Genomic DNA, 72,089 nt, shown 5'->3' on the forward strand with positions numbered 1-72,089 from the left:
GGAATGCTCTGTAATGATTGTTGTCAAATCTTTCTGGCTTTGTGCATAATCATTACAAGAGGAACAATGCATATAAGTTTAGAATCTAACAGATTTCAGTAAATGGCATGAATTTGGAATTCTTGCATTTGCAGTAAGGATTTGGGACTGTGAAAAGAGGATCAGTGGAGTTATGATCAATTGATATAATTCACAAAGTGAAGATCATAGACAAAACATAGTATGCATACTTGGTGTATGGCATGACTAGTGTTTAGAAAACATAGTGTACATGCTTGGAGCATGGGACAACTATTGTTTTAAATTCAAGAATAAAGTTGATAGCTAAAACAGTATACAATGAATAATGTGTAATCATATGGTGATAAATAAAAGGTGTTTTATTTATGTTCGTAGGTTTTGATACCATATTGGATTCGATTATTATTGTGTTTCAATTTGCATGTTTTGACTTCCAGAATAACTAGGTCATTGTTCGGAATGACTAAGTTATTCAAACCATCCACAGTCGGTCATATGTTGGAAGTAGATATGAATTAAGACTGCCATGAGTTGGCTTGTAGAGGTCTAAGGTGTTGGACAAAGGGCTACAACACTCATGAGTGCTCATAAGTTTTGAGTATTGGATTCAACCCGCGCTCGTTGGAATCACTTCATGGATTTTATCACGAGTGATCATGAGACGATAATGTCTTATATTCTTCAAAACTAGAGATATGAGTTGTTACTATGAGTTGATAGTACATTGATTGCACGAAAACGCATTGGTAACTCGATGTTATAAAACATGCCTTTGTGTATGATTCAACAAGTAGTAAAACAAGCCATATGAGTCGAAGTTTATCCATTCCTTTTACCTTCGGGATAAAAGCGATATCTGTGGGCCCCTCGATGATTTGATTATGACAAATGGAAGTGCTTGGCCGATCCATGACTGATTTGATTTGTTCAATTAGTCAGTCGTCATAAATCAGAAATCGGGAAACAACAAATGGACAGAGCGAATGATTTATAATCCATGTGTCACTCCATATGATATCTAGAATGGAGGAATATATGATCCCTTATCTAATGGAAAAGTCATTAACAAAGGTCAGAGTTCATCTACAAGGTCAGAGTTCGACAGAAGCTTTTGAGAGCTACGATTGCCAGTCGGTTCTTGAAGTCATACGCAATAATAGTTTTAGACTTATCCAAGTAGGAGACTGTTGGATTAATGTCTAAGTCCATAACTATAATTGGTACGACTTGACTCGACCCGGCATGGTCCATTTGGGTTGCATGGCATCATGCACTTGGATAGACTAAATGAGAGAAACAAGACACTTATGGTTATTAATATATTATAAGTTCTAGTATATTAATAATAAGAATAATAAGATTATTTAATTAGTGTTGATCAAGAATTAATCTAGGATTAATTAAGTGATCAAAAGAAGACTAATTAAATATATGGGTTGATTGTGCAAATCATCCATAACTTATATAGTGGGCCAAAGCTCCATGGATAATCAAGTTGGGTTAAACCCATAGGATGCTCCATGGAGGTTACATAACCCATGGGTCATGGAAATGAAAGGTCATGAAAATTAGGGTTTACATGGTGTAACCCTAATTGTAACACACTATATAAGCATCGTATTATTCACCAAAATCGGCCACTAGTGTGTGTAATAGAAGGGCTAGCCGATTTCATGAAGTGTAGATTTCTCTCAAGTTATTCCAAGTGTATTTGGTGTTGTGTGAACCATTTGAGGTGTCACACTTGAGGCACTAGGAACTCAAGCTTCATGAAGACATTCTACATCAATGAGGTATGTATTCTATCTTGTTATATTCATTGTTTTGTATGATAGAATAGGATAATACCTTGGATGTTCATAATTGCATGTATAATAGAAAAAACATAGATCCAAGGTATTTAGGGTTGCATGTACACTTAGGAGTGTTAGAATGCTCAAAACCCAACAGATCCATGATATGTATCAAGCTCTTGTGATCCATGTATATGGTACAACGGACCCCATATAGGTATTGCCTCCACATCTTGAGAGTAAATACCACCACCCCCAACTCCAACTCATGCGTAGGGTATCTCGTATCATGTGGCTATAGTTGTCGCGATGCGTAGGCTATCACTCGTCCTCTTTGCATGAGGATCGCCTCCAAACCTGTGATGGATGTATCACAGAACACCATAAAATCCTCAACTCCCTCCGGGAGAGTCAAAACTGGAGCCTCGCACAAACGCTGTCAGAGGGTCTCAAATGCCCTCTGTTGCTTAGGGCCCCACCGAAAATCCACCCCCTTCCTCGTCAAACGAGTGAGGGGTACTACAATCTTGGAGAAATCACGTATGAATCTCCGGTAGTACCTTGCTAATCCCAGAAAAGTTCTGATGCCTGAAGGAGATCTCGGCACCTCCCACTGCATGACTGCCTCGATTTTGGCCAGGTTGACCAAAATCCCGTCCTGGTTAACGAGATGTTCGAGGAACTGGGCCTCTCGTAACCAAAACTCACACTTCGAGAACTTGGCATATGACCGTTCTCGTCTCAGAACTCTCAATAAATCCCTGAGGTGCTCCTCGTGATATTCTCGGGTCTTGGAATACACCAAGATATCATCTATAAACAAGATAACCGAGTGATCAAGCATTGGTTTGCAAACCCGATTCATCAAGTCCATGAATACTGATGGCGTGTTGGTGAGCCCAAACGGCATCACCATGAACTCATAATGTCCATAATGGGTCCGAAACACGGTCTTCTCCACGTCCTCCTCTCTGACCCGTACCTGATGATACCCAGACCTCAAATCTATCTTGGAAAACCATGATGCACCCTGCAACTGATCAAAGAGATCATCTATCCTCGGGAGTGGATAATGGTTCTTCACCGTCAACTTGTTTAACTCCCTATAATCAATGCACATCCGGTGCGAATCGTCCTTCTTCCTGACGAAGAGTATCAACGCTCCCCACGGGGAACTGCTCAGTTGAATGAACTGCTTGCCCAACAGTTCCTGCAGCCATGACGACATCTCCTGCATCTCTGGTAGCGCCAAACGGTACGATGCCTTGGCGATAGGGGGCTGCACCCAGCACCAGGTCGATCCAAAACTCGACTTGCCTCTCTGAAGGTATCCCTGAAAACTCTTCCAGAAACACATCAACAAACTCGTTGACTACTGGAACCTCTGTAACTAAAATCTGATCCCTGGATCGTGTATCCACCACATATGCTAGATAATCTACACACCCGTGCTAAATATACTACTGAGCCCTGGCAGCTGAACAAAACCCTGATCCTACTCTGGTGCCCTCTCCATATACAATCAGTTCTCCCCCACCTGGGTATTCAAACTACCACCCGTTGAACCTTTCAATCAATCATGGCACCGAATCGACTAAGCCAATCCATCCCCACAATCGCACACACCTCCCCCATGGGAATCGGAATAAAGTCTATCGGGAAGGACACCCCAAAAATCTCCAACTCACATCCTCGGTAGACCGCAGAAGCAGAAACCCCGTGTTCGTTGGCAATAGAGACTCACAACGGACACTCAAGCTCGCCTACTGGCATACTGAACTCCCTACTAAATGCCTGTGATACAAATGACCGACTCACCCTCGAGTCAAACAAAACCAATGCAGGCAGAGAGTTCACTAAAAACATACCTAACCACAGGTACAACAGATAAGCATAAAATAGCCGGCACATGATCCTGCTCCGACTTAGCGGCAAGCAACGGACAATTGGCCTTCAAATGGCCAACCTGATCACAGTGATAACATAACCTGATACTCAGAACCAGGGTAGTCTGGAGACAATCCTTCACATAATGCCCCTCCTTGCCACACATGTGGCACCCACTACCAGCTCGACAAACCCCAAAATGACTCTTGTCGCACTTTCCACAAGTGCGACTCTGCTGACCCCCGGTCTTGGAATCAGCGGTCTTAGACCACTTCAGTGCCGACTGCAACTGTGACGGGGACTGCCGCTGCTCCCTCAACTGCAGCTCAATCTCCAACTCACGCTACCTCACGGCCTCCTATAAATCCAAAAGAGTATCACATCGCTGGGTAGACACAAACTGTCAGATGTCAATCTTGAGCATGCTCAGATAACGAGTCATCTGAGCCTGCTCTGATGCAAACTCTGGGCAGAACATTGCCCTCTTTGTGAACATGCGGGTGATCTCCATCACCGACTCCCTGTCCTGTCTCAAACACAAAAACTCCTGAGCCAATCGTTCCCGCTCAACCCAAGGGATGTAACGAGCGCATAACATATTCCTAAACTGCTCCCAAGTAACAACAACTATCTGATCATCAGTGTATGACCTTGTCGTCAATCTCCACTAGTCCTTGGCCCCGGACCTTAGCAGGTTCAGAGCATACCTGACCTTCTGGTCAGTAGGACACGAATAAGTAAAGAAACAACCCTCCACATCAGAAACCCACCTCATAGCCTTGATGGGGTCATGAGTCCCATCAAAAGTAGGTGGCTTCGTGTTATCGAAGTCCTTGTACTAGAAGCCCTGACTGGCTCCTCCTCCTCGTCCTGTTGTTACAACCGATGCGGCTACAACGACAATTGTATCTGCTAGGGCTGCATAATGCTCGTCAAAATACTCGACCATGGTGGTCTTAATAGACCCAAACATCTCTGGCATCTATGCTCGGAACAAAGTGGCAACTTCATCATGCAGGATCTCTTGAATCCTGGCGTCTAGCTCATCTGTCCCCATATACACCACAACCTCAGGTGTTGTTGTCCCCTCCTGGCCTTCGTCTCCTAATCCTGATCCTGACCCGAATCCAGTCACAAAGCGTCTTGTCATCACCATTCTGAAAACATACCAAAAGATATCAGATAATCCATATAAATAATAGGGAACCAACTCTCGACTAAACCCTAGGGGTTGTGACTTCCTTGCTACGCATATGGGTCCTGTGCTTTCAATAGTACGGGCCCATACTACCTTCCACACCTACCCATATTTATCTCAAGTATCATCACAACACCCTAACAATATATATTCACATGGTGGTTGCTCAATCCTCACTCATAGAGGAATGCTAACTGCTTCACATCGACCTACCGGCCTCACACAACTCACTCATCCATGAAACTTCCACCAACCCTGCAACACTAGTGTATGCTAGCCAGACACAACACTGGACCCTATTGAATTTTGAATATCTGATCCCACCCTAAGTCCCTAATCAACAAGAACAGAACATAAGGCCGAATCAAACATTCTCAGGCTATAAGATCTTAATTATGTACAACCGTGATACATACACAAGTAACTACAGTAATGATGTCAATCTCATATAAGGAAAACCCTAGGTTAGCAGACATCATGTAATCAAACAATTCTATCATGCAATTTCTGAAGATCCCTAGCCTAGTACTAGCATGTTGGTTGTTATTGTATGTGTATTGTTGTGTGTATAGGTATTTTGGGGGTAATTAGTTAAGCCCCCAAGCTTACGTTTATCGATTATTGTTTTAGGTACAACAGATGATCGCGGGAAGGCGAAGGCATGACCGTACACTTCCTCGATTTATGATTTCGATTTTTGGGAACTCTGATGCTTAAACTATTTTGAAAAAACTTTGTAATAACTAATGGTATTTTGGATATTTAAAAAGTTTTAAATTGGCTTGATTTTTATGGATGTTACAAGTTGGTATCAGAGCCTTGGTTTGAGTGAATTGGAGGAACACTCGTTTGAATCTAGTCTCAAACCAAGGAAAGATTTTCAAAATGATTTTTAAATGGTTTTCAAAATAAGTAAAAGAGGATGCGAAGTGTACGATCAGCCGGAGCCAGTAAGTAGACCCCAAAATACCATGCAGTTATTTGATTATGTGATATGTTAGAACATCGTGCTAGTGATAATCTAGGGATCCTCAGCAACCATATGATAGAATTGCATGATCTTTGATACCTTATCTTATGTAGAGTACCTCATTGATTGTTGTATGACTATTTAGTGTGTGAATTAACTATTGGATCAATACTCCAAGTCACATGTTACATGGGTTAAATAGTCTTAGCGTAAGGGATTTGGTCCTACCGCGCAACTCTTGTATGAGTCCAACCGTTGTGGGATTAAATCTTTTAGTCTAATATTGTTTAAGCCATGCGGCATGTGATTCTATTCATGCAATAGTTAACTGGCACCGATGGAGGGTCGTGTGGCAGTTGGTGGATAGGTGGGTAGTGAAAGGCTGGGGGGCCAGTTATGAGATAGTTAGCATTCCTCTAGGAGTGAGGATTGAGCGCTCACCATGTATATGTATATTGTTAGGGTGTTGTTGTGATACTTGAGACAAATATCAGTACATGTGGAAGGTAGTATGGGCCCGTACTACTGAAAGCACAGGACCTATACGCGTATCAAGGAAGTCACAACCCCTAGGGTTTTGGTTGGGAATTGGTTCCCGGGTTGTTATGAGGAGTATCTGATATCTTTTTGGTATGTTTTCAGCATGGTGGTTACATGAAGATTCATGACTGAATCCGGGTCAGGATCAGGAGAGGGCGGACAGGAGGCGTTGGCAGCGCCCGAGACTATCGGCCACATGAGGCCAGATGAGATGGATGACAGGATCCAGGAGATCCTGCATGATGAGGTTGCTGCTATGTTCCGGGCTTGGTTGCCATAGATGTTTTGGTTTATCAAGACCACTATCGTGGAGTATTTCAATGATCGTTATGCGACCCTTACTGAGGCGGCTGCCGTAACAGCCACAACAGCTGTATCAACGGCAGGGTTGGGAACTGGCCGAGCTTTTCAATTTCGAGACTTCGATAACACGACCCCCTGACATTTGATGGTACTTAGGATCCGATCGTAGCCATGAGGTGGCTATCTGATGTGGAGGGATGCTTCTTCACATGTTTATGCCCTGCTGACCAGAAGGTCAGGTGTGCTCTGAACCTGCTGAGGTCCGGAGCAAAGGATTGGTGGAGGTTGATTACTGGATCATATTTGGATGAGCACCGTGCTGCGGTTACATGGGATAGATTTCAGGATATGTTCCGTACCCGTTACGTCCTGTGGGCTGAGCGAGAGAGACTAGCGCAGGAGTTCTTGGATCTACGACAGGATTCAGATTCGGTGATGGAGATCACCCGCATGTTTACTGAGAGGGTGATGTTTTGCCCTAAGTTTGCTTAGGAGCAAGCTCAGATGACCTGATATCTGAGCATGCTCAAGATGGACATCAGGTAGTTTGTGTCCACGCAGAGATATGATACCTTGCTAGAGTTACAGGAGGCCACTAGGCGGTGTGAGCTTGAGATTGAGCTTCAGCTGAGAGTGAGCAGAGACAGGCCCCAACGCAGTCACAACCTGCACCGAAACGATTCAGGGCTGTTGCTTACAGACAGGAGAGTTAGAGGGGTTGTACTTGTGGAAAGTGCGACAAGGTACATGATGGGGTTTGCTGATCTTATTCAGGATGCCACAAGTGTGACAAGGAGGGTCACATCACGAAGGATTGTAGGCAGCAGAGTCTAGGGGCTGGTTTCAGACTTTGTTACCATTGCGAGTAGGTGTCCCATATGAAGGCCAGTATCCCCTACTAGCTTCCAGGCCAGTGCAGGCCCCAGCACCAGCTACCCTGAGGATTACTGGCGGGGGTCAGGGTAGAGCAGAGCCTCTGAAGGCTCAAGGATGTGCCTTTCAGCTTATAGCCGAGAAGGCCAGGACAATACCAAATGTGGCGACCGATATGTCTTTTCTCCTATCTTTTTGTTTATGATTGTATTATGAGCTTTTGTTTTCTTTCTACATGAGTTATTAGGACATAGGAGATGCCAGGGAGAATTTATTGTTAGAAGATCGTAGATGGTTAGGATCCGAAGATGCATTCAAGGATAAGAGATAGGATAGAGAATCGCCAGTCTAGGGTGAGCAGTTGTAATTCAGAAATTCAGAGGCCATCAACGGGAACTCAGATTCTTTTTATGTTCGTTACTTCGTATTGGGATGGTTAAGTCGTGTATCAGCTTCGCCACCAGTAGGTAGTGGTTAGTGCTCTAAGTGGGGGAGAATTGGGAATTCTCGGATGGGACGTTAGCTATTGGAGATGATGTATGTTGCAGTTCGGATAATGGTTTACAGAGTGGTTGGGTTGAGGTGGTCCAGGCATGCTGAAGACTTTGTATGGGTTTTGTTAGTTATATGAGCAGGTTCTGAGTATATATGTGTTATGGGGTAGCAACTTGTTCTACAAGTGGATAGTGTAGGGTAAGGTTTCAGCATTGTGGCACTTGTTGATGTTGTGAAGGACATTGATTAGGCCTCCTTAGGCAATGGAGGAGGTAAGTATCTCTAGGATGGAGTGTTCGGTAATTGAAGCGACGACAACGGTGTCAATAGGTTATCGGGAGCATTCTAGTCATGAGCTGAGGGCTGGAGAGGGCATACCAGACTCATGCTGTGGGCTTAAAAGCAATCCATACCTATGTTGAGGACCATGTAAGGGTATTCCAGTCATAGGCTGTGACAACCGTCAAATTTTGGTCAAGTCAAAGTCAACTAAAGTCAACAAGTCAAACCGGTCAACTCAACTAACCCTTGTGTACGAGGGCTTATGTTATGTATTTACTAGACAACTCGCTATTCTAACGAGAGATCATAAATCGAAAAGTGCGTAAATCTAGATCTCCTTAACCTAAAACTATGGTACGTGGCGAGCCAAACCGATAAAACAATGTTGCATACTCATCGGGAGTATGCAAGATCCTTAAACAAGGCTTAACGGGGTTTACGGACCTTGCATTGCGAAGCCGGACACTCACATTCGTCACACACGAAACCGCTCTCAATCGTTTTCACTCTATCTCTTCTTATCGAAAATCTCTCCTAAATCTCTCTAAGTATGTGAAATCTCTCCCAAATATCTCTTTGTATGAGAAATCTCTCCAAGAATGTCAAATCTCTCCCAAATCTCTCTAAGTATGTGAAATCTCTCCCAAATATCTCTTTGTATGAGAAATCTCTCCAAGAATGTCAAATCTCTCCCAAATCTCTCTAAGTATGTGAAATCTCTCCCAAATATCTCTTTGTATGAGAAATCTCTCCAAGAATGTCAAATCTCTCCCAAATCTCTCTAAGTATGTGGAATCTCTCTCAAAATCTCTCTCAACTTTCTATAGTCACTCGGGGCATCCCGACCCTCGAATTTGGCAGAAACAGCCCAAAAACAGTCTACGCAAAAAACGGACTTAAGGAGCCGAAACCCCTCTTAGGACCCAAAAGTCCTCTTAGGACCCGAACCCTTCTGAGCCGAAGGCTGCTGAACCGAACCTCACTCAAAGAACCGAACCCGAAGGCTCCTGGAACCGAACCTCACACATCACCCGAACCCGAACCTTCGGTACATTTCGGGTCTGATCACCTTCGCTTCTGAGACCGAGCCTTCGCTTCTGAGACTAGGACCGAGCCTTCGCCTTCGCTTCACACTTCTGGTTCGCCCATCTCGCCTCCGACTCGGCATCTTAGGGACCGAACCTCGGCCTAGGACCGAGAGGTCTCGCTAGAAGTCCTTTTTCTCCCGGTTTTCGACTACGACTTCATTTTAGCTTCGTTTTTAATTGTTTTAATATGGGATTTTCACCCAAAACTTTATTTTAACATATAAGGACCCTTAATTATTAAATTATCACGTTTTTAAGGATAAAACCTTATCCAAAAGAGTGGGTGAAGTACAAAGGTGGAGTGTTGACTTTCCTTTATTTTATGACACAAGCAACCTCCATTACCCACTCCATGTCACTATTCCCCATCAGCCCTTACCTAGTCACTTCATTGTACTTTTCCCACCTTTTTCCAACCCCACAATTGGTCAAAGGCTAGAAAAGCCTCCTCTCTCCTCATTTCTCTCATTTTCTCTCTTTTCACCAAAAAGATCAAACTCTTTTCTCTCTCATTTTCCCTCTCTAGAATTCGAGATTCAAGGGCTGATCTTGGGTTTTTCCTCCACATTTGGTAAGCAAAATCCATTCTCCTTATGATTATTTCACTTCTTTTTACTCAAATCATGGATATCTTACACAAACTCCATCACATTCTTGTTAGATCTTCGAACTGTCAAGTGATTCTTCAAGTGTTCTTGGGTTGAACACTTCTTCTCTCCATCATCCATCTTCTGAAATCACTCAAGGTGAGTTCATACCCCTACATTTTCATGTTTTCTCAAGTTTCTAGGGGGGGGGGGGGGAATACAAGTTAAAACACCATAAACATAACTAAACTTTTCTAACAGCCTTCATCAGAAAAGTTCAACTCCATTCACGGACTGTTTTGGACAACTTAAACATTTTAGTTTTCAAAAATGTTTTAGGTGCAAGTAGTTCCACTTATTATCTTTAAAATTACTACTTGCACATCTCCACACGATTATTCTACAATTTATGGTGATTTTTACAAAACGGCCTGTCTTTTCAAACACAAGTCCGGACCAGTCTGTGAATATGAGCATTTTAATACAAGTTAAAGGCTTCCAAAAATCATGATAAAAATTATGAGTAAACTAGACACAATTTAGGAACTCTCAGAATTTACGGATCTAGTTTTCGACTTCGTATGATTTTTCTAAAACAGTGCAGAAACGTTAAGAGTTAGTTAACAGCTTCTAACTTTCAAAACACTTTGTAACATGTTGAGCAAAGTGTTAAATCTTTGATGACTTCATATATTACATGTATTTCTTGTAATGATATATTTATATAATAGGAAAATTACTTACTGAATTTATAAGAATCCTCCATCATAACCATTAGTACAGAACAAAGCAAGATAAACATAGCTATATTGTACTATACATTTGACTTACATAGAAAGGGTTCTTATACACCGCAAATAAACATACTAAACTATAATAAGTATAGTTAGGTTGCATATACATTTCAAACATTTTGATAAACTATAATAGGTATAGTTTATGATCATTTACATTACAAAAGGTTTTCACACGAATAGGGCACATTCCAAAGTACCGAGTTTTCACATAAATGGGGTACATTCCAAAGTACCGGGTTTTTATACAAAAAGGGGTACATATACAAAGTACCGGGTTTTATAAAAAAAGGGGTACATATACAAAGTACTGGGTTTTTAACTACAAATGGGGTACATTCCAAAGTACCGGGTTTTATACAAAAAGGGGTACAAATACAAAGTACCGGGTTTTTAACTACAAATGGGGTACATTCCAAAGTACCAGGTTCACATAAAATACTTGTTATGATATTAAAACTATATTTCATCTAGAATCGTTAGACTTCAACTATAATCCTTGAGCGTATATGCTTGAGTCATATAAGAATTTAGTCTTGATTGGCTTAGAATTGGTGGTGCCCGCCTCATCTCCTGTTCCTCGTTGGGTTGTGGACCTAGGGCAGACCCATTATATTCAACGTTTTATCTAACTTAAATCTTATATAATTTATATACGCTGGACGATTATAGGGGAAATCTACGGGTCATTCTAGGGTTCATTAACGCATCATATAGAAATATTCTGTTCATACTTAACTAAGAAAATATTGGATTTTCTGGAAATCAAACTCTATCGATTTTATAAGGAAAATGGTTTCTACTTCAAACAAAACTCTTATGAACTCACCAACTTAATTGTTGAAACTTTTTCAAAACTACTTGTATTCTCAGGAAATCAGTGAAACAGGAAAAACTTCAGCGCCTTGAGGATGGGACGTTAAACCGTCAACAATTTACTTTTGTCATCATAATGTAATTGATTTTGAAACATGTAAACATATACTTTGGTGTAACTTTTTCAATTATATTTATGATGGTTGTATTTACTTTGAGCACTATTATACTCGTTGTTGTGATACTGTACATGAAGTCCTCCACCCCCGGACGTTTCCACCATCCTTGGTTTGGGGGTGTGTCATAGGCTGTGGGCATAGAGATTGTGTTAGTTATATCTCCTGTAGGAGCGTGTTCGGAATGGATGTCTTGTTGAGATTCAGGGGAGTTGTACTCGGTTGTGACGAATCAGAGGATTGTGGATGAGATGCAAGGATAGATCCTTGGATCTCAAGTTATGAGTAGACCTAAGTTATGTTCATAGAGGTATTCCAATCTAGAGTATTCCATCCTGAAGATGACCGGACCCTATAATTGATTGGACCTGATATGTTTGGTATTCCAACCCGAAGGTTGATTGGGCCAAACATGTGTGGGATACGAGGGTATTCCATCTTAGGGATGATTGGACCCGTTGTAGGCATGCCTGGTATTCCAGCCCGAGGCTGATTGGGCCAGGCATGAGTGTTCGTGTTTATTAAGAGATTGATTATGTATGATATTTTGGGAGCTGAAGGACGCATTGTCCTGTCAGCACAAAGGGTTCGCTTCAGGAAGAGGGAAAATGAGTTTCCGATGCTTTGGATCATCAGGTTATTGTCATATTTGGCAAGGTGGCGTATAGGTTAGATCTTTCAATGAAGCTCAGTCAGATTCGCGACACTTTTCACGTCTGGCAGCTGCAAAGGCGCATATTGAATGAGTAGGCGTTTGTATCGCTGGGTGATGTTCAGGTCGGAGAGAACTTGAACTATGTAGGGAGACTAGTGGCAACATCAGAAAGGACCCGAGTAGACTTGCGAGCGGAGTCCAAGATGCGGGAGCATTATCCTGAATTGATCGCTAGGCTTCGAGGACGAAGCCTAGTTTAAGTGGGGGAGAGTTGTAACATCCCAAGATTTGTCATTTATAGTCCCTGGGGATGGAAGGGTGAAGCCATGAAAAGTCTAAGGGCTAAATTGCAATTTTGGGATCAGGAGGAGTACACTGCGTGCACATAAGGGTACGCTGAGCGTACTAGGCGCGCCCAGGTATGGTTGACGTACACATGTATACGCTGGGCGTACTCACGTCAGAAGGAAACCCTAATATTTAGGGTTTGGGGGCTATATAAGCAACATTATGAGCACAAAAACCTCCCTTACCCCAGCCTCCACTGCTTAGAGTCGTTTTCCCTAAACCCTAGCCATTTCCTTGAGTGTTTAAGCTTATTGAGTGTTTCTTAAGTGTTTTAAGAGGAAGGTGTTGCATCAAGGAGTTGGAGAAGAAGATCAAGCTTGTAGATCTGAAGTTGGTTTGTGCCCTAGAAGCTCCAAAAGGTAAAAAGCTTTAAACTTTATGCTTGAATGATATAGATCTAGCCATTCTAGCTTTATGGAACCATTCTTGTCCCAAAAGTCCCCAAGTTGGTGCATGTTATGATTTGGACAAAATGAACCGTCCTAGACTCTTAAAGGGGTTTTGAGTGATAAAAATGAGGTCCCAATGGCTTAAGATGTCCCATGCTTGGAGCAGGAAGGTCTTAATGGATTAAGACCAAGTATTAAGAGCTTTCTAGATGTCCAAAGTGATAAAGTTCGTGACTTTATGGGTCCTAGGCACATTTGGTCACTGGATCTGAAGTTTGGGCATAAGTGCTTAAGCTATTAAGCACTTATTCAGATTTTGGCAAACGACTATGTACGCCCAGCGTAAATCAAGTACGCCCAACATACTGGGTCAACCACCCTAATGGTGGTCAACATCAGGACAAGTATGCCCCACAAACGTCCTATGTTGGGCCTTTGACAATTGGGCTTCGGGTTTTGGGCTGTTTATGGACTAGTTGGACTTGGGCCTTTGCTGGACTTTATGAATATAATGTTTTGGGCCAAGTTTTGATAATGGATCTTCAATTAGGCCTAATTAGGGAGTTGGGCCCAATTTGGTAAATTGGGCCAATAATGGGCTTTGCATAAGGACTTTCAAGGTTATGGACTTGGCATTGGGCCTTGGCCTAATAAAGAGAATGGACATGATGGATTGTGTGGACCCTTAGTCAAGATTGTTATGTAGTGTAATGACTTGGTATTTATTATGTGATAGTTCGGGATTTCCGGTGAGACAGCGATCAGAGGTTTTTGGTACTTTGGCACGACTTGCGAGATGAGTTATCCTCACTGTACTCAAAGGTCTAAGGCACCAAGATCGGCCATTTGATTTGTTGTTTGGGATTGTTACTGTTGTGATATGTTAGCTCGGTATCCTGGTAGATAGGATGGTTATATGCTAGTATGATCTGTTAGATCGGTATCCTGGTAGATCGGATGTGGTTATGCTTAGTGATCTATAGTTTAGTCTGACTGTCTGTATGCTGGTAGGAGATTACCTGTTATATGTGCACATGATTGATTGGTAGTTGAGGGTATTCCATCCCAAGGATAATAGGACCGTAGTATGTTGTCTTTATAGACTGTTATATGATTATCTGATATAGGTGCACATGTTTGATTGGTTATGGGGGCATTCCAACCCGATGGTTGTGGGTCGAGAGTATTCCATCCCGAGGATCGTTCGACTCGTAGTATGTGGGCATTCCAAACCGATGGTTGATTGGACCCATAGTAGGTTGGCATTCCAACCCGATGGTTGAGGGCATGGGGTATTCCAACCCGGTGGTTGATTGGACCCATAGTATGTTGGCATTCCAACCCGATGGTTGAGGGGCCTAGGGTTTTCCACCCCGATGGATGATTGGAACCATAGTATTTGTTATATATGTATAGTGTGTGGGCATTCCAACCCGATGGTTGTGGACTGAGAGTATTCCATCCCGAGGATGATTGGACTCATAATATGTGGGCATTCCAACCCGATGGTTGAGGGTTTGGGGTAATCCATCCCGATGGATGATTGGACCTATAGTATGTTGTTTGTTATTCTATGTGTATTGTTGTGTGTATGGGTATTTTGGGGGTAACTCACTAAGCCTTCGAGCTTACGTTTATCGATTAGTGTTTCAGGTACATCGGATGACCGCGGGAAGGAAAAGGCATGACTGTACACTTCCTCGATTTCTGATTTCGATTTCTAGGAACTCTGATGCTTAAACTATTTTGAAAACACTTTGTAATAATTAATGCTATTTTGGATATTTAAAAAGTTTTAAATTGGCTTGATTTTTATGGATGCTACATCTTGTATAGGGACCTTTTTGGTCAATGGTATGACTGCACATGTTCTATTTGATTCGGGTGCTACCCGATCCTTTGTATCTCTTGCTCTTAGCAAGAAGTTTTGTCATGCTCCCGGGACTATGGATTACCTGTTGGAGGTCGAGATTGCGGATGACCATATTATCAGTGCTTCGAGGCTTTATCGTGGGTGTGTTCTGAATCTTTTTGTGAGAGATACTTCATTGATTTGATGTCGATTCCTCTGTGATGATTGAAGGTTATTATCGGAATGGATTGGTTGGGTCCCAATGGGTTCATGATTGATTGTGAGCGCTAGCTAGTGAGAGTTTGAACCCCAAGTAGGCAAGAGCTGGTTATTCCTGGAGAGGGAGCTCCACATGGGTCGACTCTCTGCTCAGCTGTGAGGGCTAGGAGATATATTCAGCAGGGTTGTTTTGTAACAACGTAATTTTCAAAACAAAATTTTCATTTTTCAACAACCAAATTCATATAAAAATATCCTCAAAAGTATCCAACAATAATTATCAAATCATAGTATATCCCAAGATCACCAAATCAAATCCTCTCTCTAGTGTGTACAGGTCACGCTGGCGCCTTTTCACGGTCCTCGCTAGTACCTGAAACACATAACACAACAACTGTAAGCATAAATGCTTAGTGAGTTACCCAAAATACCGCATACAACTCATACGCCACTCGAGGCTATAATACGATCCTCCGGTCGATGTGTCTCAGCGGGACCCTCCAGTCCCATGGATCGTTGGACCCTCTGGTCCGGTCATAGCTCGTTGGACCCTCCGGCCCGGTCTGTATCGTTGGACCCTCCGGTCCGGTCTATAACATCATACAACATACATATAACACATAACACATAATCTCATACATAACACATAAGACCCTCTGGTCAACATATAATACCACTCTAGGTAACGTATAGTGAGAAGACTCACCTCGTGTAACTCGGTAACTCGGAAATCTCGAACTCAGAGAAATAAGACCTAGCCTCTGCCTCAGAAGTGATCTCCTACCACTGTAGAACTCGGATCTACACTTGTTCTTCAACTTCTAGCTCCAACAATGGCTCCTTCTTCTCCTTCTTTACCTTGAAAAGGTAACTTCAAGCTCAAAAACACACTCACAAGCTAAAGCACGGATCTCAGCTCTCTAAGGACTCACTCAAGGGGGTATGGTGGCTAGGGAAAAGGACTACATGTTCCTTTTATAGTGCAAAAGCCCGAAATTTAGGGTTTGCATCTAGGCTCACTACGCCCAACGTAACCCCTGGGTACGCCCAGCGTACCCGGTCGAGTCTGCATTCAAATTAAGTGCGCGAGTACGCGCGGCATACATCTCAGTACGACCAACGTACTCACCAATATCACATACAACTTTAAGGGCCAAAACTGATAATTCTCCAAAATAGAAGGATCATAAAGCTTACCGGGATTCCGGGATGTTACAATTCTCCCCCACTAGAACCAGACTTCGCCCTCAAAGTCTGTCACACCCCCAAACCAAGGATGGCGGAAACGTCCGGGGGTGGAGGACTTCATGTGTAGTATCATAACAACAATGGTAATAGTGATGAAAGTAAACACAACCAACATATATATAATTGAAAGAGTTACATCATTGTATGAATTACATGTTTCAAAATCAATTACAATATGTTGACAAAATATGATAAGTTTGACGCCTCAACGTCCCATCCTCAAAAGTACTTTGTTACCTGTTTAGCGATTTCCTGAGAATACAAGCAGTTTGAAAAAGTGTCAACACAATGGTTGGTGAGTTCATAAGTTTTTGTATATAATTATGAAAAAGCTCGTCATGTAATTGTATAGTTGTTCCAGAAAAATCCGATATTTTCCTTAAAATGAATAATGTAGTCTTGTATCCAAAGACTGAAACGTATGAGTAATCTTCCTTATTTACAGAAAACTATGTGAGTTTATTTCAATACAGACGCGTATGATATTAGTGAAATTCTCGTAAATTCTTAAGTTTGTTAATACTTTTCGTGAGCTATTATAACCATACTATGACCTAGGTGGCCTGAAAACGACGTTCTTCGGGCGTCGTAGAACTGAAATGACACTTTTCACCACAGACCTGCCGGTCTAGCTGTTGCAAGCAGCTCTGGTGTGGGTTGTCAAGCCCAATATAGATCTATATACAACTATCACGCTCTCCCTCCAGGAGACTCTGGTTACAATACAGGACTTATGATTTATGCGAAGTGAATGTCTCACAAAGTTATTAACGAATTTACACTTAACATAATGAAAGTTTCCCTTTTGTAATGTATGCATTTTGAAATCCATCGTAAACTATACCTATTATAGTTTATCAAAACAAAGGTGGTAACAGTAAAGTACGTAAATTTTACTTAACATAGTTTATTAAATGTTTGTGTGTAATGGGTATACTTCAATAATATCGCTTTGTGTAATCTATGCTTTATCTAGTAAAAATCCATTTGTTAACAGGTTTATGTCTAGATACTAACACAAGAATGTCATATATTGCAAATATACATAAACACATAATAATATACACCTTGCTCAACATGTTACAAGGTGAAATGAAATTGCTAGTGCTTTTCTGATTATAACGTTTTCTGTAACTGTTATTAGAAAATTTGTAGAAAAATCATAAAATGTCCAAATCAAGTTCTGTAACTTCTGGGAGTTTGGAAAATGAGCGTAGTTGGTTCATAAATTTTCCCATAATTTTTAGGGACCTCTAACTTGTGTAACCAAGTCCATAATCACAGACTGGTCCGGATTTGTGTTTGAAATGATAGGCAGTTTTGTAAAATTCACCATAAATTGTAGAAAAATCGTATGGAGATGTGCAAGTAGTCATTTTAAAGCTAAGAACTGGAACTACTTACACCTAAAACAGTTTTGAAAACTAAAATGTTTAAGTGGTCCAAAACAGTCCGTGAATGGAGTTGAACTTTTCTGATGAAGGCTGTTAGAAAAGTGTAGTTATGTTCTTGGTGTTTTAACTTGTATTCCCCCCCTAAAAACTTAAGAAAACATAAAAATGTAGGGGTATGAACTCACCTTAAGTGTTTTCAGTAGATGATTGATGAAGAATGGAGGTGTTTAACTCAAGAACACTTGGAGATGCCTTGAAGATTTTTGAGAATCTAGCATCATAGTTATGGAGTTTGTATAAGCTATCAATGATTTGAGTAGAATGAAGTGTAAAAATCACAAGGAGGATGGATTACACTTACCAAGAGTGGAAGAACACTTGATGATCAGCCTTGAGATCTTGAATTAGAGAGAAAAGTTGGAGAGAAAAAAAGTTGGAGTTGAATCTTTGGTGGAATGAGAGTGATTGAAGAAAATGAGGAGAGAGGTTGAGTGACCAGCCCTAGAATGTGGGGATGGCTTGTGAGAGAGGTAAAAAGTACAAGGAAGTGACAAGGTATGGTGGGGGAGGGGTGTGGGTTAATCATGGAGTGGGTATGGGGTTGCTTGTGTCATAAAATAAGGTAAAGTCAACACTCTACCTTTGTACTTTACCTACTCTCTTTTGGATAAGGTTTTATCCTTAAAATATGATTAAATCATTAATTTAGGGGTCTTATATTTTAAAATAAGGTTTTAGGTGAAAATCCCATGTTAAAACAATTAAAAACGGGCTTAAAACGCGAATTCAATTGAAAACCGGGAGAAAAGAGCTTCCCAGCGAGACCTCTCGGTCCTAGGCCGAGGTTCGGTCAGGAAGATGCATGATTCGGAAGCGAGAAGCTGAGCCGGAAGCGAGATGCGAAGCGAGGGCTCGGTCCGAAGAGTAGTCAGAAGCGAAGGTCAGCAGGGAAGCTTCGGTCCTCGGTCTGGAGATAAAAGGCGAGAACCGAACGGACTGTAGTGAACAGTACCTTCGGTTCGGTTAGTGAACAGTACCTTCGGTTCGGATCAGCAGCCTTCTTCATCAGGAGGGTTCGGTTCCTAAGAGGGGTTTCGGTTCCTAAGGCCCGTTTTTCGCGTAGACTTCCGTTTTTGGGCTGTTTTCGCCAAATTCGAGGGTCGGGATGCCCCGAGTGATTATAGAAAGTTGGGAGAGATTTCGAGAGAGATTTGAGAGAGATTCCACATGCTCAGAGAGATTTGGGAGAGATTTGACATACTTGGGGAGATTTCACATACAAAGAGATATTTGGAAGAGATTTCACATTCTTAGAGAGTTTTGGGAGAGATTTGACATTCTTGGAGAGATTTCTCATTCAGAGAGAGATTTGGGAGAGATTTCACATACTTAGAGAGATTTGGGAGAGATTTGACATTCTTGGAGAGATTTCTCATTCAGAGAGAGATTTAGGAGAGATTTCACATACTTAGAGAGATTTGGGAGAGATTTGACATACTTGGAGAGATTTCTCATACAAAGAGATATGTGGGAGAGATTTCACATACTTAGAGAGATTTGGGAGAGATTTGACATACTTGGAGAGATTTCTCATACAAAGAGATATGTGGGAGAGATTTCACATACTTAGAGAGATTTGACATACTTGGAGAGATTTGGGAGAGATTTCACATACTTAGAGAGATTTGGGAGAGATTTCACATACTTAGAGAGATTTGGGAGAGATTTGACATACTTGGAGAGATTTCTCATACAAAGAGATATGTGGGAGAGATTTCACATACTTAGAGAGATTTGACATACTTGGAGAGATTTGGGAGAGATTTCACATACTTAGAGAGATTTGGGAGAGATTTCACATACTTAAAGAGATTTGGGAGAGATTTGACATACTTGGAGAGATTTCTCATACAAAGAGATATGTGGGAGAGATTTCACATACTTAGAGAGATTTGGGAGAGATTTGACATACTTGGAGAGATTTCTCATACAAAGAGATATGTAGGAGAGATTTCACATACTTAGAGAGATTTGACATAGAGATAGATAAAGTGAAAACGATTGAGAGAGGTTTCATTGGTGACCTTTTTGAGTGTTCGGCTTCGCAATGTAGGGTTCGAAAGCCCCGTTAAGCCTTGTTTTAGGATCTTACACACTCCCTAAGAGTATGCAACATTGTTTTATTGTTCTTGTTCATTTTTTAGCACTAAGGTTAAAGAAATTTAAACACACGAACTTTCCAAGTGATGTTTTCTCATTAAGATAGTGAGTTATACAGTAATTACATAATATAAACCCTATTATACAAGGTTTTAATTGAGTTGACCGGTTTGACATTTTGACCTTGTCCGGCTTAGACTTGACCCGAATTTGACTATTGTCACAAAGTCTCATGTTGCGAACAACTCCGGATGCTACTCCCGCATCTCCGACTCTGGCTCCCAGGTCAGCTCAGACCCTCTCCGATGCTGCCACTGGACGTGAACCATGGGCACTTCCTTGTTCCTCAGAACCTTGATCCTCTGATCCAATATTGCGATCGGCTTCTCAGCATAATTCAGACTCGCATCCACCTGGATATCTTCTAATGGCACCACCGGCGACTCATCGGCAATACACTTCCTCAGCCGCGACACGTGGAAGGTATCATGAATCTGATTCAACTCTGCAGGTAGCTCCAAGCGATACGCTACCTTACCCACTCCCGCGATCACTCTAAACGGTCCAATATACCGGGGTCCCAGCTTGCCCCTCTTCTTGAATCAGATCACTCCTTTCCAAGGAGATACCTTCAGGAGCATGGAATCGCCAACCTGGAACTCAAGCTCAGATCGTCGCCTATCCGCATAACTCTTTTGGCGACTCTGAGCGGTCAACAACCTCTGTCTGACCTGCTGGATCTGCTCTGTCGTTTAAAGTACAATCTTTGTACTACCCATCACGCGTTGCCCTACTTCTCCCCAATATATGGGGGTCCGACACCTCCTCCCATACAATAGCTCAAAAGGTGGCATACCAATGCTCGAGTGATGGCTATTGTTGTAGGAAAACTCAGCCAAGGGCAAATACGTGTCCTAGCTTCCGCCAAAATCCAATACACACGCCCGAAGCATGTCCTCGAGCGTCTGAATCGTCTCCTCACTCTGTCCGTCCGTCTGTGGGTGGTATGTGGTACTGAAATGCAGCCTCGTACCCAACTCCTCGTGAAACTTCTTCCAAAATCTGGAAGTAAAACGCACATCTCGATCTGAAAAAATCGAGATCGGAACTCCATGCCGCGATACCACCTCCCTCACATACAACTCTGCCAGCCTCTCAGCAGAAGAGCTCTCACTGATAGCAAGAAGGTGAGCGCTCTTCGTCAACCTGTACATAAGTACCCAAATTGCATCGACACCGCTAGCAGTCCTTGGCAATTTGGTAATAAAATCCATGGTAATCGGCTCCCACTTCCACTCGGGAATCTCTAACGGCTGCAGCTTACCATGCGGACGTTGATGCTCGGCCTTAACCTTGCGACAGGTCAAGCACCTCTCTACGAACCATGCAACATCCCTCTTCATACAGGGACACCAATACTCCTTCTTTAGGTCCAAAAACATCTTAGTGGCCCCGGGATGGATCGAGAACTTCAACCTATGGGCCTCCTCCAACAAGATGGTACGCGCTCCGCCCTCAAACGGTACCCAAATCCGGCCCTAAAAAGTCATAAGTCCTCGACTATCGGTAACGAACTCCGATACCTGCCCGATCACCCGCTCCTTTTTGCGGTTCTCCGGTCTCACGGCCTCCGCCTGGGCCCCTCGAATGGTGTCCAACACCGGAGTCATCACTGTCAACCTCATACAAACGTCTCGAATCGGGGCGCTCTCCGCCCTACGGCTCAAAGCGTCGGCTACAACATTAGCCTTGCCCGGATGGTATAGGATCTCACAATTATAATCCTTTACCACATCTAACCATCTCCTCTGGCGCATATTCAGGTTGGGCTGATCCATCAAGTACTTCAGACTCTTGTGGTCCGTGTATATGGTACACTGAACCCCATACAGATAGTGACGTCAGATCTTAAGGGCAAACACCACAGTCCCCAGCTCCAGATTGTGGGTGGGATACCTCGAGTCATGAGGCTTCAGCTGCCTCGATGCATATGCTATCACATGCCCCTCTGCATAAGCACTGCTCCCAAACCGGATATCGATGCATCACAGTACACCACAAAATCCTCCATCCCTTCCGGGAGTGCGAGCACCGGGGCTTCGCACAACTTCTGGCGAAGTGTCTCAAATGAGGTCTACTGCTCTGAACCCCAGGAAAAAGCGACACCCTTCCGGTTCATCTTGGTAAGTGGCATAACGATCTTGGAGAAATCCTTAATAATTCTCTGATAATAGCCGGCCAATCCCAGAAAGCTCCTGATCTCGGTGGGTGATCTCGACACCTCCCACCTCATGACCGCCTCAATCTTGGCCGGATCGACCAATATCCCATTCTGGTTGACGAGATGTCCCAAGAACTGAACCTCTCGTAACCAGAACTCACATTTGGAGAATTTGGCATAAAGCCTCTCCGATCTCAGAACTCCAAGGATCTCCCTCAAATGCTCCTCGTGTTGTTCTCTAGACCTCGAATACACCAAAATATCATCAATGAATACGATCACCGACCGATCCAGCATCGGCCTGCACACCCTGTTCATGAGATCCATGAATGCAGCTGGTGCATTGGTGAGCCCAAAAGGCATCACCACGAAATCGTAATGCCCATAACGAGTTCTGAGCACTGTCTTCTGTCTATCTTCATCCCGAACCCTCATCTGATGATAACCCGACCTCAAGTCTATCTTGGAGAACCAAGACGCCCCCTGCAACTGATCGAACAGATCATTGATCCTCGGTAACGGATAACGGTTCTTGACCGTCAACTTGTTCAACTCCCGGTAATCAATACACATCTGGTGTGAACCATCCTTCTTCTTGACAAAAAGGATCGTCGCTCCCCAAGGTGAGCTACTCGGTCGAATAAACCCCTTCCCTAACAGCTCCTGAAGCTGCGAGGATAACTCCTGCATCTCTGGCGGCTCGAGGCGATAAGGCGCCTTGGCGATAGGTGCTGCTCCCGGAACCAAATCGATACGGAACTCCACTTGCCTCTCGGGAGGCACACCCGGTAGTTCCTTGGGAAAAACATCTGGAAACTCGCACAATATCGGAACCTCATCAATCGAACTTGGCCTCCCAGCGGCCACTCGCGTGTCCATCACTACAACTTTCTTATGAGATATCGGCTTTATCTAATATTTATTTTCGACGCTCATTTTTTATTCTTAATTAATTAACTCCTTGTAATTAAGCATAAAACACATAATATTCACATAATTCCTTTTCATTTCTTCAAAATGAGTCACAAAGGTTAAACTAGACTATCATCTCAATATCAATGCCTAGCCTAGAAACATGGGCATTACAATTCTCTCCCCCTTGCAGCTGATTATCCCTGTACGAATGTGGTAGGTGATATTAGATGATTCTAATATATTTCAACCAATTTAAATAAAAAATTTACCAGTTGGTTCATAAGCTAAGTTTTTTAAAGTCAAATACTCATGATGTTCAATATTATTCTTAAATCGATACATATTATTGAAAAAATATCAAACAATAGCAATAATCTTGTTAACAAAATCTAAATATAAAAAAAATGTTAAATGTAGGCCGAAAACGATACCTGATGTTAAAATATATATAAACAATATTATATTACCCTTTCCCTCTTTCCGTTGAAACAAAATACCAAGAAATAGCAAACAACACCCGTCGATTTGAAGCATGATAGTTAATGGAGAGAAGATGGACCGATTAGTGACCATAACAAAGGGCTATGAACACAATGGTGAAGGGAATCCATTTGACAAGAATGTTGTTGGTGCTTAATGTGTTTCTTTGAAAATAGAGAAAGGTAGGGTGAGTTTGAAGAAGAAAGCGACTACTACATATGAGAATAGGCTGTCTAGGGTTCTCAATTGGAGTGATTTACGGAGATATAGGGCGAGACGTATCAATTGAAGAATTATGGGTGAGGTAATTGTTGATTTAGCAACTGATGTTACAACTGAAGGGAATGAATTAGGGATTTTGAAATCCAAATCACAGCTAATCAAGGACCGAGATTTGAGGATGATTGAAGATTTAGAAGCGATTGCAATATGAACATTGAAGAGGAAAGTATTTGACCGGTAAATGAACATATAAGGCCGGAGGATAATTTCATAATTTCACTTTGATGAAATAGAAAAACATCTATTATAACATTTGTATTAAAAAAGATATATATACAACGAATAATAAAAAATATGAAAAATAAACACTATAACTTTTAATAACATAAAAACACTAAAACATCTATTATAACATTTATATTAACTCTTCATATTTAAATCCCAAATCGCTTTAAATACATTAATATTTTTAATGAGCAAAATTTTACAACCTTATAAAAGAAATGAAAATAAAAAGTTATTAGTGATTACTAATTAATAATCATAAGTTAAAAACTCTTGAGTTGTAACTAATAAATATACATAAATTAGAAAACTCTTGAGTTTTAGTGTGAGTTTCAAATGAATGTGGTACTTGGAAATGTATTATTATTATTATTATTATTATTATTATTATTATTATTATTATTATTATTATTATATTCGTCTAAATAATTGGTTTTGATGCATCATTTTAATCTCTTAAATTATTAGACATAAATATATTTAATTATAAATTTATAACATACATAGGTGCATATACATGTTAAACAAATCACATATAATATATATATTTTCGTAAATGTGATATGTAATTCTTGTCGTACTAATATGGATAAATTACTTTTATATGAAGAACATATCATGATAAGTGTATTATAATTACATATCAAACGTTCAAAATTATGTTATCTTTTAAATATTGTCTTTTAAATATGTTGTGTAGGATAACCCAACAAAAAAATAATAGAAAATAAACATAATCAAATAGAAAAACTACAATCAAATAAATAAGAACATTGAGTGGTTGAATATATAAATAAAGATGTTACATAAACATACATTTAAATCAAAAGAAAAAACTAACATTTGTCAACTTTGCTCAAACAAAAAAAACATATATCCATTATATGAATCTTCTTTCTTCATTTAACACCATTCAACCATAGAAACTTGATGACAATTCTTCACTAACCTGCAATCAAAATATTTTTCTTGAAAAATAAGAATCAGAAAGATATTTGAAGCAAAACATTGATGTTTGGAGAGTCACATTCAAGATTGAGTAATACACACAAATCACATATAAAGATTAAATGAGAAACTGAATATAAAGAAAGAATAGAAAAGCATCATTTGTTTTGGTTGAAAGAAAAAAATCATATTACAATTACCATCGAGGCGACATAACCCATTTCTTCAAATCATCATATTTGGATCGTGAATGCTTCAACTATATGAAAACTTTTGAATCACAATATCTTCAAATCCTTCTTACATGTAAGATTTTATGTAACACAAACAAAAGATTGACCTTTTTATAGTAAACTTTTCACTAAATGCTAATTAAACATAATATAAGTTATAAAACTTTTGAGTGTTAAATCATAATTAAGAAAACTTTTGAGTTGCATTAGTTAAAAAAAAAGAGGTTTCAAATGAATGTGGTTTGAGAAAGTTAAAAAAGGGGGTTTCAAATGCATGAGATTTAAGAAAAAATGCTAGCTTTATAAGTATGTATGATATATATATATATATATATATATATATATATATATATATATATATATATATAATTTCAAAAAATGAGGGAAGTAAGGGGAGTGTGTGTCACACCCCGAAAACCAAAGGCGGAAACGTTCCCGGGGTTGACTCCACGTTGAGTACCAAATCCAATGTACATAGTAATCACAGTAAACAACCATTATATTGCATATATATATATATATGAAAGTTTACAATTGGTTCAAAGTAATTTGTACAAAAGTTATACATATATCATAAGAACAAAAGAGACGAGTCTTCCATGCACTCCTTCTTCACCAAAAGATATCGCCGGGTACCTGTCTAACTTAGACCTGAGAATACAAGCAGTTTGAAAATCAGCATAAAGCTGGTGAGTTCATAAGTGGTTTTGTTTTGTGAAAATGTATCGATTTCCTTTAGTTTTCTGAAAAGATTTGATATCCAAGAAAATCCCATATTTTCTTATGTAAAGTAGTTATGTTATCTTTCGTTACAGTTCTGTTACAGATATAAGTTAACCCCAAGAAAATCCCATATTTTCCTAATTGTAAGATTGATTTAATAATACAGAGTATAGTTTAATATACAAAACTATAATTTAGACGAACTGTAAATAGAAAGTATTTAGAAAGCCTTGGGACTAACATCCCGAACCAGTTATAAGATAATTCGATAAAGACCATGGGATCACTATCCCGAAAATAGATATAAGTTAGCTTGATAAACCATGGAATCACTATCCCGAAACTAGATATATGATAGATTGATAAAAACATGGGATTATCATCCCGTATAAGATTTAGTTTCAAAACCATGGATTACCATCCCGAACGAGATATAGACACAAGATCATGGGATTATCATCCCGAACGAGAGATAGACATAAAACCATGGGATTACCATCCCGAACGAGATATAGATACAAGACCATGGGATTACCATCCCGAACAGATTTAGATTCTAAACAAATCCTAGCTATGAATAAGTTTATATTAATATGTATTGTGAGTCGGGTAACCATACTGATACGACAACGAGACCTCCTTGACGTTAGTCAGACGTCGAATGATATCCAGAATTTGTCACCCCAGGCGTGCCCGCCTAACTGTAGCTAGCAGTTAAGGTGTGGGATTGTCAGTCCCGAATAGATCTATTCACAAACTCTTCGCTCTCCCTCCAGGAGACTCTGGTTACACTTCCGGAGAGGATTTACTTGATCATCCATAAAGGGTAGTGACTATCTCACAAGCTAGTATTAAACTATTCACAGGATTCTCATACGATACCAAACATACAAAGACTTTAAGACATGATACAGTGAAAAATAGATACATACAATGAAACTATCTGGCAAAACATTCGAATGATACGGAGATAAACTGAATCAGACATAGTTTATCTAATAACTTAATACAGATATTAGTACATGATATAAAGAGAAACATAGAACCCCAAATTATTCCCATAGTAATTTGATTAGTTTGGTTATTTTCTTAACTAAAATCCATTTAGTTGAAATCGATAAACCATTCCTTATGCTCAACATAATACATAAGGAGTAAAAGAGTTTATAAGATTGCCAAATATTATTTGAAACACATAAATGTTATGATTTGAAAACAGTTATGGTTTGCTTGTATTCCCCCTGAAAACAGTTAGAAACAGTGAAAAAGGCGTAGGGGTATGAACTCACCGGACGAGAAGTATGACGATTTGGATGCTAAGAGTGGATCCGGGGCTTGTAAATACACGAGGTTCCTAATTATAATGTAAAGATACACATTTGTATCTAATTAGGACTTAGATTGATTGTTGGATAGGGACAATTGCTTTTAGACGCGAAAACACTCCGATACGAGTGTTTGGAGGGACCCGGGTGGCGTTTAAGGATGTGAAATGACACTAGGGACTTGGGACTTGAGTTTACTCCCCATGAATAAACTTATACAAGATTTTTTGGTCCAAAACACCCATTCCCCATGAGTTTATGGCCGTAAACTCATGGTAGGGTGGTTTATGGTGCAAATTTGGGTTATAAATGGATATGGACACTTGGAAATGCTTGGATTAATTTTTCTTAAGGCTTGGATTGAATTAAAAACATCATTTACACTACATAAGGGAGTTTACGGCCTAGGCAAGGGTTCTTTGGCCGTAAACTCTCAATTCTCCATGATTTAGTGTTTTTAGGGTGTTAAAATCAATCACATGTGATTCTAAAAAAATTCCACAAGCCTAGAAATGAGTTTATATGGGACATATGAGGGATTTATGGAGTTTACGGCCCATGAAACCCCCTTCATGGCCGTAAAATCTAATATATGATGCTACAAGGTGTTTCAAGGTCTAAAACTTGCATAGAATGGCTTCTAAAATTCATCTGAGGGCCTTAGGGGTGTTTAGTTTGCATTCTAACACCAAAATTTTTGGAGTTTACGGCCCAAGAATAGGTATTGGCCGTAAACTCTTAGAAATCCCATGAATGATGTGTTTAAGGCCCTTAAAGTATTTTTGGTTGGTCCCTTGATTTATTCCGAGGCTTTTGGTGGTGTTGGATGGCTTTCTAACACCTTAGAATTGGATTTATGCCAAGTTTTGGGGAGTTTATGGCCCAAGCACTATCCTTGGCCGTAAACTCATCTAAGTCCTCCAAAAATTATGTTTCAAGTGTCCAAATGCTAATACCAAGGTCCTATAATTCATAACTAAGCCATAGAGGTGATTTGGAAGGGTTTAAAGGCATGAAAAACCCCATTAACATGAGTTTACGGCCCAAGCTTATGCCTTGGCCGTAAACTCCTTCAAAGTCCTCAAAATCAAAGTTTTAAGTGTTCTAAGTCCATATCTTGAAGTCCCTTAACCATATCTAAAGTCCAATTGAGTTAAGGAAGGAGTTTAAGGGCTAAAAACTCTTCTAAATGGTGTTTATGGCCTAGGCAGCCTCCTGGGCCGTAAACTCACATACATTGTCCAATTTCATGATTAAGTGTCTAATTTGGAAGCTAAACATGCTATAGATTAAGGCTAGGAAGGTACCTTAAGGATTTGAAGCCTTAAATTTGAGTTTTGGACACTTAATCCTTGGATTTAGGAGAGAGGTTAGAGAGAGTAGAGAGAGAAGGAAAAAGCTTCAAATGAGTGCTTAAACATGTTTATATAGTTCCTAAAACTTGGACACGGTGGAATTCTACCCGATACCGACCTTAAACGATGCTTTGGGTCGCACCCGATTGAGTTTCCGTCACCCGACGAGGATATTTCTAAAACTTATGAAATAAATGTTTTGGGCTAAATTCATGAGTTCCTAAATGATTTGGACCCTCATTGAATGAAAATAAATATATAATTTTAGTTAACTAAGCCCAAAAACGATAACGGGACATTTCGATTTCCGACGAGTTATTCGGGTAGAACGGGTTTTCGGCGATGAACAACTTCGGGTTGTTACAGTGTGAGGTAATGTCACACCCCGACAGTTGGCGGAAATGCCGAGGTGCGCGACGTAAATCAGTAATCACAGTTATTAAACATACACTGAACAGTAAAATATAATCTTCTATTCTTACCGAAATAGAAACTACATTGACAATGACTATTGTTAAACCGTGAGCAAACACTTCCGGCCTACTAAATAACCTGAGAATACATGCATTAAGATATACCAACACAATTGTTGGTGAGTTTTACAAGCTTTGACACAAAGTATTTTTATAACCAAAAGTGTTTTATTAAATTTAGTTGGTTGACCAGCTTTTATAAATATTTACTTTTCTATAAGAAGTATAAATGTAACATCTGATTATCAGGTATTATCATATAGCTCTTACTTTATAAAAGTTTCATAATTGGTCTCTTATGGTAAAATTTTTGCGTTTTAGCCGTACGTTGAGCGTCCTTGAGGGTACGCGCAACGTACTCATGTGATGTGGGATCGTGGGTGTCCTGCTAGTACGCTGTAAGTACGTGTGGTACACCAGGCGTACTAGCCTAGTCACTAAACCCTAATTTTAAGGTTTGCTCCCTATTTAAACAACCTTATGCCTCCCTTGGACTATCCTTTCCAACTACCATTCCCTCCTTAAATCCTAATCTCGAGTCTAAGCTTGTTAGTGAGAGGTTGGGAGCTTATTAAGTAATTTTGGTGCATATTGTTGAGAGAAGGAGGCTAAAGAAGAAGGGGTTGTTGCTTGCAAGCTTGTAGATCCAAAAACCACTCCTCATTGTGCATCCCTTTCAGGTATAAAGGTTATACATTGATGAGTTTCCTTTTTGATCTCCATGGATGAGTTTTATGAGATTTATTCCCCAAGTTTGGACCTTTGTGAGTTTGGAGCACTCCAGAGAATATTAGTTGTCCTTTCATGCATTTTACGACTTGTAGATTCGTAAAAATAGTTGCTTGATCATTTCCTATGGCCCATGTATGAGTAAAGTGACTTAGAGTGTGGTGGAAGTTAGAGTTTGTTGCGTTGGGTCCTTTTTAGCCATGCAAAGGCTTAAATTTGACGAATTTATGAATTAAGACACCCTAGGATGGTCAGATCTGAAGTTGGGTTAGATGTCTTAACGGATTAATAAATAAAAGTTGGTGAAGTTGGATCAGATGGAGTACGCGGGGCGTACTCCTGGCTATGCCCCGTGTAGCCAGTTCCATCCCCGATTGGTCGCTGATCGAGTAGTATGCCTCACGTAAGAGAGAGTATGCCCATCATACACGCCGGGTAGTTGACTTTCGTTGACTTTTGACTTTTGGTCAAGATTTAGGGTTTTGGGTTATGGGAAGGGAAAAATGGTCTTTTTGCACTTAAAGGACTTAGTTTTGGGATTTGGACTCGTGATTTGAGACGGACCTTAATTATTAATTAGGGTTAATTATTTTGTTGATTAGGCGGAGTCTAGTTCCAACAGTTCGGGTGTAAGATTTACTTGTCATCTGTATCAGGTGAGTCTCCTCACTTATTCTTACCTATGTGGTAGAATAGCTATATTTGTGATCACCATCTAGGTCTACTATTATTTGTATTATGTTGTTTATGTGTGACTGAGACTGCGGGTAGTCTCCAGGATTGCTAATAACCCATAACGTGTGTTGTTTCCTACTGGGACTGCTGATAGCCCACAGGGTTGCTGATAACCCATGGCTATTTATTTATGTTGTGTTGTATGTGGTATCTTGGGGAACTTACTAAGCTTTGTGCTTACAATTGTTGATTTATGTGTTTCGGGTACTTTTGAGGATCGTGGGAAAGCGAAGGTCTGATTGTACACACTCGTTAGGAGATTTGTTACTGTGACAGTTTGAGATACTCTGATATTTCGTGATGATGTTTTTTTAGACACTTATGTTTTTGATAACTTGGGTGGTGAAACTTTATTTTGGTAAATTAAAAATAAAAAATTTGGTTTAAAATTTATGGTGTTACAATTTGGTATCAGAGCCATAGTTTGAGGGATTTGGATGAACCTCAGGGTAATTCCAAACTCAAACTAAGGATCTGAAGCTTTTTATAAAAATTTAACAAAGAAATGAAAATTTTTACAAGATGAAAACCTAGTGAAGCAGTGTGTACAATCAACTAGAGCTTGAGCTGTAGTTTCCCAAAATACGTCAATTTATAATATGAGTAATGTAGAGATGATATTTTATGAGCTGATAGAATTGCATGCTAGCTAGTGGTAGGCTAAGGATCCTGTAGGAATGGTGTGATAGTGTTGCCTGACTTGTGATGCCTTTAGCCTAGGAGTTCATTCTTATGCGATTGAATTTGTCATTGCTATTTGCTTAGTGTATGCTGTATAATTGTAGATAGTTAGGATTTTATTGCCTTAGAATGCATGATTTAGCCTTTCTTCATGTTCCCTATTTGGTTGTGGATTTGAGGTAAACTCATTTATTCGAATGACTATCGAGTCTCGTATTGTGTACAATTGGTATGTGCAAAGCAAATGGCAAGGACAACGGAGATCCTGTGAGGCAGAGCAGTGCTGGGGAGTAGTCTAGAGTTAGTGTCAAGATGCTTAGTTGTGGTTCGAAGGAACCAGTAGGGCGAGTCTATATCTGATAATGAGGAAATAGAGTCATGGTGATTTAAGTGTTGGATTAGGTGTCTAAGCCCATAATTATAATTGGTATGTACTTGACCCGAGAGTAGCATGGTCCATTTTGGGTTGCATTCACCAAAACAATCTGATAGGATAGATATTTGAGAAAGAGGTTTATTATTTAATATATATATATATATATATATATATATATATATATATATATATATATATATATATATATATATAAGTTGTGCGCCCCTTAGGAACAGTAAAGTTCCTAAGGGGTTGGCAAAATTGGTCCATAACTTTTCATATTTTTAGTGGTTCAGATTTTTGGCACTAAAGTTTGTTATATTTGACATTTAGTCCCTTAAATTATTAACAGTGTAAAGATAAAGATGGGCGCCGATACGTGTCATTCCCACGTCTCCCCCACCGGTTCTGCCTCGCTTCCTGTGCTTCCCACCATTTGTTTTCTAGATTCCTCCATTTCTGAACGACACTTCTAAACACAACCACCATACCTCCGACTCATTTCAGATTGTTTGCAACTGATCCTTCCACCGTCTTCCTTTTCATCCGCTACAACGGGTTCGGCCTAATTGATTACTAGGAAACAAGCACAATGAAGCTAAGCCATTGCCTTGCAAGACAAAACAAAAAACGGGAAAATATCGAAGGTGAATCGATTACATAAAGGCGCTCTTTAAGAGAGATTGTCTAAGCTTTACTTTTTGTTTATGATTTCTGCAATTTCTTATATTCATTTTATATGTCGGTTTCCATAAAGATTTACTAAATTTTTCAGCCTCCTGACGCTTCGATTTTTGATGATTGTTGATTATCAGGTGTTCGATGAAATGTCTACAAGAAAAGGGTTCACATATCAGCCCCTACCGTGTAAGTTGTACTTTCTCTTCCTTTCATTGTTTTGGTATCCTTTGTCAATACACAACGAACACAACTTCTGTTAATTATTTGGTTTTTTGTATTTTTGTTTTTTTTCTGTCAGTAGAGGATCATGATTGATGGTAGTAGGAAAGGTTAATCTATTGCAGACTACAAACATGTAGTTGATGGTCTTCAAACACTCATCTCCTCAACATGGATAATATATTCATTTATTGATCATATTCTGTTTTTTCCCTTAAAGTTCTTTATTTATGAAGTAAATTTTTGATTTTTCTTCACAAAAATCATTTCATTTTGGAATAACTAACAAATTACCAAATGGGTGTTAGGTGCTTCAACGTTCCATCATTACATCTACTTCAAGATCCTTGTAAGTTTTTATGTTTTTTTTCGATCTGTTACTCAGATTATACATACACCGCCATACCGGTTTTGGGTGATGCATTTTTAGGTTGAACTAACATCATACGTTTATTTCCTTGATTCTTTGTTTTACAGCTTCTCCATCTGTGTGTGAATGGTAACTAATGTGATACCTTCACTTCGTTCATCTTCCTCTGTTTTAATGTGAACGTTTTATGGTATTTATCTATCATCTCATAACTTTGTTTATCTCACACCTGTTTTAAGGTTGCTACAAGTTACACTTCTGGTATAAAGGTTGTCCCTGTTTTTTACAATTAACTTTATAGAATTTTGGTCATGGCTACATATGGTTTCATTTTTTATTGTTCTAATTCGATGTGGTAGGTTTTATGTTGAATATGATATGGCATTTTTCAGGGCCAATTGGTAAATTCAGTGTCTTATGATAATTGAGGTTATTCATCATTGCAGGGAAAGAAGGAATGCTTTGCTTCATGTCTGTTTGTTTGTTATGATCTAATCTGTACATTTGTTGCTCTTGAGCTACCCTGATTGACGAACATCATTGATTTTGCTCTCCCTTATCTGCTTCAGGTAGATTTTATTATTCTTAGCTTTTAGTTCTTTTATTTCATAAGTTATATTCATACTTTTAATATGGGTGTGTAGCAGTTTATTCGTATTTACAAACTTCATGCAACAATTTTTGACCTAACAACAGAAGTATCTGTCATGTTATCTGATAACACGGTTCACAAGATTATCGGATTCCATGTGATACACTGATCAATTGCTATCGGTTTCCAACAATTTTAGATGAATACAAATCTCAGACATACAACTTCCCAGGTAAAACAATTTTTCTAAACATAAATATCTTTTACTTCAGCTTCACTAACACAATTCACTCGACAAATGACATCAGCACACCAAACCCATCCAAACGCCTATCCTATCCGGCGTAATCATGTTATCGGATTAGTTCACCATATTTTGATAGTTACTTGATATGGAAGACAACAACAAGCAGCTTTTTTTAAAAGTTGTGTTAACAAATCAAAGGTGTATATAAACACCTGTTTTACATAACTTTTGTAAAATTATAATGCAACTAATGTATTTGGTGGGTGTCAAGACCACCAAATAAAAAAACCTAAATACGACGACATATAAAAATGAATTGTAGTAGCGGATGAAATCCATAGGGATTGGTTCGAATCAAATCTATGCATTCAGTTTCTACGAAATAAAAATATAAAATGATATGAGGGTTTTCAAAATGTTAAATGCGATAAAAACTATTTTACAAAAATAAAAAATGGCAAAATACAAAATCCATAAAACAAAACGTTCCAATATCGGGATAAATCGCAAGTTTAACTACTTGACTAATTATCATAATTTTGTGGTGCAATGAGTTTAATGGATACTAATTTGGCTATAGCAATCTAAGAAGCTTGAGGTCACCTAGACTTTTCTTAGTTAGCACAATGGTTAGAGAAGCTCATAACACATTTTCTTAGTTCAAGTGATAATTTCCATGGAGCATGTAATTAATGAAAATTAACTAGCATTAAGATTTAAAAACCACCAAATCCTAGATGAGTCAAAATGGTTTCACTACCATGTTAGAAAAAAATACTTTCATGATTGTGTGAAAGGAAAGCAATCACAAGAACCATTTGTCGTTTGTTAATTTGAGGATCTATTACATAATCAATAAATTAACCAACTAATTAAACATTCACATATCTAAATTCATGATTAAAGACATATGAATATAAATAGATGTTTTACTAGAAAATATTTTCATAACATACCCTCAAAACCACACAAAAATATTCCTAATCGATTAATTGTTCCATAGATTCACCCAATATTGACAATAAAAACTAACTACACATAATAATGATGACAATAAAAAAGATAACAATTATACCAATACCGATTACGAAATGAAGATGACAAAACTTTTTGAAATCGTCACTCCTTCTTGCTCCAAAAACTCTATCAATAATCAAAGTATTAATACAAAAATTAACCTAGTCTAATCTAAAGAAAATAACTAGTTACAACACAATAAAATCATGACATAAATATCAATGATAATATTGTTTGATTTCCAAAAATAAGAAAGCAAAAGAAAGGAAGAGATACCAAAGGCGCCGTCACTCCCTCCTACTCTACTGCCGGCGAAAAAATGAATTGTGATGCTTCTTCTTTTCTTTGTGCCCTTCATTTGCTGCGTTCTCTTGCCAGCGCAAAAGATTAGTGGGCTCAATTAAATTGAAACATGGGATGGATAAATAAAGATAATCGGGTGCCATATTAATTAGTTGGGCCATTTAAAATCTGAAAATGGGTTGCTGAATTCTTCATATTGGGCCGCTGCTGACTATAATGGGCTGCCAATGTATGTTGCTGGCAGTTTTTTGCATTGTTGTTCATGAGACCAAAAACCAGGGCCGCTCCAAAGATTTTTTATGCCCATGACGAAAAAGATTATTAATGCCCCCGTATTTATATCATACAGAGAAAAAAGGAACATGTACCATATAGTTTCCAAAAAAAAATAGACAACTAATGCGATGAATAACCTCAATTTTGGAATGGATTTAAAAATTTTACAAAGACATATTGGATAAACGACCAACATGCTTTGACGCAACCCTTTTTTACGCCATAACCCCTTTTTGAGATAAATAAAGAATGGAACTATATATATTAAGGAAAATAAATGTTAGACCCTTACCTTGGTTTGCTCTAGCAAAAATGCCCAACATATAGAGAGTAGTTTTTTATACATTTGGTAAGAAAAAAAATACTAACCACATAGAGAGTAGCTATGTGTACATTTGGTAACTCGCTACTGCCCATTTCCAATGATAACTTATTGTAGAAAAAAAACATATACCGATGCAATTCAATAAATAATCATCACTTATCGTAGAAAAGAAACATATACATGAATAATTCAATAGTTAATCATCACTTATTATAGAAAAGAAATATATACAAAAAACAATTCAATAATTAATCAAACCATAAAGGTTATAATACATTCATAATAACAACTAACAATTCCTATAACTAGTTATCCATGTTTTTATTGGAATAAAAAAATTTCCCTTCGTAAAGAAAATTAAACCCAATGTTGTTCAAACCGGTCACGATTTGAGGGAGAGTACAATGATTTGTGTACATAGAAAAATAAAAGATTAATATAAAAGTTCCTGTGAACTCTACTAATATTATTTTCTAAATTTAACATAACTTTAGGAAAAGATATTATTATATTACATAACTAGTAATATTTTCATTTTGATACATACAAAAGAACAAAACCTTCTTTTAGAAAAAAAAAAAGTCAAAAAACTAACTTCCATGACCATTCTTCGGCAGAAGTAACACAGAACAATGAGCCCTTGATATTTCCTGAACCATAAAAAACGATACAAAATTGTTGAAAATTGATAATATATAGTTAATTTGTTTTGAGACAGACATGATACAACACCAGCAAAGTAATCAAAACCAAATATAACAATGAACCATGATATAAGTTTTGCAATGAGGAGATACCAACACCATAATATAAAATTAATACTCCCGTTTTTATTAGGAATCAAAACGAGGCACAACATCCAATCTTCAGGAAAGCAAAAATATGACGAAAAAGTAATAACAGTGTTAATCCGGTTAAAAAAAAGAAAAATGTCATTCGAAAAAAGAATTTTCAAGAAAATCAAGAAGAAAACTTCCAAATCATAAATTATAATCCCTATTTCATGTTAGTCAACGAAATAAAAGATCTTTAACTACAAAACAAAAAACAAGCAAACATGACCTTGAAGTAAAAGTAACTGCTCCACTATAACAATGGACAGTGAATAAGAGACCTGAAATCACGTCGACAAAAAATTAAAGTAAAATTGAAAGTTAAACACCCTACAATAGTACATGGGTGGGAAATAGGCATCCGGTGATTGAATAGGCATCTCTAAGCTCCTCCTTTTTCAAAGATAATCAACCCTTGTTATGCCTATTTTAATCAACAAACATTCATGGAGGACACCGTTTATGATTTCTCTATACCTTGCTTCGTTTCTTGCTTCTTCATCTTCAAATCGTTTCGAAATTCAAAAAAAATTATGCCCCTATAACCTAGAAATACTCAAATACCTCAATTTCCCAACCTCCTCATATTTCTCAGTCTCTTCGTCTTCTTCAGTAAAGCATGCGTTTTTTTAGCCAAAAAATTGAATTTCTTTTACAATTCATCATCCCTTTAGTATCAAAATTTTGGGTCAAATAAGAGATACCCATAAGAGCTCGGCACAATCTGATGCCCCAGATAATTTTGCTGCCATGGGCGACGGCCCAGCTCTCCCTACCCCTGGGCTGACCCTGCCAAAAACCCAACCAAACCATGTCTGAATCGGCTCATGTTTTGTGAGATTGAATATCAATGATTTGGGAAGATGCTCGTAAAATTTCAGCTCAATCGGACATCGCTTGCCCCTCCGTCTAATCACTTGAAAAAGGTCGTGCAATGCTGTCAAAATCTGAAAAAATAATTTATATCGCTTTGTTTTTCTTTTTGCGCCTGAATTTTGCTATGAAATTTCAGTCGTGGTTGCAAGGTATTCGATGTGGCTTTATCGATGCTCCAAAATACCACCTTGTTTATACAAATCTACATAAAAATAGCTTAAACGAGTAAAAATATTCAAAATAATAAATTTAACGATTTAATGCAAAGAGAATATTAAAAATGCAAAAAGTAAAGAAAACGATTGCTAAAATATATAAAAATAATCAAGCTATCATTATTCATACATCTATAACTTTTATAACTACCATCTAATTTTACATGGTTAAAAACTTAAAAATATAGCTTATAATTACATGTACTAACTTTAGTTACCAATTAATACAAATAAACAACTACCATTATTTTATTAGTTTTCATAAATTCATTTATCATTTTAAGTAAAAGCCCAACAATCAGGTTTTGAAGAATCATTTTCTTTGTCTTTTCCAGTAGTTTCAAATGACATGGTTTAGAAACAATTGGAATGCATAATTTATACTCATTCAGCTTTCAAGTGTATTTGAAGACACATGACATTGGTTATTTTCGTTCCTGTTTTGGGTTTTGATTTGTAATTTCACGGTCAGTAATCTCATTTGATTCCTCTCTCACCATGAAATACACAAATTTGCCCAATTTATTAAATTTGACTCTTTTGTTTTCTGTAAATGATGATTTGATATCTGCATGCATGTGTAAAGGCACCCAACTACATGTGTAAAGGCACCCAACTGTTTGTGAATTGTTCATGCCTTCATCATTGGAATCTGTCAAGGTAAGGAGGGTTTTGCCTTTCATATATTGTTTAATAGAGAATAAAAATATCTATATTTTTCGTATATTTACATACAATTGTTATGGATGGATACATGATGATTATGGATGGAAGATTGGTTCCGAATAAACATATAAATGGAGCTACAAAATCTACTCCGATTATAATATTGTATTTTCAATTTCTTTTTCTAATCTTCACTACAAGTAACAAATTTCAAAAGTTGCCTTTGATTTATTCTTACACTCTCCGTAAGCCTACCCTGACCCTCTGACCTCTCTCATGATAGCACAGTTAACGACATTTGTATGTTTTATTTTTTAAATCGTATTTTTTTTTGACAATTAATGACATGTTATTTTGAGACTGATGAGGATTTGACATCTAAAAAGCTTTTTTAATGGATTGTGGCATCACGGGAAAGGTATGGAAAAAGGCTGGAATGATTTCATTTAATTACATTCTTTAGGTGACCGTTGGGTTTTTGTTTTCTAATGTTATCATTTAATTTCTATGCAGGGTCACCATTAGAGTATGGACATATAACACCTTTCTACCGTGGTGTTGGTGGTCAAGGAGGGAGATGAAATTTTTTTCGTTGCTAAGACGGTGTTGGCTGGGAAAGTGATGAATCAAATTACTCAAAGCAATCAACTTCATTCTATCGATCTCTTCCACTCATCCATCATCTGATCGACATGCTTTTTAGTGATACATCTTTGGGTTATGTTCTATCTTACATATTTGTAGATTGTACATCGAAAATGGCACTTGAAATTCCCACGTGAACCGTAACTCTTTTCCTACGCAAAAGATGTTATTAGCATGCCGTTATTTTATATCATGCACAAAGTGGGTTTAAAAGGGGAAAATGGAATAAAGGTTTTGTGTGATGAGTGATGTTCTACTTCTATCTTACACAAATTTTTTAAGAACACAAAAAAATGACTCAATGTTTTTTTTTTTTTTTTTTTTTTTTTTTTTTTTTTTTTTTAATTTGTTTTAGGTTTGAACATGGTTTAAAGTAGTGACTGACACAAAATTGGATAATCAAATCTTCGAAAAGTTCGAATAGGTATTTAATTATTTATTTATCTTTATTGTTTTTATAGTAACCTTAGTTTCTTTAAAAGAACAATTATATTATTAATCTTCTCAAGTCTTTTAATGAGTAAATAATTAGTCTTATTGAAGGGTGTTTTAGACATTTGACTAATAATTATATTTTGCAAGCTTTTTGAGAGTATGTTGAGAAAAAGCAGCTCAAAAGCTAAAAATTGACGATGGTATTACTTTTTACCATTATTTATAATTGATTTTAATAAAAAATCAATTTACTAATATTTTATTATTGTTGGGGTTGCAAAGTTATTCATTCATGACTTTGTAAATGTTTGACTTTTGTAAAACCCACTTGCATGTGGTGCTTTAGCCTTTAGACCCATTTGTTAGAGAGTGAGAGAGAGACATGTAAACACCTCTATAAATAGTGGGTTCATACCACATGTAGAGGTGTGCTTGAGAGATGTAAAAGTAAGTGTGTAAGTGTGTGTTAATTATGTAGTCTAGATCTAGATCCTTTTTGTAACACCATATACATTCAATATATCTCTTAAACACCCAAATCACCATGTTCAATTGTGCAAGCTTTAATTCCGCATGTCAAACCATGTTCTTTGTCACTACAATTGGTATCAGAGCTTGGTTTTCACGATCAACGTGACTTTTGAAGAACGATTCTCGGTTTGACAATTTTTGTCACAATTTGGAGCAATTTTGGTGAGTCTCTCTCTATGATCCCTCTTATTTCATTGAAATCGTGCGTAACGTTTTTGATTTGTGATCATTTGACTCGTTGGATCTAAATTTTTGTTGAAAAACCCATTTGTTGTGATCCAATAAATTTTTGTTGATCAAGTCCCGATCCAATTTTATATTCGTTTGTTCGATTCGATTTTCAAATTGCATGTATTCGTTTGAATCAAGAACTTGTCCAAAATTCATTGTGATTCATTTTATAATTTGAGATTCCGACACTGTTCATCGAGTAGCACAATTCATCAATCAAATTCATGAAGAGCCCAAAATGAAAATCAATACTGTTCATATCCAAATACTGAGCCCAAACTCGTTTTTTATCCAATATCTTGAAACAAAGAGCCCAAAAGTTTATTACAATCATATAAATGATTCGCTGTTTCTTGATTCTTCACTTCGTGCATAGAAGAGTTGTACGCAACTAATGTTCTTCTTTCTCTTAATCGACTGTGGCTTCTCAATTTCTCGATCATCTTTCTTTCTTTCTGTTGAATCGATGTCATTAAACGATTTGTTTTGATTGTTGATTTCAACTTGTGAATCGATTTTCTCTAATTTCCGAAATCGATAGTGATCAAGTTTAAGTGAAGAAGTCGGAAATGGATATTTGATTTTGATGAAATTTTTGATCGAGAACAGTTGAAGATGGTGAAGAACAGTTGAAAAACACTTTTTGATCTAAAATCGGAACTCAAAATCATCTATTTTGTGTTTTTAGATCGTTGACTCTAAAAGTCAAACATGACTTCTATGGGTTGATTTGATGAAATTGAGGCTGAAATGTGTTAATACAAGTTGTATTTGGGATGAAAATGTCGAAATCAAGTTCAATTTAGAGATTGATTTCGCATTTGAATAAGTTGTATTTGTGATTAATGAACACTGTGATGAACGAACGAAACGAGAAAGAACAGACGAGAACGAACAGATGATTGTCAATAGTCGATTGTTTCTGAGAAGTCAATCGATGTTTGGAATTTTGATTTTGAATGGATTCGCATTTGGTGAAACTTGCGAATTTGAGGATCGATTGGTTGTTGTTTGAACGGATGAAGACGAACAGGAGCGAACTGGAAAGGATTGATTTTGGAAATCGATTTTGATTGATTATTGTTCGCATTATGATTGGAGTCGATGATCTGTAAAAGAAAAAAAATGGATTTTGGATTCGTTATTGGATGGATGATTGAGGGACGAGTCGTAAAACGCGAAGTCAAGGACTGTGAAATTGTTGTTTGCAAGAGTTTTAAAAAACATGATTTTGGAACTGTGAAATGCGAAGAGAATTTCATGTTAATTTTGGTTCGCATTTTGGAATCAAATTCGCATTTGTGTAAACTGCAATCTGCAAGGATGATATAGAATTCGCATTTGGAGCAGATTACATATAAAAGAAAAATTGTTCGCATTTGGTGTTTTGTTTTGGAATCAAAATGCGAGTTTATCTCATTATGATTCGCATTTTGGTGATTGAAACATGCGAAGGGATGCGAAGTGTATAAGAATGAAAATGTGAAGTTAAAGAATGCGAAGTCTGTGATTTGGGAAAGCTCTTACAGTAAAATGCGAATTGGGGAAGAAACACACGTATTTCGCATTTGGTCCCTGCTCTTTTCAAGAAATAACAAAAGCTGACCAACTTCGCAAGTTTGAATAATATGCAGAAATTATCAAAACGAATACCTGTAGTTTCGCATTTTTGTTAGTTTGTACCCAACTTCGCAAATGGGGTCATAAAATGCTGAAATTGCAGAATTTTCAAATCTGGTCCCTGCAGTTTGTGCGAATTTACATATTTTACCTAGTTTTGCAAATGGGAGTGTGTTTCGCATATTTGGCTGTTTTGGGCGCAATGGGTCACTGCAGAATTTTGAAATTGACGATTTCTACCCATTTTTGAGAAATTTTGTCAAAGGCGATCCGTAAACGAAGCTAAAAATTCAATATTTTTTTTGGATTTTTCGGATTGAAGCACATTGTTTATGCCACATGTTAAGGGGGAGTTTTGACATGAAAAATTCCGAATAGAGCACGTTCTTTTTCCTTGGAGTTTTATAATCAAGTTTCGATTATAAAAAGGGGGAGAAGTTTTATATGGAAATTCGAACTTGAATTTTTCATATTACGCGGATTTGAAGACCGAAGTGATCTTGGAGTTTTGAAGCTACGAGATGATGCAATTGGAAGTTCGGAAATGATGTATTCGAAATGGGTTTGGTTTATTGAAGATTTTTGGGGTGTGTTTTTATGCGCAACTTTTGGGTGATTATTTGGAGTTAATCATTCATTGCTGCTTGGTTTGTATGGTCTCACATCCTAGAGCCCAAATTGAAGAGTCATGGAAGAATTGAAGATTGAAGATCATTTCGACATGTGTCACCTTTGAGGCTCGAACCGCGTAGTGCTTGATTTTGGAAGATTTGAAGTGGGTCATTCATTCCTAACTTTGAGGGGGAGAATGTTGGGGTTGCAAAGTTATTCATTCATGACTTTGTAAATGTTTGACTTTTGTAAAACCCACTTGCATGTGGTGCTTTAGCCTTTAGACCCATTTGTTAGAGAGTGAGAGAGAGACATGTAAACACCTCTATAAATAGTGGGTTCATACCACATGTAGAGGTGTGCTTGAGAGATGTAAAAGTGAGTGTGTAAGTGTGTGTTAATTATGTAGTCTAGATCTAGATCCTTTTTGTAACACCATATACATTCAATATATCTCTTAAACACCCAAATCACCATGTTCAATTGTGCAAGCTTTAATTCCGCATGTCAAACCATGTTCTTTGTCACTACCATTATTATTATTGTAGGATTAAAATCTTTCGTTATAATGTCTCGTTATGCTTCAAAAAGAAGTTTCAGAAATTGTATCAGATCGTTACAATTCAAATATTAAACCTACGAATGGGAATATCCAATACCAAAAATTACTACACCACTATTCATTAGTATTTTGCATCTTTTTGCATTATTTAGTTCTAAAATACCCTTGGATACAGCTCATGCACTCAAATATGACACAATGCGGTAATTTGTGACATTAGGTTCTATAAACAGGTCCAAAATGCAAAGTTTTTTTTAGTTAAAATCAAATGCAAACTTTTTTTTGGTAAACAGTTCTGTAAACTGCCCCTACATATTGTTTTTATAGTTAGAAATTTTTGATTCTAACATTTTTGGACCAAACTACCCCTGCATACTCTTTCTATAGTTAAAAAAATTTGATTTTAAGATTTTTGGACCAAACTGCCCCTGCAAACTGTTTTTAAACTTAAAAAAATGATTTTAACAGTTTTGGACCAAACTGCCCCTAAATACTATTTTTAAAGTTAAAAAAAATTGATTTTAACAGTTGTGGACCAACATGCCCCGACATAATGTATTTATACTTAAAAAAAAATTGGAATGTAACAATTTTGGATGAAACTGCCATTGCATACTGTTTTTGTAGTTATTATTTTTTATTTTAACAGTTTTGGACATAACTATCGCTACATACCGATAATTTGGTTAGGACCAAAAAAAGTTCACAAATCTGGACCCCGCAAAGCGGGCTCACTCATCTAGTTAGTATTGATCAAGTATTAATTTTGTGATCAAAAGAGACTAATTAAATTTGCAAGGGGCTGATTGTGTAAATCAATGATATATATAGGTTGCGCTAATAATCCATGATTGATTAGTGATGGACTAAGCTTATGTAAGTATCCATATAGTGTTAGTCCATTACAAGCCCAAGTGTAAGAATTAGGTTTTACACATAACCCTTGGAATTCTACACTATATATATGTAACCCCTTGGCTAGAATGAACACACTAGTGATCTTAGAGATACTATAGTCGATTCTTTACTGCCTCTAACCTCTATCTCAAGTTCTCCAATTGTTGGTGGTGTTTTGTGAACCATTTGAGGCATCACACTTGAGGTGCTAAGCTCTTAAAGGCCAAGTAATTCAAGCTACTACAAGAGGTAACCTTCTAACTAGATTTTATGATTCATATGTCAAATTGCATGCTAGTTAGGATTCATGCTTTGGAAAATTGTTTATTGCATGTATAACTAGAGAAAACTTAGATCCAAAGCATTAGGGTTGTATGTGTACCATATGAGTGTTATAGTACTCAAAACCCATCAGTGGTATCAGAGCCTAGGATTGTTTTCTGTTATATTGATGCTTGGTTATTTTTCAAAGATGAAAAAATCGAACTTCTGGCCTTTGACTGATGAACTCGCCGAGTCCAATGATCTGACTCGACGAGTTCACTCACAAAAAGGCAACTCGACGAATCCAGTTCATGCACTTGTCGAGTAGATCATTCTGTTTGCAGATTTTTGAGTCTTTTGGCCTGAATTGGATTAGGATCATTACCACAAACTGTTTTGTATCATAAAATTAGTTTTTCTTGATATGGTAATGATTATCCTCATCCAATTAAAGGAAAATTGTCAAATTTTAAGATAATAAGATGATTATTTGTATTATTTGACATGAATTGCCTTGCTATATGAGTTAGATTAGATCAGTGGTAAATTATATGATAATGTTATTTATTAAAATTGATCTAAATGTTTTAATGAACTCCATAACTTGTCCTCAAGTTATGGAAAATCAAGAGTCTCATTCATTAAAATGCTAACTCATAAGTTATGCAAACCCAAGAGTTTTGAAGAGTTTCAAAACTTGACCTCAAGTTTTGGAATTTGTTAAATCTCACTTAAGAAACATGTAATTCCAAACCTTAGAATTTTAAAAGTTTAAAATTCAACCCTTATACTATTATAATATTAAAATTTTAATAATCTATCCTAATAAATAAAGATCTTTTTGCCACATGTCATATTCTTATTCATTTTGCCACATGTAATTTTATGGTTATTTTAAATTAATTTTTATTCCACATGTCATTTTATGGTTTTTTCTATTTTATTAAATTCCACATATTATTTAAATATAATAATAAATGCATATCAATTTTATTAATGGACTTTCCTTCTAATTTCTAAATTACTAAATTAAATTTTCATTAATTGCATTTATTTATTTATCTAAATCTAAATTATTTGTTTCAATTGAAAAGAAAAAAAACGCTTTAATTTTTATAATTTAATATTTTTCTTACTTTTCTTATAAATTCAAACTTCTCAAATATTTTGAATTTTATATTTAATTTTTCTTTTAAATGAACCCCTGTAATACATGAGTCTCACACCTAGTTATATATATGTATAAGACGCGTCGGTCTTATCGTTAGTAGGCCTCATTCACAAAGCCGGTCTATAAGGGGGGTATAAGGTTACTGCCTATAAAATGGTGGTTTAATAAGTGTCCACTCTCACCCACCGCTTCCTTGACTGGTGGAGGGTCGTCAGCCGAACGGGTAGGATAGGACATTAATTCTCGTTAAAAGTATAATGATAATTATAAAGTAACTAAATGTTTTATTAAATTCCCAATCTTAGTTACTATAGGAAAAATGAGAAAATGATGCTATTCCATGAAATTGCATTTTGCACCTTGCCAAGTCGTTAGTGGAGCGTGTGTGGTTAACCGACACACTAACTTGGACTAACAAGGGTGGAAAGAGGTAGCTTGATGTTTGTCATAGATCAATGGAGCGTGTGTGTCACACCCCCAAACCAGAACGGCGGAAACGTTCGGGGGCAGAGGACGTCATGTAAGTATCACAACATATGCATTATAGTAATGAAAGTACAAACAACCATTGCATTAGTAAGTATAAGATTTACATAAGTGTTTAAACATTACATATTCAAACATCAAAGTAGATAAAGTATAAGATAAGAGTCGCAGATCGGTACTAGGCAGTCTTCTCAAAAGCTTCGGGAGTGTACCTGTCTACTGGATTCCTGAGAATACAAGTTATTTTGAAAGAGTAGATCAGCATTTAAGTTGGTTAGTTCATAAGTATTTTAGTTATATGAAGTATACTCTAAGTTCTTGGAAAAGTTAACTGGTTCCTCTAGAAAATCCTATATTTTCTGATATGACAATTTGATAACCATAATAGTTCTCTCTACAATTACTTAGTTTATACTAATCATATATAACATAATATCAAACTGACAGTTAAATGGGTGAATCTGCCCTAAGCCCACAACCAAACAAGGAACAAGAAGTAAGGCGGAAGTCACAGATTTCACTATCAGTCGGATATTAATTATGTATAACTCTGGTGTATAAACTAAGGAATTATAAAGTTAACCATTTAAGGTCCTTTATGTTATACTAATTTTAAGAGAACGAATGACGATGTTCTAGTAAATTCTATATTTTCTACTATACAACAGATAAGTAGTTTTAATTCCATAAAACTGTTCCATATAAGTAATATTATACTTATAATAAGCTTTAACATAATTTTAACTATCTATAAAATTGTAAGAAGGATGTCTTCCTTCTTGTTGATGAAAAGTGGTTTTAAATCCCATAAAAACTGTTCCAATAAGTAGTTTTAATCCCATAAAACCGTTCCATTTGAATTATGAAAAGTGAATACTACAATAGTATTTCTTAAAAAGAATAAACTACTGCTGAATAACTGTAACATCCCAAAATTCAAGCCCAAAAATTTCATTTTAATTATTTATTTCATAAAAGCATTCATTAGAAAATACTGTGCCAACACATCATTTCATAAAACAAAGTATCATGTTTGAAACCCATGTCATAAACAAATATCATATCAGAGTACAATCCCATAAAACTTCGTGCGGAAAATCATATGTGTGTGATGTCATGCTACGCCGCCGACTCCTTCCCCTTAGATGAAGAGGTACCTGAAACCAAAAACTGAAACCGTAAGCACAAAGCTTAGTGAGTTCCCCCATCATACCACATACCATACAATACCATCGGTATCTTTCAACCGGTAATCATCATCGGTATCTTTCAACCGGTAATCATCATCGGTATCTTTCAACTGGTAACTGGGGTTTATTCCACCCCATACTACTAGCATACAACAACAAGGTATAAGCATACAAACAGGCATATCCGAGTACTGAACTACTCTACGGTCCTAAGGACCACTATCAGGGGAAAACTATCCCTATCATATACGTAACATATCATACAAATATATCTCATAACCAAACACGTACCTATACCAAGATAATTATCACAAAGACAATCATCTTCTAAAATACTCCTACTTGGTGGGCCGGCATTGTGGCCTTAGACCCACCCCTACTGAAAGGTAACTCACCTCAAAAGGCTGGCTGCTAAAAAGCTGATCCGCAAATGTCTGACAGCTGCTCCGGTGATCCCCCCAGCTATATTTCCATAAAACACTTAATCAGACATCGATAATATTCCCAAGGTAAAATGACTATTTTACCCCTGACCGATTCCAAACCAAAGTCAAGTCAAAGTCAAAGTCATAGACTCGACGAGTTCACTTCCTAACTGATACTCGTCGAGTTAGGCATTGACTCGACGAGGTCACTTCCTAACTGATACTCAATGGTCCTTCATCCGACTCGTCGAGTTGTATGAACAACTCGTCGAGTTAATCTTCATCCGATGAACACGTTCTGTCCTCAACTCACCGAGTTGATGAACAACTCGTCGAGTTAATCTTCATCTGATGAACATGTTCTGTCCTCGACTCGCCGAGTTGATGAACAACTCGTCGAGTTCTATGAAGATGCCTTGGACTCGCCGAGCACCTTCATGCACTCGCCGAGTCCCATGAACTTCCAGATTAATGGCTTAGTCCAGAACGTTGGGTCACTCTCCGGAGACCCCCTTAAAACCTTTCCACACTCAACTGGGTCCTTTCGACCCTCAACAGAATGGGACTGAACCCCCTAGTCTCGCCGAGTCCAAGAATGGGCTCGCTAAGTTGGTCACATCCATACCCTAAATCTTTGCTTTCTGATGTACATCCTTTGATCAAAAGATAGATCCAAGCTTCTACAATCGATCTAGCACGTAAAGCTACAAACTTTACGTACGTGCATGGGACTTTGAGCTCAAAAGGACATAAAACAAGCTCATATGTCACATGGGACCTTTCATGGGTGCAAAAGCAACCCAAATCTGCCTACTGACTACTTTCATGATGTGATTCAGAAGCTTAAACCCCCAACCATGTTTGCAAACATGGTTGGCCACCAAAAATGGCTCATAAAGCCCTAAACCTCCCCAAAGATGGATCTAACCAATGAATGAACAAGGTCATAGCTTTTTACCTTCAATGAGCTGAAGAAGGTGCACAAACTCAAGTTCCCTTGATCTCTACTTGCTTCCTCAAGCTTCTCTCCTTCCTTCTTAAGATCACAAGCACCAAAATCCACCAACAAGGCTTAGATTGCTTCAAAAATGGCTAGTGTTTCAGTGAGGGGTGTTTGGGAGCATAAAGGAGTCATGGAGGCTGCATAAGGTCATTTAAATAGGGTGCAAACCCCTGGATTAGGGTTTTTGTCCAGACAGCGGCTACTCGCAGAGTCCGGGACCCGACTCGCCGAGTCCACAACTTAAACTCCGCGTCTCATCCCGCTTCTACTCGGCGAGTCAATCCTTCGGCTCGCCGAGTCCAAGGCCAAAATTGCAAATCATTAAAAGAATTAAATACAATAATACGTACCAAGAACCAGGTGCTACAAATCTCCCCCACTTATTTTAGACTTCGTCCTCGAAGTCTGCTGCTCGCTCCTGAAACAGCTCGGGGTAATGCTCTATCATCTCGTCCACCGGCTCCCAAGTCCACTCCGACCCCTTTCGGTGCTGCCATTGCACCTTCATGAGTTCCACTCTTTTGTTCCTCAGATCCTTCGACTTCCGGTCAAGGATCGCTACAGGCCACTCGATGTAATTCAGGCTGTCATCAACCTGAATGTCCTCCAAGGGTATCACCACTAAGTCGTCCACCAGGCACTTCCGCAGCTGGGAGACGTGGAAAGTGCTGTGGATCTGACTGAGTTTAGCTGGAAGATCCAGCCGGTACGCCACCTAGCCCACCCGGGCTACAACCCTAAACGGTCCAATAAACCTGGGACCTAACTTGCCCCGCTTCCTAAATCGGATGACGCCCTTCCAAGGCGACACTTTCAGGAGAGCCATATCCCCAACCTGGAACTCCAGGTCTGATCGACCCTTATCGGCATAACATTTCTGCCGACTCTGAGCAGTCTGAAGCCTGCTCCGGACCTGTTGAATCTTCTATGTCGTCTTGAGCACTACTTTGGTGCTCCCCATGACCCTCTAGCCAACCTCGCCCCAGCATATCGGGGTCCTACACCTCCTCCCATACAACATCTCGAAGGGAGGACGGTCGATACTCGCATGATAGCTATTATTATACGAGAACTCCGCCACCGGAAGGTAGGTATCCCAGCTACCTCCGAAGTCTAAAACACATGCCCGCAGCATGTCCTCTAGAGTCTGGATGGTCCACTCGCTTTGGCCATCCGTCTGCGGGTGATAGGCGGTGCTGAAATGCAGACGAGTACCCAACTCGTCGTGGAATTTCTTCCAAAACCTGGATGTGAACCGCACGTCCCTATCCGAAATCACCGAAACTGGCACTCCGTGCCGTGCCACCACCTCCCTGATATAATAATCGGCCAATTTCTCAGCCGAGATGCTCTCCTGAATCGGGATAAAGTGGGCGCTCTTGGTCAATCGATCGACGATGACCCAGATCGAATCCACTCCCCGCGCGGTCCTGGGAAGCTTGGTGATAAAATCCATCGTGATGTCTTCCCATTTCCATAGTGGAATATCCAATGGCTACATCTTGCCGTGTGGTCTCTGATGCTCGGCCTTGACCTTCCTGCAGGTCAAGAACCGCTCCACGTACCATGCCACATCCTGCTTCATGCAGGGGCACCAATAGTCCAGACGAAGATCCCTATACATCTTCGTCGCCCCGAGATGAATGGAGAATCGGGATTTGTGTGCCTCCTCCATCAGAACCTGGCGCACGCCTCCATGATAAGGGACCCACACCCTACGGTGAAGAGTTAATAACCCCCGGCTATCATAGTCGAAGGAGGAAACCTGCCTTACAATCCGCTCACTCTTCCGATGTTCCTCCTTCATAGCCTCCTGCTAAGCCTCCCGAATCCGCTCCAACAGCGGAGTCACCACTGTCATCCTCAGGCAGATATCTCGGATCGGCGCTGCCTTGCGGCTAAGCGCGTCAGCCACCGCATTGGCTTTCCCCGGGATGTAAAGGATCTCACAATAATAATCCTTTACCACGTCAAGCCACCAGCGCTGCCTCATGTTCAGATTCGGCTGGTCCATGAGATACCTTAGGCTATTGTGGTCCGTGTAGATGGTACAATGAACCCCATAGAGGTAATGACGCGAAATCTTGAGGGCGAACACAACAACCCCCAGCTCCAATGTAACGACCCAAATTTCACATCCAAAAATTTCTTTTTAAAACAAAACTTTTAGGAAACGATTGTAGTTAAAACACTGTTTGGTCAAACCATTTCATAACATACATCGTGTCTGAAACCAAAACATGGAAACAAACAACTATCAGAGTACAAAATCCCAGAATGACTCATGGTACGGAAAACAAGGTGCGTGTATGATGTGCCGCTACCGCGCCAGCTCCTTCCCCCTTGAAGAAGAGGTACCTGAAAACAAAACTATAAACCGTAATCACGAAGCTTAGTGAGTTCCCCCATAATACCTCATACCATACAAACATACAAAGAATAGCTAGGAGATACGGGCCTCGCCCACACTCCGCTAGCTGGGAGATACGGGCCTCGCCCACACTCCGCTATCTGAGAGATACAAGCCTCGCCCACACTCCACTATCAGAGAGATATGGGCCTCGCCCACACTCAGCTGCTAAACCATAACATACAAGTATCACACAGACAACGAGTATAAACAATTCTATCATACTGGCATATGTCATAATCAAACTCAACCATGAGATACGGGCCTTGCCCACACTCCTACACTAACATATCGTTTATACCGGCCGGCCTTGGTGCCTTAGACCCGTTACTACTGGAAGGAAACTCACCTCGAAGAGTAGCTACCAAAAGTATGACTGCTAGACGTCTGGCTGCTGCATTGGTAATCCTCCGGCTACAAACCCATAAACATAAATTAGCCACTCATAAATACCCTTAGGTCAATTGACTGACCCATCCCTGGTCCAAGGTCAACTCCTTGGTCAAAGTCAACTTCCAGTTGACTGGACTTGCCGAGTCGTGGCACAGACTCGCCGAGTCCTTCTCCTACTAACCCGGTCCTACTCGCCAAGTCCTTCTTTCCACTCACTGAGTCACCCTTGACTCACTACTCGGGACTATGGAACCGACTCGTGATCCGACTCGCCGAGTCCAAGAGCAACTCACCGAGTTCCACGAGCAGATCTCCTACTCGCTTCCAATCCTCACCAGAACATCCCGTAAGAGGATTTGGGGTTTTGGGACTATGTTACACTGCTAATTCCGTGTGCAGATACGAAGGGTTGGACCTTCAACACTTAAACCCCTCTTACTCTTGACTCGCCGAGTTTGAAGAACAACTCGGCGAGCTCCAGGCAATCTTCATAGGACTCGCCGAGTTGTTCATCCAAATCGCCAAGTCTCAGACCATCTTCATAGAACTCGCCAAGTTCCACTTTGGGACTCGCCGAGTCCCTTCGACCCACATCCCATACAGACCAAAACTGAGACATGCAACACTTCTAACCCATAGATCTATGCTCCTAGGGCAAGCTTATCACGTAAAGTTGCAAACTTTACGTGCATGCATGGCCCTATGAGCTCAAGAAGGAAAATCCAAGCTCTTTAAGGGGTCATATACTCAATAGGGACCTCAATAACCCCAACCACAGAGAATTTATACTTCTAGGATGTCCATAAGATCCCAGTCTGAAGTTCATTTAGAACTTAAAGCATAAATACATGGAATTTGAGGTTTTAGGGCTTGAAACCACTAATTTGGGACAAAAAGGGGATCGAATGAACTAATGAACAAGGTAAGAACTTTTTTACCTGAATGGAAGCTTCTCACAGTGTAGATTCTGGATCTACCTCCCCTCCTTGCACACTTCAACCTCCTCTTCCTTCCTCTAAGCTCCAAACCTTCTCCACCAAGCCAAAAATCACTCTCAAGAACAATATGGGGGCTAGGGTTTCTTTCTACAGTTCTCTGGAAGTGTTAGGGACTAAGGAGGCCAAGTTAGAGCATTTAAATAGGGCGCATCGCACAATCTCTGTCTCAACGTCTCAAATGCGGCCTGCTGCTCGGGGCCCGAATGAAAAACCACGACTTTCCTCGTCAGCCGGGTCAGGGGTACGACTATCTCGGAGAAGTCCTGAATGAATCTCTTATAGTAGCTCGCTAATCCCAGGAAGCTCCGATTCTCGGATGGAGACCTCGGGACCTCCCATCTCATCACAGCCTCTACCTTGGCCGGATCCACTGATATCTCGTCCTGGTTGACAAGGTGCCCAAGAAACTGCACCTCGCGCAACCAGAACTCGTACTTGGAGAACTTAGCATATAAGCTCTCCCTCCTCAAAGTACTTAGAACCTCATGCAAGTGCTCCTCATGCTGCTCTCACGTCTTGGAATAAACCAAGATATCGTCAATGAAAACAATCACGGACCGATCCATCATCGGCCGGCACATGCGATTCATGAGATCCATGAACGCGGCAGGAGCATTGGTGAGCCCGAAAGGCATCACCACAAACTCATAATGACCATAGCATGTCCGAAAAGCAGTATTCTGCACATCCTCCTCTCTGACCCTCATCTGATGATACCCTGATCGCAAATCAATCTTGGAGAACCAAGATGCTCCCTGAAGCTGGTCGAAGAGGTCATCGATCATCGGGAGTGGGTGACGGTTCTTCACCGTTACCTTATTCAGCTCCCGATAGTCTATACACATCCGATGTGACCCGCCCTTCTTCTTTACAAACAGAATCGGGGCTCCCCAGGGTGAACTGGTCGATCTAATTAATCCTTTGTCTAACAGCTCCTGCAGCTGTGTAGACAACTCCTGCATCTCAGGAGGAGCCAACCGATACGACCCGTTGGCTATCAGAGCCGCACCAGGGACTAGGTCGATCCTAAACTCCACCTGCCTCTCTGGAGGTATCCCAGACAACTCCTCGGGGAATACATCCATAAACTCCCGCACCATGGGTACATCGGCCACTGTCGCCTTACCCGCCTCCCTGGTGTCCATAACATACACGATATACCCTACGCAACCCTGCTGAAGGTAGCGCCTAGCTCTCGCTGCTGAACATACAGCTGGTCCTCGCTGTGGCCTCTCGCCCTGAACTACCAACTCTCCCCCACTTGGGGTCCTGATCCGTACCAGCTGATGTGCACAATCTATCACTGCCCCATTGGGGCTCAACCAATCCATGCCTACATTAACCTTGTTCCCTTGCAACGGTATGGGAACCAAGTCTACCTGGTAACGTTCCTCGAACGGCCTCAAAACACAATCTCGGTAGACCTGTGATGCTCACACTGATCGATCGTCTGCAATCTCAACCTCTAGAGGGCAGTCCAACAAGCCCGAAGACTCAAGAAACTTCTTGCTAAGCGCAAGAGAGACGAATGATCGGGTAGCACCCGAATCAAACAACACCCGAACTGGGATACCGTTCACATGGAACGATCCTAAACGCATATACACAGAGCACATATCAATATCACAACATCATATAAATAAATCAGAGGAAAAGAATCATACCCATCACCACATCGGGTGTATCGCGTGCCTCCTCAGCTATCAGCTGAAATGCTCGGCTCCGAACCACTAGAGCCTCCGACTTGACCTTCCGACCATCCAGAACCTGTGCTGTCGCTGACGCTGGCGCCACTGCCGGCGCTGCTGCTACTGTCTACCTGGGACAATTGGCCTTTTTATGGCCCCTTTGATTGCAATGGAATCAAATCAGGTCTGATATCTGAATCACAGAAGCAGGGGCAATACAATATCTGCCAAAATGCCCCAACTTGCCGCACTTATAGCATCCCAAACCCGGCCTAGTGCGACAAACTCCCTCATGCGACCGACCGCATTTCCCACAGCGGTCCCGCCCTGACTGGCCTTTCGGCTTACCATCGGATCCCTTGGGCTTCTTCCCCGAAGCCCCCATCGCCTGCCCCTCAGCAGCCTTCCTCTTCCGTATGTGCTCCAAATCAATCTCTCTCTCCCTAGCCCTGGCAATCATGGACTCCAGGGTAGGGAAAGCAAAGAAACTAACATGCTCCTGAATATCAGCCCGTAGCATGTCATGGTATCGGGTCCTCCTCATATCCTCATCCCCCCATACTGGGGTACCAACAAGGCCCTCTCCCGGAACTTGGCGGTGATCTCCGTCACAGTCTCCGTAGTCTGTCTCATATCCAAGAACTCTCTGGCCAGCTGTTGAAGCTCCACAGCTGGTGCAAACTCAACCCTGAATCAGGTCACGAAATCTGACCATGTCATAGCCTCAATGGATGGGGCTCCCAACGTATCGCCAATCAATTCCCACCAATCTCTGGCTCTATCCCGCAAACATCTTGCAGCGAAACGGACCTTCGACCCTTCCTGGCAGAAGCTCGTCAGCTGTGCAGACTCGATGTCTGCGATCCATCTCCTAGCAGCAATGGGTTCCTTCACCCCATGAAAATCCGGTGCACCACTCCCACGGAAGTCCTTAAAGGACAGAGTATGTGTACCCGCTTGGCTAGACGCCAGATCACTCCTGAATGCCCGGAGGCGATCCTCCATCAGCTCAATAATTCCTTCCTTGATCGACCCGAAAATGACCGGGGTCGCCTCAAGGATACCTCTCGTAATCTCAGACGCGATGAACTCGCATAACCCATCATCGATATGCTCGGATCCCACTCCCGAACCCGATCCTGAACCAGATCCTGATCCCCTTGCTCCATGACGTGTGACCACCATTCTGAAAATAATAACACAATTGACAGGATCACATATACCCCGAAAGGTCTCCCACACTCTCCAAGTTTCCAGGTTCCATCTCAGCCCTCCTTGAATCGATTACGGATCCTCTGCTTTCAGTAGTACAGGCCCATACTACCTTCCACATCTATCCGTACTTTCCTCAAGGATTGCCTTGACTTCACCAAGTCCCTTTTCACTGATGCTCTTCCCACCGATCATATCCTAGGTTTCCCTAGGGCACTCCCCGACATACTCCCCGCCATCAGTTGCATTAGGAGTCCTTACCGCATTCCCCTTAACTATTTTGCAGATACTATTACATATCCGTTCACTAGTTAGTCGAAGTTGGCCAGAACCCCCATAGCACAAGCAAGCATCATTCGTGCGTTGAGTAACCAAACCAGGCATAACCTACACAGGCCATCCTACAACTGACTAAACAGTCCTAGCATACAACTCATACAACAGGCATATAAGGCATCCTTCCTAGATCCTTAGCCCTAACTAGCATGCAATTCTCAGAATCATATATCAGGCACACAAGGCATCCTCCTAGACCCTTAGTCCTATTCTAGCATGCAGTTTCCTGAATCAAAACCATACAACATAACATAACAACTATGGGTATCTTGGGGAAAGCTTACTTGAGCCCGACCGGTCGCACACATCACACACTTCGTCTTTCTTAAAACTTCCCATTTTAGATTTTAGAAAACCATTTTCCTTGTAAAAATATTTTAGTCCATCGGTTTGAGTCCAGACACCCCCGAGGGAGTGTCCGAATCCCTGAAACCAGGGCTCTGATACCAACTTGTAACATCCCAAAACTCAAGCCCAAAAATTTCATTTTAATTATTTATTTCATAAAAGCATTCATTAGAAAATACTGTGCCAACACGTCATTTCATAAAACAAAGTATCATGTTCGAAACCCACGTACGTAAAATCATATGTGTGTGTGATGTCATGCTGCGCCGCCGGCTCCTTCCCCTTAGAAGAAGAGGTACCTGAAACCAAAAACTGAAACCGTAAGCACAAAGCTTAGTGAGTTCCCCCATCATACCACATACCATACAATACCATCGGTATCATGCAACCGGTAATCATCATCGATATCTTTCAACCGGTAGTCATCATCGGTATCTTACAACCGGTAATCATCATCGGTATCTTTCAGCCGATAATCATCATTGGTATCTTTCAACCGGCAACTGGGGTCTATTCCACCCCCTACTACTAGCATACAACAACAAGGTATAAGCATACAACCAGTTGATACTATTCCATAAAACACTTAAACATACATTGATACTATTCACAGGGTACAATGACTATTTTACCCCTGACCGATTCCAAACCAAAGTCAAGTCAAAGTCAAAGTCAACTTCCAGTTGACCCGATTCGCCGAGTTGGCTTGCCAACTCGCCGAGCCCATATCTAGTCGATTGTCCTTACCCCCGTCTCTACTCATCGAGTTAGGCATTGACTCGACGAGTTCACTTCCTAACTGATACTCAATGGTCCTTCATCCAACTCGCCGAGTTAATCTTCATCCGATGAACATGTTTTGTCCTCGACTTGCCGAGTTGATGAACAACTCGTCGAGTTAATCTTCATTCGATGAACACGTTCTGTCCTCGACTCGCCGATTTGATGAACAACTCGTCGAGTTCTATGAAGATTGCCTGGGACTCGCCGAGCACCTTCATGCACTCGCCGAGTCCCATGAACTTCCAGATCAATGTCTTAGTCCACAACGTTGGGTCACTCCCCGGTGACCCCCTTAAAACCTTTCCACACTCAACTGTCCTTTCGACCCTCAACAGAATGGGACAGAACCCCCTAGACTCGCCGAGTCCAAGAATGGACTCGCTGAGTTGGTCACGTCCATACCCTAAATCTTTGCTTTTTGATGTACATCCTTTAATCAAAAGATAGATCCAATCTTCTACAATCGATCTAGCACGTAAAGTTACAAACTCTACGTGCTTGCATGGGACTTTGAGCTCAAAAGGACATAAAACAAGCTCATATGGCACATGGGACCTTTCATGGTTGCAAAAGCAACCCAAATCTGCCTAGTGACTCCTTTCATGATGTGATTCAGAAGCTGAAACCCCCAACCATGTTTGCAAACATGGTTGGACACCAAAAATGGCTCATAAAAGCCCTAAACCTCCCCAAATAGGGGTCTAATAAATGAATGAGCATGGTCACAACTTTTTACCTTCAATGAGCTGAAGAAGGTGCACAAACTCAGGTTCCCTTGATCTCTACTTGCTTCCTCAAGCTTCTCTCCTTCCTTCTTAAGATCAAAAGCACGAAAATCCACCAACAAGGCTTAGATTGCTTCAAAAACGGCTAGGGTTTCAGTGAGGGGTGTTTGGGAGCATAAAGGAGTGATAGAGGCTGCATAAGGTCGTTTAAATAGGGTGCAAACCCCTGGATTAGGGTTTTTGTCCAGACAGCGGCTACTCGCCGAGTCTGGGACCCGACTCGCCGAGTCCACAACTTAAACTCCGCGTCTCATCCTGCTTCTACTCGGCGAGTCAATCCTTTGACTTGCCGAGTCCAAGGCCAAAATTGCAAATCGTTAAAAGAATTAAATCCAAGAATACGTACCAACAACCAGGTGCTACAATAACTACCCTAATATTATCCTGGTTAGTTTGGGTTTAAAATGTGATACAGTTGTAACCATGCTGGACTAGAATAAACATGACAACCTACTAGTGTCGAAATTGAATATGTTACTTGTCACCCCATGGCTAGTCTGCCTGACTGTAGCTAGCAGTCGGGATGTGGGATTGTCAGTCCTGTATAGATCTATACACACAATGCCTGCTCTCCCTCCAGGAGACTCTAGTTACAAGAATATAACATAGCAAGTATTGCTATGTCTTGAATACGTACCATCACATTTTACTTTGAATAAAGATTGAATTATATCCTTTTTCTTGATAAAGTAGTTTAGATCTCGTATACTTATCTAGGAAAAATAGATTTCTCGTTTGTTTCATAAATTATACCTATTATAATTTATACGTTCTATCTGATTAGCATGATATATCCTGAAAGTATCCCTTTGCTCAGCATGATACAAAGGTAATGATACCGAATGAAGTAACCTTTTATATTACCATATGTATAATGTATATAATTAAGAAGGAAATGACCTTCGGACAAATATCCTCACCTTAAATCACATCCAACAAGGAAAAAGAGATAAGGTAACTCATTAGTCATAAGCCCTTTAAGTCTTATTTATATGCTTATACATATATGAACATGATTTTAACAATTATAATATGAAATAGTATATAAAACCTTTTTCAAAGAGTTTAATAGTTATTAAAAGTGTTTTAACAGTGTTTCAAAAAGAGTTTACATGACTTTAAATAATTAACATGACTTTAAAGACTTAACATGACTTTAAGTCATTTTCGAAGTCTTTGGAAATCATTAAAAGCATAAGAAAATCCTTTGTGTAATAGATATCATATACAATTATTAACACAATTTAACAATTGTGTTCAACTTGTATCCCCCTTAAAAAGCATTAAAAATCATTTGAAAAGTCATATTAAAGGGGTATGAACTCACCTTATGTGGGTGATTCAATTGAAGATTCGTGATATGTGTATTTTTATACATATTTTTATACATTATATCTTAGTATTTTAGCCTTTATTATTCTTATTTAGAACTAAAAGGTACTTATAATGCTTTGAATTATGATTTACAACTATTAGTTGTCAATAGAGCGGAAGAGAAAAGATTGGAGCGGAAATCAGGCTTAGAAGCTAAAAGAAAGAAAATATTCTGAAAACTATCATTACGCCCATCGTAATATAACATACGCCAAGCGTAATGCTGAAACAAGAGTTACGCCACACGTAAATATCATTACGCCCAGTGTAGTGAGCTGGTGTCCTGAAGTATGGATCGCGATAGGATTCCTTGTACACCCAGTGTAATTAGACCTATGCCTAGCGTACGTAGGTAGGTTCTAAAAGCTATAAATAGAGGATATCGGCCAACCAAAAAAAAACCCCGACTACCATCGATCATTAGTCGACAAGTAACATATACTTGGCCGTTTTGAGGGTCTAGAAGGCGGCCGAAAGGCCGTTAAGCTGACATGAGCGAAGATCTAAGGGATTGGAGAGTGGATTCATGTCGGTAATCATGTGGTTTGTTATCGTGACCATTGTTGCATTCCAATGTGATGCCATTATGTGTCTACTTTCTAATTTAGGTGTTAAAACCTTTTACTTTTTGTTTATGACTAAACGAATCTTTGAATTATTGGTTTAACTGCTATTTGGATTATTTATTCTTATTTAATTTATTTTGTCAACTTTGATTAAAGATCCATATGTTTTAAATATTGTTGTTTTGTTTCCTATTGCTGAGTTAATAAAGTTTAGATGACCATCTAGCTGTGTTAGTTTTAATCATAGTTGTCCAATGACCATTGGTGATTATGAATAGAGTTTTGACCAAAACCTAGGGTTAGGAAATAAAGTAATGAACTTTAATGTGTGTGCATGAGTAGAATGACTATTCGCTGCATGATTTAACTTCTATGACTATTAGAGTTAAATAAGATCAAATCTTGTTTAATACGAACCAAATACTGATTTGCATGATTGTTTGTTCACTTGATCAATGAGTTAATAATTGTGTTGAAATCAAAGGATTAGCAGTCGTGACCATGACACTAGTCATATTAGGAATCGGTGAATAATGAATAACTATCCATTGAATCAGTAGTTAGCCATTAATTTAAGAAGTAATTTATCTAAATCAAAGTACCTAAAGAAATTTGTATTCCTGTTAGTTTATCGAGAATTATTATTAGTTATTCGTTTGAGATTTAATAAACATTTCTTTATTTTTTTTCGTGTGTTTTGTAACCTATAATCAAATATTTTAAATTAATTCACTACCGTTCCCCTTGTGTTCGACACCCTTGCTTATCAAAGCTATACTATACTCGATCGGGTTCACTCCCTGTAAGGTGTGGTTTAGATGTGATAAAGTAGGACTTATAAATAAAAACTAGTGCATTAAAAATACACATCAATTCGCATAAGGATGAGAAGTTCCACGAATGAATTCTCGAGAAACAAACGAGTCCTGAATGACATATAATGGTATATATAGACATGTAATTAGTGTTTTAAACAACTAACATGCAAGGAAACACTTGAACTAAGTGTTACAATCACATGTGATTGCATCAAAGGGGTTTAAGGCCATAAAAAGGTGTGTACGACCAATATGTGTATGGCCATTGTGTGTACGGCCACATGGGTGTACGGCCGTACACTCATGGAAGAGGTATGCTAAAATGGTGTTTTATGGTCCTATTTAGCTTCCACTAAGTGTTCATGATCCTATGTTGGGACATGAGGTGAGTTTGAGGCCTAATCATGCACTAAACAAGGGTTTACGGCCATATGAGGTGTGTACGGTAGTACACCGTTGGTGTTCATGCATTAGATGATGAATCAAGGCTAGAAATCATGAGTTTCACAAGCCTAACTAGTAGATAGAAGAGAAACTCACCCTTTTGAAGGTTCCTAAGGAGTTTACGGCCCAAGAACAAGTAGGTGTTCTTGGTGAAAGTGTTGAATACTTGAAGATCTATCCAAAAAGACGAATTTCATGGATGAAATCAAAGGGTGATACTAGATTAAGAAGGTTATCAACCAACAAATGGAAGAATCACTTACACTTTGGAAGATTTGGATGAAGAATCTTGATGATACTTGAGAGAGAATTGGATTTCTTGACTTGAAAGTGTGAAAAGTGTGAAAAAAATGAAGGAATGACTTATAGATAGGCATGGGTTCACGGCCACTTTGGGTTTACGGCCGTACACCCATGTGTACGGTTGTACACTCCTGTGTACGGTCGTGCACATGTGTACGGCCGTACACTCCTCTAAATGGAGTGTTTGGATCGAATGCAATACGAAGAACTTAAGTTAACTCATCCTTAAACCCAAACCTTGAATGTACTAGGCTTAGAACACTCAAACAGACCCTAAACAATGCTAAAAGATAGCAGAAACGAGTCTGACTGTGATTGAATTGAATGATTGTACAAGATTGAAATTTCGGGTTGTCACATCATCCCCCCGTTAGAGAGAATTTCATCCCGAAATTAGAGTTTAAGCAATTACAAATTATTAAGTAAAAAAAGATGAGGAAATTTCAATTTCATTTGATCCCCGCGTTCCCAAGTGAATTCATGTTCCCGCTTGGCATTCCAGCGAATCTTCACTATAGGAATGCGGCTTTGCTTTGTTTGCTTGACCTCTCGATTCATGATCTCTAATGGCTCTTCCACGAAGTTGAGGCTCTCGTCAATCTCGATTTTGTCATGTGGGATTAAAAGAGTCTTGTCGGACAAATAGGTTGAAAGATAAGGACGTGGAAGGTAGGGTGTATGATATTGAATTCTCAAGGTAGGCAAGGTCTATACGTTACTGGATAATTATGGTAAGAATCTCGAATGGTTCTATGTAATTTGGATTTGGCATTCCACGCTTTTTGAAGAGTATCATGTCCTTCCGGTTGAGACCTTCACATGACAAGGTCACCCACCTGGAATTTCAAGGGTTTTATCTTATGGAAAGTGTAGCTTTTCTTATTAACTCTGGAAGCTTTATATCGCTTCCTGATTCGTGATCATACACATTGATTGGCTTTACCTTTTGCATGGGTTTCGATATTGCAAGCGTTTAGGGAATTCTTGACCTGTTTAGCCTATTACTTTGGTGATTTGATCAACTGAATCCACGAGGTGTAGTATATCAAGGTATATTGTGGTGGTTAAGTGGAAGACCGAGCTCTTGCTACTGTTGACTAGTTGGGTAAACTCTTGTTCTACTTTTAGTTAATGGTGAAATGAAAGCAAAGGAAATAGTCTAACGGGTCCCGAAGTTTTTTTTTTTTCACAAACCATTTCTTGCATGCAAGGGATTTAATAAACAACTATTGTTTTATCTCGAAAAAGACGAGTGATCAGGATATTACGTTTATTTTTATAAGAACGTGTCACTTATCGTTAAGTCGTGGCTGTTATTGAAGCAATTAAAAATATTAAGAAGTTCCCAAATATATTAGATGGAAAAAGGGATTTCAAATAAAGGGAAAAGGAAAAGGAAGATAATTCAGACCAATTATGCCCAACTTAAAATGAGTTACGCCAAGTGTACTCAACAATTGATCGCGACTGAATTTGTAGCACCTGGTTCCTGGTACGTATGACCTATCTAAGTAATTTGCATTTTTTAGCCTTGAACTCGGCGAGTTGTAGGCCCAACTTTCCGAGTAGAGCCGGGTTATTGAGCACGTTTAAGTTGGCGACTCGGCGAGTCCATATTCTGGACTCGGCGAGTCCCCGCTGTCTGGATGAAACCCTAATTTCAAGGGTTTGCACCCTATTTAAACCAACCTTATGCACCCAAGCCTGACTCCTTCACCCTTAGAGCTCCCTATATCGTCCTAACCCCGTTTCTTGTGAGATTGAAGTGTTTTGGTGTGATTTCTTGAAGATTTTGAGAGAAAAAGGAGGGTAGATCAAGAGGAGAAGAAGGAGGCCAAATATCTTGGTGTTATTTCAGAAATTCCATGAGGTATAACTCAGTTTCCTTCTGTTTTTATGCTAAGAGTCCCTTAGAGCACCATTAAAGTCCTTCTTGATCCATTTCCAAGCTTGTTTATGGATTAGCGATGGTAATAAGTTGATTAACCTCTAGATCTAGGCATGTTTGAGCTCCATAAGCTCATATCCATGGCCTTTATGGAAGTAAATGGCTTGAATGTCCTAGATCTACCATTTTAGTTTTTATTAAGACTAAAATTCCCATCCTATGCATGTATACACGTAAAGTTGGAAACTATACATGTAAAACCTACCCTAAGAGCCCAGATCTATGTATGGCATGAGCTGGATTCAAGCAAAATCGAGTATGTAGTAATTGCATGTGAACGACTCGGCGAGTCGTTCATCGGACTCAGCGAGTCGAGTCGTGAGTCCCCGAGTTTTCCCCCTTTTCGTGTTTGCTGAGTGGAGTTGTGAGTCATGGGGGGACTCAGTGAGTCGGAAGCCAGACTCACCCATGGAGGGACTCGGCGAGTCAATTCCCTGACTCGGCGAGTCCAAGGCCATCTTCTTACCTCAAGAACAAACTCGGCGAGTTGTTCATACAACTCGGCGAGTCTCAGCATGGGGTGTTCATCGGATGAAGATGAACTCGGCGAGTAGGATGAAGGACCTTTGGACCTCAGTTTAGAAGGAGAACTCGTCGAGTCAATGCCTAACTCGACTAGTAGAGGCGAGATTAAGGACAATCGAATGGGTAGGGACTCGACGAGTTGGAAATCCAACTCGGCGAGTGGGGTCAACTGGAAGTTGACTTTGACTTGGACTTTGACCTGGTCAAGGGTAAAATGGTCATTTTACCCTAGGTTCAGCTAGCAGTGTTTGACTGAACGTTTTGTGGGAATTATAGCCGGAGTACTTCTGGAACAACAACAGCAGCAGTAAACAATCAGTTCCCGCTCAAATCAGCAGCTACTTTGAGGTGCGTTACCTTTCAGTAGCGGTGGGTCTACGGCCACAATGCCGACCCACCTGTGGGAATTGTATGTTAGATGATTGTCTTTGTGATATCATCTAGGTTTTCAATGACCTGATATGTTATGTGCTGTCATGATATGTTATATGTGATAGTAGTAGAGTTCGGTCGTTAGGACCGAAGGGTAGGTCAGACACCTTAGCTATGTCTGACAGTATGTGATGATATGTTTATATGCTGGCCTGATATGATATATGTGGTTGTAGTAGTAGGGGGTGAAATAGTCCCTGAGGATCGGTTGTTAGGATCGATGGGTAGTCAGCACCCCAGAATGGCTCTACACGGGTAGGACGGCAACCCAGAATGGCCGTACCGGGTAGTCAGGCACCCCAAAATAGCCTAGCAGTATGTATGTTACATGATCGCATGGTATGTGGTACGATGGGGGAACTCACTAAGCTTCGTGCTTACATTTTACAGTTTCTATTTCAGGTACCTCTTCGTCGAAGGGGAAGGAGCTGGCGCGGTAGTGGCATATCATACACACGCACACACACTGTTTTCCGCATTCATGGGATTGTTCTGGGATTTATACTCTGACATTTTGATGGATCACATGTTTTGGGTTTTCAGACTTAGTATATGTTTATGAATGGTTGATCAGACTATGTTTATTTGCAAATGATTTTACTAAATATTGATTGAAAAATGAAATTTTTGGACGTGAAAAATGGGTCGTTACAAGTTGGTATCAGAGCCCTGGTTTGAGGGATTCGGACACACCTTCGGGGGTGTCTGAACTCAAATCGAGGGATTAAAAGATTTTAAAGAAGAAAATGTTTTCTAAAAGGCTAAGTAAAGAGTTTTAAGAAGGAACAAAGTGTGTGATGTGCGTGACCGGCCGAGCTCAAGTAAGTATTCCCCAAAGTACCCATACAAGCTTATGTTATGTTTATCAGTTTCAATAGAACAACATGCTAGAATTGGACTAAGGATCTAGGAGTGATGCCTTATGTGCCTGCTATATGTGCCTGCTATATGTGCTTCAGTGTATGAAAATTGCATGCTAGAATTGAGTAGACAGCAGTAGGATAGCATGTTTAGGTTATGCCTGATAGTATGAGTTTAGCATTGTATGCTAGCTCAGTTTCTCTCTATGAGGATGGATTTGCTTGAGATTGTTCCCTTTTGTCTGAATGCTGCCTGCTTTGTGCATCGTGGGTCTCTGAGTGATGGGAGTTAGCCATTAGGTGAATACATCATGTCACATGTGATCAGGGTTGAATAATCTTAGAGTGTTGGATTTGGCCCTATTGCGTAGCTCTTGTCTGAGTCTAACCGTTGTAGAGCTGAGTCTGTTACTTGAAGGATTATCTGAGCCTCATCACATGTGATGGTATTCAGGTAATGGCTAATTAGCATTACAAGGAGGCCTTCAGCAGCTGAGGACCGGGTAGGGTGGAGTCAGGGATTTCCCTAGGGTAAGCCTAGGATGAGTATAGCAGTGATCAACAGTAGTGAAAGGGACCTGGTGGAGTCAAGGCAGTCCTCAAAGAAGGTACATATAGATATGGAAGGTAGTACGGGCCCGTACTACTGAAAGCAGAGGATCCGTACCCAAACCGAGGAAGGCTGAGATAAGACCAGGGAACTTGTAGTAGATGTGATCCCTCAAGAGGTATCAGTATCGCTAACGGTTGTTATTTATGTATTTCAAAATGGTGGTACTACGCTCGAGGCCAGCAGTTGGCAGTTCAGGAGAGGGATCGGGTTCGGGATTAGGTTCCGAGCTAGTAGATGAGGGGCTACGCGAGTTCATCGCGTTAGAGATCACCAGAGGCATCCTTGAGTCGACCCCCATTATCTTCGGGTCGATCAAGGAAGGGATAGTCGAGTTGATGGAGGATCCCCTCAGGGCATTCAGGAGCGACATGCCATCTGGACAGTCGGGATCTCGCACACTGTCCGTTAAGGACTTCAGGGGCAGTGGTGCGCCGGACTTTCACGAGGTGAAGGACCCCATAGCTGCCAGGCGATGGATTGCAGACATTGAGTCTGCACAGTTGATTATATTCTGCCCTGAGGGGTTGAAGGTGAGGTTTGCAGCAGGGTGTTTACGAGATCGAGCTAGGGATTGGTGGGAGTCCTTTGGTGAATTGTTGGGAGCCTTGGCTGTTGAGGCTATGACCTGGTCGGACTTCGTAACCAGGTTCAGGGCAGAGTTTGCGCCGGCTGTCGAGCTTCAACAGCTGGCCAGGGAGTTCTTAGATATGAGATAGACGACGGGGACTGTGGCGGAGATCACCGCCAAGTTTCGGGAGAGGGCATTGTTGGTGCCCCAGTATGCGGGCGATGAGGACATGAGGAGGACCCACTACCATAACATGCTCCGAGTTGATATTCGAGAGCATGTCAGTTTTTCAGCTTGCCCTACCTTGGACTCTATGATTTCCAGGGCGAGGGAGAGGGAGATAGATCTGGAGCACATCTGGAAGAGGAAGACAGAGGAGGGACAGACAGGAGGGGCTTCGGGGAAGAAGCCCAAAGGGACCAGATGGTAGGCCGAAAGTCCAGTCAGGACCGAGACGTTGCAGGAAATGCGACAGGCCTCATGAGGGGGCATGTAGACTGGGATCGTCAGGCTTCTATAAGTGCGGCAAGACAGGGCATTTCAGCAAGGATTGTACCGCCCCTGCACCTGTGATACAAACGTCTGAGTTGCTGTGTTTCCACTACAACCAGAGTGGCCACAAGAAGGCCAATTGCCCCAGTTGACAGTAGCAGCAGTGCCAATGAAGGCGCCAGCTCCAGCGACCCTGCGGATCACTGATGGCCGACAGGGCAAGGCAGAGGCTCCAGTGGTGAGGAGCCGGACATTTCAACTGACTACCGAGGAGGCACTCGCTGCACCCGATGTGGTGACGGGTATGATTCTTTCCCTATATTTTATTTATATGATGTTATGTTATTGATATGTGCTATGTGTTTATGCGTTAGGATCGTTCCATGTGAACAATATCCCTGTTCAGGTGTTGTTTGACTCGGGTGCCACCCGATCGTTTGTTTCTCTTGCGCTTAGCAAGAAGTTTACTAAGTCTTCAGGCATGTTGGATTGCCCTTTAGAGGTAGAGATGGCCGATGATCGATCGGTGCGGGCATCAGCGGTGTTCAGAGATTGTGTTCTGAGGTTATTCGAGGAGCGCTACTTGGTGGATTTGGTTCCCATTCCGTTGCGTGGGAACAAGGTGATTATAGGCATGGACTGGTTGAGCCCTAGTGGGGCGGTGATAGATTGCGCATAGCAGCTAGTGCGGATCAGGACCCCAAGTGGGGGAGAGTTGGTGATCCACGGAGAGAGGCCACCGCGTGGACCCATAGTATGTTTAGCAGCGAGGGCTAGGCGCTACCTTCAGCAGGGTTGCGTGGGATATGTCGCGTATGTTATGGATACCCAGGAGGCGGGTAAGGCGATGGTGAGCGAGGTCCCGATGGTGCGAGACTACACAAATGTGTTCCCAGAGGAGCTTCCTGGGATACCTCCAGAGCGACATGTAGAGTTCAGGATCGACCTAGTTCCTGGTGCGGCTCCGATAGTCAAGGCACCGTATTGGTTGGCTCCTGCTGAGATGTAGGAGTTGTCTACACAGCTACAGGGGCTATTAGACAAGGGATTCATTCGACCGAGCAGTTCACCCTGGGGAACCCCGATCATGTTTGTGAAGAAGGACGGGTTGCATCGGATGTGTATAGATTACCGGGAGCTGAATAAGGTAACGGTGAAGAACCGTTACCCACTCCCGAGGATTGATGACCTCTTTGATCAGTTGCAGGGAGCATCTTGGTTCTCCAAGATCGATTTCTGTTCAGGCTATCATTAGATGAGGGTCAGAGAGGAGGATGTCCAGAAGACCGCGTTTCGGATGCGTTATGGCCATTATGAGTTCGTGGTGATGCCGTTTGGGCTCACCAATGCTCCTGCCGCATTCATGGACCTCATGAAACGCGTGTGCAGACCGATGCTGGATCGGTCTGTGATACTTTTCATTGATGACATCTTGGTTTATTCCAAGACGCAGGAGGAGCACGAGGAGCATCTGAGAGAGCTTTTGGAGACCTTGAGGAGGGAGAGCTTGTACGCCAAGTTCTCCAAATGTGAGTTTTGGTTGTGTAAGGTGCAGTTTCTTGGGCACCTTGTCAACCAGAACGAGATTTCAGTAGACCCGGCCAAGGTGGAGGCCATGATGAGATGGGTGGTTCCAAAGTCTCCATCCGAGATTCGGAGTTTCCTGGGAGTACCGGGTTACTATCGGAGGTTTATTCAGGACTTCTCCAAGATAGCCGTACCCTTGACACGGTTGACCAAGAAAGCCGTGGTCTTTCGATGGGGGCTTGAGCAGCAGGAAGCGTTTGAGGTTCTGAGGAAGAGATTGTGCAAGGCGCCAATCTTAGCCCTGCCAGAGGGCATAAAGGATTTTGTGGTATACTGTGATGCGTCTATCTCAGGTTTAGGCACGGTATTGATGCAGAGGGGGCATGTCATTGCTTATGCCTCGAGGTAGCTGAAGCCTCACGAGGAGAACTACCCGACGCATGACTTAGAGTTGGGGGCGGTGGTCTTCGCCCTCAAGATTTGGCAACATTACCTCTATGGAGTTCGGTGTACCATTTACACGGACCACAAGAGTTTAAGGTACCTCATGGATCAGCCGAATATGAACATGAGACATCATCGGTTGTTAGATGTGGTGAAGGATTATGATTGTGAGATCCTTTATCACCTGGGGAAGGCCAATGTGGTGGCCGATTGTGACAACCCGAAATTTCCATTGTACGAACATTATCTATCCAATAGAAGCTAGTCCAGTTTCTGTGATTTTCACACTTTTCCGAACAAGTTTGTGTACATCAGGGTTTATGTTTAAGGAGATATCAGGAGAGTGGATGCTCCTGGGTTTGTGAAATTTGGGCATTTCAAGTTTCATATTGTTGCAGTCCAATATCTAGAATAAAAATATTTTCGGTCAAAATATTCCAGGACTATAAATAGTTTTCTGAACTAAATTAATTCATTATTTACAATTCCAAATAGAGAAAAGCCATATTCTCTCTGACGGATCTTCGGGTTTTCATCCCAGATTGTGAGTCTACTTTACTAAATGTGTTTCAATACTTGTTAAATGCTTATTAACATCAATTACATGTTTAGATTACAAGATCCGGGAGTTTACCGCCCAAGAACGTTCTTGGGGAGTAAACTCCAAAATGGAGCCTTAATGCTTTCTAGACCCATCCCCATGTTAGGCATCTTATCAAGGACTTTGTGTATGATCTTTATAGGCTAGAAATCATCCAAGAAACCCAAGTAATTGGAGTTTACGGCCAAGAACTTCTCTTGGGCCGTAAACCCCTTTTCAAGGGCATTTAGTGCCCTAAAACTTCCCCAAATGCTTAAGGACTTTAACCCTAAAATGCTTGTGCCTATTTTAGACATCAAAACACATCAAAATCATAAGTTTATAGGAGTTTACGGCCAAGAACCCCTCTTGGGCCGTAAACCCCTTTTTCTAGGGTAAAAAGCATTCCAAACACCCCTTAGGCCTTAAGACAATTTACCTTGAACACATGGGACTTGAATGGAGAGCAAAACACATCATAATCACTCCTTAAAAGGAGTTTACGGCCAAGGAACATATCTTGGGCCGTAAACTCCAAGTGAAGGCACAAAAGTGTGCCTCTTGTCCCCATTAGCCTTAGATAAAATCATGGAAGCCATCCTTGATGTGTAAGTGCCTCAAAACAATTAAAAGCCATCACCCCATAGGAGTTTACAGCCGTAAACTCTAGGGTGGATGGACTTTAGGCCGTAAACTCCCCTATGGAGCATTCTAGGGCCTTAAACTACTTCATGTGTTATTCCAACAAAGCTAGGAGTGTTCTAGGATCAAGATAGCACTTTAAAACACCCAAAACCACCATGAGAGGAGTTCACGGCCATAAACCCATGAGTTTACAGCCATAAACTCCAAAGGGTGGGGTTTGTTGGGTGGTGAACTCTTATGCAAGGCCATTTGATGTTTCAAACCCTTTTGCCTTGTCCCGTAGCAACTTAGATGCAACCATTTGGACCTTAAACACTTATAAAAAGTGTTTACATGTTTTCTAAGTGTCTTAACTTATTTATTAAGTTATTATTTGTCTAATTAGTTATATATATGCTTATTATATGATAACTAGGCTTGTGGTGTAAACAAGTCTCCGTTTGCCACCTAGCACGGTATCCGACACTGCAATTCAGAAGACTCACCACAAGTGAGTTCATACCCCCTTGAATCAACCTTTGACATGATTTTAAGTGTTTTAAATACTTTATGGGGGGGGGGGGGGAATACAAGTCAAATACTTATAGTTATTGCTTCAATCACATGTGATTGCATTTAATCACATGTGATTAATAACTAGGAAAACAACGATTTTTACCACTGTTCAAAGTGTTTATCAAACTGCTTTACTTTGAAATGTTTTACAAACTCTTTTACTATCCAAACTTATTTACAAACTGTGATTCAAACAAATATTTCTTATACTCAAACTGTTTTATCAACTTATGCCTTCAAATTGTTTTATAAATCGACATCAAGTCGATCTTCTCTTGAAATTATATTTATGCTTCAAATGTCCTATGAAAACCTATTTATGCTTTTATATATTCAATTGCATGCCCATATATGTATAGATGTATAAATAATGTTTAAAGGACTTAGGAAGGCCATCCGCCCTATTTCCTTTTCGCGCCTTGAGATGTGGTCTGGTGGGATTTCGGGTGACCATCCGAAGGTCGTTTCAATATTACTTATATATCATATATACATATATAGACATAAAAGTACTTCCATATTCATACTTATCAGTACATCAATAGTTAGTTACCATCGGGGTAACACAGTAACATATACAGCTATACCAGAAACAAGTACATATACAGCTATACTAGAAACAAGTACATATACAGCTATACTAGAAACAAGTACATATACAGTTATACTAGAAACAAGTACATATACAACTATACTAGAAACATGAACATATACAACTATACTAGAACGAGAAACATTACATATACATGAATACGTTAATAATTGTGATCCACTGTGTCGGAGCATGCCTTAAATGTCATGGCCCGAGTTGTAGCCAGAATTCTCTTGGAGGGAGAGCGTGAGTTTGCGTATAGATCTATACTGGATTGACTATCCTACACCTTGCTGCTAGCTACAGCCGGACCTGCAGGTCTGCGGGTGCCAAACGTCATTTCTTTATTACGACCATTCATTATGTCGTTGTTACCAGTCGATAGCATGGTGCAATTTATCACAATATACCTTAATATAAATCCGGTTTAAGGTAGTAGTAATTAGTACAACAGTAGTTCTTATTATACAAAGCTACAGTACTACAACGATTTACCCATTACATATTTTAGTGATAATCTCACTTAAGCATTAATGTACAAACTATATTTTATCAAATGATAGTTATACTTGGGTAATTACACACTTTTACTACAAACGAGTATACAAGACAGTAAGCCTTGGTAGAAGGTTACTTTTATAGAAAATATAGGATTTTCTGAGAGATTCAAACTTTTGCAAACACTTTCAAACATTTACTTACATTTTTACAAACTTATACATTGAGACAGGTTCAAACGTTTTTGACAACAAACATTGACACTAAAATACTTATGAACTCACCAGCTTAATGCTGATAAACTCTTTCAAAATAACTTGTATTCTCAGGTCATCAGTAGACAGGTACCGAGGCCAGCTTTTGAGAAGATGGAGTGCATTCAAGACTCATCTCATATTATTTTGTGTTACATTATTTTTGGTGTCTATATCTGTACCGAACACACTTGTATTAAAATTATATATTTAATGCAATGGATGATGTTGTTTGCTTATTTACATTTACTGTGTTGTGATACTATACATGACGTCCTCTGCCCCAGAACGTTTCCGCCGTTCTTGGTTTTGGGGTGTGACACCGATGCACTTAGCCGTAAGGCGGTGCCGACCAGGGATGTGTGCATGAGGATGACGGTGGTGACTCCACTGTTAGAGAAGATTCAGGAAGCTCAACAGGAGGCTATAAAGGAGGAGCATCAGAAGAGCAAGCATATAGTGGGTCAAGTCAGCTCCTTCGATTATGATAGCCGAGGATTATTGACACTACACCGTAGGGTGTGGGTGCCATATCTCGGGGGCGTGCGCCAGATCTTGATGGAGGAGGCGCACAAATCCTGGTTCTCCATTCATCCAGGGGTGACGAAGATGTATAG

General features: G+C 40.0%; 1 long non-coding RNA gene across 1 annotated transcript; it reads right to left on the reverse strand.

Moving 5' to 3' along the window:
- Window positions 1-34,825: 34,825 nt before the first annotated feature.
- Window positions 34,826-35,315, reverse strand: LOC145094938 (uncharacterized). The gene is made up of 2 exons (XR_013703656.1): window positions 35,192-35,315; window positions 34,826-35,041 (listed from the first exon to the last, which is right to left on the reverse strand). It is a non-coding gene; the product is annotated as an uncharacterized LOC145094938 (long non-coding RNA).
- Between the last annotated feature and the right edge of the window lie 36,774 nt (window positions 35,316-72,089).

This window comes from Lactuca serriola, chromosome 3, assembly GCF_051521515.1.
Source record: "Lactuca serriola cultivar US96UC23 chromosome 3, Lser_US96UC23_V15, whole genome shotgun sequence".
NCBI classification, from domain to species: domain Eukaryota; kingdom Viridiplantae; phylum Streptophyta; class Magnoliopsida; order Asterales; family Asteraceae; genus Lactuca; species Lactuca serriola.